Genomic DNA, 72089 nt, shown 5'->3' with positions numbered 1-72089 from the left:
TTTAACTCTCATATTGATCAAAATTGTTTTAGTAGAAAGTTCAAAAACAAAAAATGGTCAAAATGACTAGGGGCACAGTCGAGTCAGGTTTTCTGTCTTTTCCCCCTTTATCAATGCATTCACCAGAAAGGGTACCATACTTGCTAGAAAGGGCACCGTACTTGCTGGAAAGGGCACCATATTCGCCAGAAAGGGCACAGCTGAAGCTGTCAGCAAAGGGCCAAAAGCTCTCTCATTCTCCAAGTAGCGAGGTATCAAGCCAAGTGTGAAGTACGAACTAGAACTGGAACTGGATATTCGGTTCCCTCATATGGATGATCAAATCAAAAAGTTGGCATCTGACCCGGAATGGGGACGTAGAAAATGCAATGTGTGAGGCCAATCAATTGTATACCTGGCCAGTAGGTCGATCATGCTATGCTAGGGATGTTGTCAACCAATGTCAATTGCAGATCTGCTGTACATCCAGTCGCATCACAACCCCTCTGTGGAAGAACTCACTAGTTGTGAACGAAAGGAGCATCTAGTAGAATACTAGGGGCAAAAGCCCACAACTTCCTGTTTATCCATTAACCACCCAGGGGAGGGATAAAAAAACAGAGAGATTAAAAAATAGAGAGATGTGCGCTGAGAGAAAAAGTGAGAAAAGGGCTTTTTCAGAAAACAAGAGATTGAGTGCCAAAGTGATGTGAGAATCACAAATAAGAAAGAATGGGAAACAATACCCGAAGAAACAGGCTCCTCATGAACTGAGAGGTCTCCCACTGGTGGTACGAATCCGAGTGTTGTGTGTGTGTTTTTGTTTGTCTTGATTCTTATTTTGAATCGTTTCGAGTGTCAATAGATGTGTTTAGGTTGTTTTACCTTTATTTTCCGTTGTTGAGTCGTTTTGACTGTGGTCAGTCGTAGGCTCAATACCCGGTCGAAAAACTCATTTTTCAATTTCAAATCATTTTGTGCTCAGAGTGCTGTGCCATTCTCCACATGTGTGCAAAACAGGATTTGTTCTTTCATAAAACTGCATGGTTCAACCCAGGTCATGTGTGAACAGTAGAACCAGGACCTATCTGAAGCTATATAGGTTCCGGACTGTAAAGCAAAAGAAAAGAGGGAAAATTTGGAGCATCTCAACGTGTTTCAACTCCAGCAAAATCTGAGACTGCATTTTAGGTGCACCTTTTCAGGCCTCCCCTTTCTCTGCAGTATGAGTGTATCTCGACCCCAAACGTAAGCCTGCTTCAAGTCAGAATGGCAGTCCAAGCAGCACCCGTGGTTTTTACATGCAGATGTTATCTCTCGCCAATATGAACAGCGTGTACCCTTATGAGCTGAACATGTTGCAGAGTCCTCTGAGAGGTAAATCGGAGGCACCAAAGTACATATTTGATGCCTCTGTCTTGAATAGAATGTGCATTTTCATATACACTTCTGTTGCATGCATGCCGCGCATCGTTTGTGATTCTTGCATAGAATATGCTTTCAAGTTTGCATAGAATATGCATGTCTCTTGCATAGAATATGCTTTTGCCTCTTGCATAGAATATGCTCTTGTCTCATGCATAGAATATCCTTTCAAGTTTGCATAGAATATGCTCTTGTCATCTTGCATCAAACATGCTTCCAATCAACATTTCGCATCTATCGTACAATAATCTTACTCAGTGCATCTATTTCACAATTTCATATCACTCGCATTGTCTTATGCATCTTGTGGTTGTGTTTCACTCGCACTATCTTATGCATTGCATTACACTCGCGCTACTTAGCGCATCGCACTGTTTAGTGCGTGTCAAATCACTCGCGCTGTTTAGCGTATCGCACTGTTTAGTGCATTTCAAATCACTCGCGCTGTTTAGCGCATTGCATTGTTTAGTGCATTTCAAAATCACTTGCGCTGTCTTGCGCATCGCACTGTTTTGTCCAGTTTACCCTCGCACTTTCTGGCGCATCGCACTCTTTTGTGCAGTTTACACTCGCGCTTTCTCGCGCATCGCACTATCTTGTGCATTTGATTACATGCTCTCATCTTGCATAGAAAATGCTTGTATCTTTTGCATTGAACTTGCATCGCGCTGTATTGCGCACCTTACCTACACTTGTCAATGCATTGCTCGCGCTGTTTCGCGCACCTTAGCTGCACTTGTTAGTGCATTGCTCACGCTATCTTGCGCACCTTACCTGTACTTGTTAGTGCATTGCATCACACTATTTTGTGCATTTAATCCATATCGCACTGTCTTGTGCACCTGTATAGCACTATTTTGTGCATTCACTCTTGCATCGCACTGTTTTGTGCATCTTGTTAGCACTGTCTTGTGCATTTCAACCTACATCGCACTGTTTTGTGCATCTTCTTAACACTGTTTTGTGCATTCACTCGCACTGTCTTGTGTACTCTCTGGTCTGGGAGACCTTAAATCCTCTAGTCTAGGAGACCTTAAATCCTGCATCTCCACTCACACTATCTTGTGCACTCTCTGGTCTAGGAGACCTTAAATCCTCTAAAGGTGCAATTCCTTTGATGTTTGTCGTGCCCGAACGACTTCCGGTGGTCTAGTATAGCCACCTACCTGTGTTTGCGATGAGTTCCTAGGAGATCAACTAAGACGGTGGAAACTAGAGTTCAAATGGCCGATGCCTAGAATGCAAAGGTTCGGGATTTCCGAGACTAAGGTCTGGTTTAAATACCCAGGGGTGTATCCCCGGCTTGAAATCTATATAGAAGCCCCATAGGTTGAGATAGCATGTATGCACCTTAATTTTGGATACTGAACCAACCTAGTCTGCTACCCCGTTGGAGAATAGGAAAAGTTGTGAATATGGTCAGCAAGAAAAGCGGCATCCAAAGTGTTCTACGTGAAGAATCCTTGTCAGCATATCAGAACCTTTATATTGTGAGTTGAAGGAAACAGTTCGAAGAACGCAAGGTAAGAGTTTGAGGAACATAAGGGGAGATCCCCATCAGAGTAGAGCGGTTCATCGCCACTCACCCCATGAGGTGCTTTCTAAAGCGCCGCTTTGTTTGTTTATTGCATTCCCTAGACATCATGCTTTACATTGCTTGAAACATGTATCATATCATCACACATATTACATAAATGCATCTTGTACTATACTTATTCTTGTTGTCACATAGAATATACACGTTACATTGGATGTACATCATTGATCCTTTTGCATAGAGTATGTTTCTGTTTCATCTCTTGCATATTGTGCATGGAGCATGCCTTAAACATCATATTATGATCATTTGTCTCGCATGTGACATGCATTGTATTTGCATGGTACCTATCGAGTTTCTTTCTCATACATGCACGATATTGTATATACGGTTCATTTGAAGCTGGCGCAACTAGATGATATTGGATGTGCAGTTCATTCAGAGGAGTTCCATTTAAAATTAATTATGTTTTGTGTATCTATCGCACATTTTCACTTAGTGTATCTATCACACTTTGTTCATTTAATGTATCTATCACACTCTCCTCACTTGGTGTATCTATCACACTTTGTTCATTTAGTGTATCTATCACACTTTGTTCATTTTTCTATATCTATCGCACATGTTCATCCTTGTGTATCTATCACACATGTTCATTTTTGTGTATCTATCGCACATATTCATCTTTGTGTATCTATCGCACATATTCATCTTTGTGTATCTATCGCACATGCTCACTTTGTGCATCCATCGCACATCTTTACTTAGTGTATCTATCACACTTTGTTCACTTAGTGTATCTATCACACTTTGCTCATTTTGTGTATCTATCACACATGTTCACTTAGTGTATCTATCACACTTTGTTCACTTAGTGTATCTGTCACACTTCGTTCACCTTTTGTGTATATATCACACTTCGTTCACTTTTGTGTATCTATCACACATGTTCACTTAGTGTATCTAACACACTTTGTTCACTTAGTGTATCTATCACACTTCGTTCACCTTTTGTGTATCTATCACACTTCGTTCATCTTTTGTGTATCTATCACACTTTGTTCACTTTTGTGTATCTATCACACTTCGTTCACTTTTGTGTATCTATCACACTTTGTTCACTTAGTGTATCTATCACACATGCTCATTTTGTGTATCTATCACACATGCTCACTTAGTGTATCTATCACACTTTGTTCACTTAGTGTATCAATCACACTTCGTTCACTTAGTGTATCTATCACACTTCGTTCCCTTTCGTGTATCTATCACACGTTCACTTTATGTATCTATCACACATGCTCACTTTGTGCATCTCTCATATGTTCACTTTGTGTATCTATCACACGTTTGCTTTGTGTATCTATCACACTTTGCTCACTTTGTGTATCTATCTCACGTTCACTTTGTGTATCTATCACACACGTTCACTTCACGTCGGAATCTTGCTTGAGACTTCGAGTGTTCTCGGCGATTGCTTTGGGCCTTCCCCGCGAGAAGCGCAGTGAAGATTGCATAATTTTCTTACATCATTTTATGTTGGAATGTGTGAGACTGTTGTATCTTATTCGCTTGCTTAAAATGTTGCATTTACCATGCCTAGCACTTACATTCAAATGTTTCATTACAGCTTTATTTGCATGATCATAAGTTATGTTCTGCATTGTGCATGTCATTTGCATTTTGCCCCTGCCTGCGGGCGTATCTATTCTGTCATCTTGCTTGTTGGCCCAAGTTTTCGGCCTTGTCAAAAATGGGTTGTCTCTGGGCTTTGACATTTACTCACGTCACTTCATGACTTCCGAGTTCTGTCGAAGAGGGGCAACTGTAGACACCCTATTTTTTACCGCCCTTAAGACTTGGACGCTGCTGATTGCTTACTCAGTCATGCAGGCTATGCTATGCAAAGGTTCGATTTCTTTGGCAAGGAGAACTCCAAATCCAAACCTCACACCCCATTATTGGACCAAAAAGATTTTAGATCTTAAAACCCTCTCTTTCAAAATATTTTGAAAAAGGTTTCTGCAATACTCCGAGGCTCACATTTCTTTAAATGTCGCATTTTTCGATAAACTGAGCAAGGACAAAGTGGAAATGAATGAAAGAGAGATGAACTCTTTGGAAAATCTTTAAAACATCTTGTTTAGGGGTTTGGAGTTGAAGAAAAGAAGAGGAAAGGGAAGCAACCCAGTTGGGGAAAGAGTTGGGCATGAATCGTTAAGAGAGAGAGTCGGGCAGCCCTCGGTAAATCAGGCCTATCCATTTTCACACTTGGACTACAGCTATGAGGCCACCACAGTTGGAAAGAAGACTTTCGGGGCTTCATTTTACACTCAAGAATCTCCTAAAGCCGAGTCTGGATGGGGGAGATATTGTTAGTTGAAGTTAGGCATCAATCCGATTGAGCTGGAAATGAGTAGTCTTCACTAAAACAGAGATATCTCTTAGCAAAGTTAGAATTTTGATGCAAGGCTGCCACCGTTGGAAATTTTACTTCTAGGGTTTCAATTTGGACACAAGAATGACCTGAAAAGGAGTCCATATGAAGCAGATATGCCCGTTTAAAGTTGGACCTGCAGAGTAGAATGTCCTGTCGGCCACAAATGTGTACAGTCGGCCACGGAGATGGCTAGTCGGCCATCACAAGTAGCAGGTCGGCCCCACAGATGGCCGGCCGGCCAAGAGTGACCCAAACTCAGAATTTTTGAAGATATTTTGTCCTCCAGCTGTTTCCAGGTTGCGCCACCTGTCCTAGCTCAGATATTTTCGACCAAATGCTCTCTTTTTGCTATATATGAAGCTATATTTCATATATTCAAGAGGAGAACATATTGAAGAGTTAGAAAATTGGGGAGCTTCTCACTCTAGAATCCTCTCTCTCTAGAAGATTTGTGGGCAAATTCTCCCCTCTCTCTAGAATTCTCTCTTTCTCCTCCTGTTTTAGGCTTAGAAGTGATAATTTCCTACACTTTTGCAAAGAGACCCTTAACCAAAGTTGATCATATTTGCGTTGAGGCAGCTTGGGACTTTGTTTGAGCTCTAAAAGGCTGATTGCTGGTTTTGCTACTGTGCTTCAAGGTGCTTCAAGGGTAAGCACTTCTCCCTTTCAAGCTTGTTTTTGCACATTTGTTTTACCCTCCTTTTTCTATTGTTTTGGACTATTTTGAGGCTAGTTTTGAACTATAAAAAACTCTAATTTTGAGGTTCTAGAATGATGGTTTAAGCATTGTTTGGCTAGGGGGCGTTTCCTCCCTTTTGCTCATTGGCTTGTAAAGCCTTTTGAGCCATCTCTCAAAGCTTTTCAAACAACCTCGTTTTGGCCTTTTAACCACTTAAATCCAGGGGATTTTCAGTAACAAAAAAACTTGTTTTGAGGTCCCAAATAGGAGGGGATAGCCTCCCCTCCTTGTCTCTCCATGCCATGCCTTGTTAGCACTATAAAGTAGTATCTTTTTGTGGCTTATGTTAGCTCTTTTCAAGCATGTTTTTGTGAATTTTAAGACCTGATATAACTCTATTTTGGGCTGGTTTGGTCACCTCTTGCATGCTTCATGTGCTTGTAGTGCAATCTCACTCATTAGCCTAGTGTACTTGGTGTTTTGGCCTTTCATTCTAGCTTGTCTTGGCTATACTCCATGCATGTTTTTGGCATTATTTTGACATGCTTTAGGACTATTTTGAGTGTTCTTGGCTTTTGGGGCTTGCTTTGTATAGCTATAGTGTAAATGGCTTCACTAGTCTTGAGTTTTGAGACCACTAGCATGCTATATTTGTGATGTGTACATGATATGGCATCACTTGGCATGTAATTTCAGAGCATATGTCATTGCCACACTCTCACATTTTCCACTCCTTCAATGTGTTTGAGAGTTGTGTCTTCATGCCTTGTTTGCGAGCCATCAAATGTGCATATTTTCCTTATGTTATATGCCTTGATCTTAGTATATTTCAGCCACTATTTTGGTGAGGGTTTCTACTAACCAATGGCATGATGCTTCTTTTATGCTCAAGATGCTTGTGGCTTAGTTCGTCTTTCCATTTAGAGGACTTCTCACTTTTGGACTTAACCAGTTAAAGGATTAATTGGTAATCTAAAATGAGTAAACAAATTGAATTGAAGTAAAACATGCCAAGATAACATGTTTGTGTTGCATTGCATGTGTTTGGATCGGACGTTAATCCAAACACGAGAAACGAGGGACGTTTCATACTCAAAGTGATGAAACGTGCCTCATTTCTTAGTTGCCGACACCCTTGATCGTGCATGATAGGGTGGAGGCTCATCGAGTCTATTTGTGCATTCATTAACTTGTACAAACTTGGCTTCTCGGCCATCGTGCATTGTGATGCTCGGTTGGCGGCCCGAGAGTCGAGTGTCACACTCCTTTGAGCTTGAGGCATGATAAGGAGTGTGGTGGTACACACATTCCCTTGCAAATACACTGTCATGCCTCTGTTTGTGCTCTGTTGCAGCAAAATGAGGAAGTTGAGGGAAGCAGTGGCCAACCGACCACATCTCCTAGCCGACCGGCCACCAGAGAAGCCGACCGGCCATCAAAGCCTGCCGACCGGCCATCATTACTGGCCGATGGCCACCATCTCTGGCCGATCATCCCTCAGCATGTTCCTGAGATGAGTCAGAATCAACCTGGAAGTTGGCACAATTTTCAGAGGTCTAAAGGTGTGCAAAAAGAGGCATCTTAAGGTAAGGCGGGGATTTCCGAGAGGACGCAACCGAGCTTGCATGCATCCCTCGCCCTCGAGGCCTTTTAACTGCTTTGCTTAGCTAGTTAATTCATTGGTTCTGTACTTAATTAGTTAACGTGCTTAGCTAATAGATCTATGTAGTAATTTGTAATAGTTAGCTTAATTAGCGTAGCTAGTTAGCGCTTATTTATTCGGACCCTCCATCGAGAGGGCACAATGTTGTAATAAGTGTGTGTGTGTGTGTGTGTGTGTGTGTGTGTGTGTGTGAATGTCTTCCAACCCCACGTCTTTCTCCCGTTTACTTATCAACTTTTGATGGTTAGTTTAGGGCATATTTCAATTAGCATACCTTATGCTTTGCATGCATGCATCATTCATTCGTCTTGCATGCACCGGGCTCCGCATTATTCAAACTACATCGCATTTCAATACACTTACTTGAATACGTGTTTAACAGCATGTTATCAAGTGTTACATTCATATGCCATCTTAAATAACCGAGCCTATTTTAGTTGCATTTTTGCATGTGTTACATTAGGCATCTTAACATAGTTAGGATCATACATGAGTACTAACTAGCTTTTGTTTTGGCTCGGAGTACACTGTAAGTATCTACGCTTTAGCATCTTGCATAAGTGTGAATGCTGCCATATATAGCATGCTTGCCATGAGGCTATTTGCTTAAATGCTAAACTGCGTGAATGCCTGTGGATAAAGGCTTTATTACTTGAATTGGAACAATTCATCAAAATGTGCATTTTTAGCCCACTTGTTTGTGGCAAATCATGTTTTAAGCCCACTTGAGGGTGGTAAATCCTCATTTTAACCTAATTGAGGGTAGCAACTTCAAACCATTTTCGAAAAACAAACATGAGATGTTTTGTTCCAAATTGAGTGATTTAGTCTATACTTGTATGCTGTGAGCATCACATAGTAATTCTAGATTAATAACCGGAATAAGAACACATGTGTTTATAAAAACAACATATCATGTTAGTAGAGGCCGATCCTTTGATCGGGTGAGCGGGGGTGCTCATTTCAGGACCTTCCCCTCTCGTACCCAAGTTCCCGAGCCGAGGCAACTTTGTTGATGACGAACACATGGCCTCAGGCACGAGTCAGGGTTTCCTAAATTTTCCAAAACAAAATATTTAGGTGGGGACTTTGAAATCTGGCAAAGTAGTACATGTTTGGCGTTTTTTGTTTAAAATCGATTTTCCAAAACCAATTGCCGGATTTGGACTCTTTGGTGATTTATCAGTCTTACATTGCACTTTGTGAGATTAGATTCAGAACCGTGACATGAGTCCGAACTGTACTAGCTAAGAACCCAATTCGCGCCCTCGCGCGCGGAGCGAGTTCGGGCGGTCTACAGAGAGCTCACTAGTTGTCAGCGAAAGAATGGGGATCTAGTAGAATACTAGGGCAAGAGCCCATGTCTTTCTTTTTGTCCATCAACCACCCAAGGGAGGGATAAAAAATAAGAGAGATTGAAGAATAGAGAGATGTGCGTTGAGTGAAAAGTGAGGAAATGGCTTTTCGGAGAAAAAGAGATTGAGTGCCAAGTGATGTGAGGATCACAAATGAGAAAGGGTGGGAAACAATACCCCGGAGAAGCAGGTTCCTCGTGAACTGCGAGAGGTCTCTCGTCATTGGAACATATCCAAGTGTTGTGTTTTTTTTTTTTTTTTCGATTCTTGTTTTGAGTCGTTTTGAGTGTCAATAGATGTGTTTAGGTTGTTTTACCTTTGTTTTTCCTTTGTTGAGTCATGGTGTGCGGTGTTCAGTCGTAGGCTCAATACCCGGTCAGAAACTCATTCTCAATCTCAATTTCAAAAATAAATCGTTTTGTGCTCAAAGTGCTGTGTCGTTCTCCATATTTGTGTAAAACTGAATTCTTTCTTTCATAAACTGCAGGGTTCAACCCAGGTTATATAAGAACAATAGAACAAGGACCTAACTGAAGCTATATAGGTTCCAGACTGCAAAGCAAAAGAAAAGTGGGAAAATTTGGAGCATCTAAGTTTGTTTCACCTTCAGTAAGTTCCGAGATTACACTCCGGATGTACCCCCTCGGCCTTGTCAATGCTCTGAAGTATGAGTGTGCCTCTACTTCAAGCTCAAGATCAAGTCTGCTTCAAGCCAGAATGGCAATCAAAGTGCTCTCTCGAATACCATTCCCTGCCAGAGGCATCTTAGCTGTGTTTGCAATGAGTTCCTAGAGTTTGAATACCCAAGGGTGTATCATCGGCTTGAAATCTGTATGATAGCCTCATAGATTGAGATAGCATGTGTGCACCTCAATTCTGGATACTGAACCAACCTAGTCTGTCACCCCGTTGAAGAATAGGGAAAGTTGTGAATATGATAAGGAAGAAAAGCGGCATCCGTGGCTTCAACATGCAGATGTCACTCCTTGTCAGTATTTCAGGACCTTTAAACTGTGAGTTGAATGTAAGAGTTCGAAGAACACAAGGGGAGATCCCATCAGAGTAGAGCGGTTCATCGCCACTCGCCCCATGAGGTGCTTTCTAAAGTGCCGCTTTGTTTGTTTATTGCATTCCCTAAACATCATGCACTACATTGCTTCTAACATGTATCATATCATCACACGTATTGCATTTATTTGCTTCTTGTGTTATCTTGTATCATTTATCCTTTCACGTCGTGCAGCGTTTGGGATCGTTGTCCCCCGGGGCTTTCTCAAGATGCGTGGAACGTACTCCTGATTGTTTTTCTTTGGACCTCTTCTCTCGATTTTAGCGTGGTTAGAGTGTTCTGTTCCTCACACGATTTTAGCATGTTTGGAATTTATCTCAGGTTGCGTCGAGCGCACTTCTGATTGGTTGTTTTCAGACCTCTTCTCACGATTTCAGCATGGTTAGAGTGTTTTTTTCTCACACGATTTCAGCGTGTTTGGAATTTATCTCAAGATACGTGGAACGCATTCCTGATTGGTTGTTTTCAGACCTCTTCTCACGATTTCAGCATGGTTAGAGTGTTCTTTTCCTTACACGATTTCAGCATGTTTGGAATTTATCTCAGGTTGCGTCGAGCGCGCTCCGGATTGGTTCTTTTCAGACCTCTTCCAAGATTTTAGTGTGGTTAGAGTTTTCTTTTCCTCAAACGATTTCAGCGTATTTGGAATTTATCTCAGGATGCATGGAACGCATTCCTGATTGGTTGTTTTCAGACCTCTTCTCACAATTTCAGCGTGGTTAGAGTGTTCTTCTCCTCACACGATTTCAGCATGTTTGGAATTTATCTCAGGATGCGTGGAACGCATTCCTAATTGGTTGTTTTCAGACCTCTTCTCACGATTTCAGCGTGGTTAGGGTGTTCTTTTCCTCACACGATTTCAGCGTGTTTGGAATTTATCTCAGGATGCATAGAACGCATTCCTGATTGGTCGTTTTCAGACCTCTTCTTACGATTTTCACGTGGTTAGAGTGTTCTTTTCTTATCTCAGGATGCATGGAACGCATTCCTGATTGGTTGTTTTCAGACCTCTTCTCACCATTTCAACATGGTTAGAGTGTTCTTTTCCTCACACGATTTCAATGTGTTTGGAATTTATCTCAGGATTCGTGGAATGCATTCCTGATTGGTTGTTTTCAGATCTTTTCTCACGATTTCAGCATGGTTAGAGTGTTCTTTTCCTCAGACAATTTCAGCGTGTTTGGAATTTATCTCTGGATACGTGGAACGCATTCCTGATTGGTTTGTTTGTCCTCTTCTCACGATTTCAGCGTGGTTAGAGTGCTCATTTCCTCACACGATTTTAGCGTGTTTGGAATTTATCTCAGGATGCATGGAACGCATTCCTGATGGTTGTTTTCAGACCTCTTCTCAAGATTTCAGCATGGTTAGAGTGTTCTTTTCCACATACGATTTAAGCGTGTTTAGAATTTATCTCAGGATGCGTGGAACGCATTCCTAATTGGTTGTTTTCAGACCTCTTCTAACGATTTCAGCATGGTTGGAGTATTCTTTTCCTCACACGATTTCAGCGTGTTTGGAATTTATCTCAGGATGCATAGAACGCATTCCTGATGGTTGTTTTCAGACCTCTTCTCACGATTTCAACATGGTTAGAGTGTTCTTTTCCTCATACGATTTTAGCGTGTTTGGAATTTATCTCAGGATACGTGGAACGCATTCCTAATTGGTTGTTTTTAGACCTCTTCTAACGATTTCAACGTGGTTAGAGTATTCTTTTCCTCAAACGATTTCAGCGTATTTGGAATTTATCTCAGGATGCGTGGAACACATTCTTGATTGGTTTGTTTGTCCTCTTCTTACGATTTCAACGTGGTTAGAGTGCTCCTTTCCTTACACGATTTCAGTGTGTTTGGAATTTATCTCAGGATGCATGGAACGCATTCCTGATGGTTGTTTTCAGACCTCTTCTCACGATTTCAGCGTGGTTAGAGTGTTCTTTTCCTCACACGATTTTAGTGTGTTTGGAATTTATCTCAGGATGCGTGGAACGCATTAATAATTGGTTGTTTTCAGACCTCTTCTCACGATTTCAGCGTGGTTAGAGTGTTCTTTTCCTCACATGATTTCTGCGTGTTTGGAATTTATCTCAGGATGCGTGGAACGCATTCCTGATTGGTTTGTTTTTCCTCTTCTCATGATTTCAGCGTGGTTAGAGTGCTCCTTTCCTCACACGGTTTCAGCGTGTTTGGAATTTATCTCAGGATGCGTGGAACGTATTCCTGATTGGTTTGTTTGTCCTCTTCTCACGATTTCAGCGTGGTTAGAGTGCTCCTTTCCTCACACGATTTCAGCGTGTTTGAAATTTATCTCAGGAAGCGTGGAACGTACCCCCTGAGTCATTTTCTTTGGACGTCTTCTCATAATTTTAGCGTGGTTTGAGTGTCCCCTTCCTCACACGATTTCAGCGTGTTTGGGAATTGTTCTTTCTCCTCTCACAATTCCAGCGTGGTTGAAGTTTGTCACCCTTTTGCATCTACTGCACTATCTGTTACATCTATTGCATCATATCCGTTTTATTGCTTGCATCCTTTCCATGTTAAGGTTAGTCTGGCATGTGCTCATACATTTCCTTCGTTGAAGTATGGTTCTGTGATAATGTGTACGCGCCTATTCCACTAAGAGAATTGTGGTCTGGGGGTTTCGGCACCTTTTTTGTGTTAGACATGGTCTGTTTTATGTCCATACCTTTTCTAGGTAGAAATGTGGTTTGGCCGTGCGCCTTATTCACTGCATCCATTGCATTGTATGTTGTCTTGTTGCATTCGGCATTTAGGATCACGATCTTTCCTCAATAGATCATTCCTCACTTATATCATGCCACCCAATTACTTGTACTCTGTATTCTTTCTGTGAAACACATAGTTCTGCATGTGCACACGCCTATTCCACTAAGAGAATTGTGGTTTGAGGGCTCCGGCACCTTTTCTGTGTTAAACGTAGTTTGATTTTTCATCGCCAATCCTTTATGATATTTGTGTGGCTTTGCACTATTTGTGGTTTGATGATTCAAATACATTGTATATCATGTGCATTATTTCATTACATTGTTTCACTACATTGCATATCATTTTGCATCATGCCCCTGAACTACGCCTGTTTGATTCCTTGCAAAGAGATACGTAGGCAACCTTTGGGTTCAACCAATTGCGTCTGCATTTTTTTTGTTTGTCCAAGTCTTCGGCCTTGTCAAAAATGGGTCGTCTCTGGGCTTTGACATTCACTCACGTCATTTCATGACTTCCCAATTCTGTCAAATAGGGGCAATGTAGACACCGCATTGACCATCCTTAAGACTTGGGCGCCACTGATTGATCATTCGATAGTGCAGGCTATGTAGTGCAAAGGTTCGATTTCTTCGGCAAGAGGAGAGAGTCAAATCCCAATCTTACACCCCATTTTAGGACCAAAGCCTTTTGAACAAAATGATTTTTAGACCTTAAAACCCTCTCTTTCAAAATATTTTTGAAAATGATTCTACAATGCTCCGAGGCTCGCATTTCGTCAAATGTTGCGCTTTTCGGTAAACCGAGCGAGGACAAAGTGGAAATGCATGAAAGAGAGGTGAACTTTTTGAAAAATCTTCCAAAACATCTTGTTTAGATGTTTGAAGTTGAAAAAAATTGGAGGAGGATGAAAAAAAACCCAGTTGGGGAAGAAGTTGGGCATGAACCGTTAAGAGAGAGTTGAGCAGCCCTCGCTAAATCAGGCCAATCCGTTTGTACACTTGGATTTCAGCTATGGGGCCACCACCATTGGAAAGAGGACTTCTGGGGGTTCATTTTTCACTCAAGAATCTCCTTAAGCCGAGGCCAGATGAGGGAGATATGGCTGGTTGAAGTTAGGCATCAATCCAGTTGGACCGAAACTGAGCAGTCTGCACTAAAAGAGGGATTTCTCTTAGCACACTTGGAATTTTGATGTGAGGATTCCGCCATTGGAAATCTTACTTCCGAGGCTTCAATTTAGATACAAGAATGACCTGAAAAGGAGTCCAGACGAGGGAGATATGCCCATTTAAAGTCGGGCTTGGAAACAGATTTTTGGTGGCCAGCCGGCCACCTAAAGTGGCCGACGGCCATTTTTCTCCTTTTTCAGCCTTGTTGGCCCCCTTTTGGCACTTGTCGGCCACTTGTTCCCCTCACCGGCCACTTGAAGTGGACGGTCGGCTAGAGAAGGTGGTCGGCCGGCCACCTGATGTGGTCGACAGCCATTTTTCTACTTTTTCAGATATTTTCTTTGCCAGCTATGCCAGTTGTTGGTCACTGAATGCCATCTCCATACACATCTATGGAGGGATGTATGCAAGCCTTTGGCTTGTATTTCTATATAATGGGGGGTCTCTCCCCCATTTGAGGGGTTCAGAATTTTTGTGAGCAAAATTTCACTAACTCTCTCTCTCTCTAGAATCCTCTCTCTCTTCCTATATTGTGCTTAAAAGTGAGTTTTCTTTACATTTTTACATACAACCCCATAGCCAACTTAGACTACCTTGTAGCTGAGGTTCTTGGAAGTCTTATTTGAGCTTTGAAAAGCTGGTTTTGGCTCAGAAAGTGGCCATTTGTTGCTGTGCTTCAAGGGTAAGAACTTGCCCCATTTAAGCCTCGCTTTAATTCATTATTTGGCCACCTTTGTGTGCTACTTTGAAGCTGGTTTTAACCTCTAAAAACTCTATTTTTAAAGGTCTAAAATGTTGGTTTGAGCCTTGTTTGGTTAGAGGGTGGTTTCTTTCCTTTGCTCTTTGGCTTGTAAAGCCTTTTAAGCCATCTTTCAAAGCTTTTGAAATACACTTTTCTTGGCCTTTTAACCACTGAATTCCAGGGGAATATCATTGGTAAAAAGTTGGTTTTGAGGTCCAAAATAAGAGGGGGTGGCCTCCTCTCCTTGTATCTTGTTTGCATGTGTTGATGGCCTAGTACTTGAGCATGCTTTTCTACCTTTTTGCAGTCTAGTTCAAACATGTTTTTGGCCTTATTTTAACATGTTATAACTCTGTTTTTGGCTGGTTGGAGCACCTCTTGTTTGCTTCTCACACGTGTAGTGTAATTTTGCTCACTAGCCTAGCATGCCTAATGAGTTAGCCTATCATTCTAGCTTGTGTTAGCTCAACTCCAGCACATTTTTGCTACTGATTTAGCATGCTTTAGCTCTATTTTGGGTGGTCTTGGTCATATGTGCTTTGCTTTGTATAACTATAGTGTAAATGGCCTTTACTGGCTTTGAGTTTTAGGGCCTATATCATGCTTTGCTTGTGATGTTTGCATGATATAGCATCATTTTTTATGTGATTTCAGAGCATATATTACTGTCACACTCTCACATATCCCGCTCTTTCATTGCTTTTGAGAGTTGTGCTTTGTGTCTTGTTTGTAAGCCAAGCCTTTTGTGCCTAAGTTTCAGCATGTTTAGGTCACTGATTTGGCATGATTAAGCTTTGTTTTGAGCTGGTTTGATCACATGAGCTTTGCTTTATATGCTTGTAGTGCAATTGTGTTAAATTGCCTAGCATGTGTTATTGTTTTGGCCTCTTAATATAGCTATTCTTAGCTTATCTCAAGCATATTTTAGAACTCTATTTAGGGTGTTTTAGGACTTTTTTGGACTGTTGGTCCCTTTTGAGCATTGTATTGCACGCCTCTAGTGTTGTGTCCTTCACTAGTTTCAATGCTTTTGGCCTTTAACATGTTGTACATGTGTTGTTTGCATGTTGTTATATTGTTTTTCATGCCACTTTAGCACTGAAATATCTACCATCTCCCTCATTTCTTCACTTTTGATTTGTTTTGAGGATTGGTTGGCCTTATGTTTGTGTTTAAGCTTGAGATAGAGTTTATGCTCAATGGCTTTAACTCTCTTTTAAGGGTTCCTCCTAGCCAAAGGCATGAACTCTCTCATGTCTTAAACCATCTTTTGGTTGAACCCTCTCTTGTTAGAGGACTTTCACATTGGACTTAATCGGTTAAAGGATTAATCGGTAATGTAAAATGTGTAAATCAGAATTGAGCAAAGTAAAACTTGTGCAAGATGAGCATTTATGTTGCATTACATGTGTTTGGATCGGACGTTAATCCAAACACAAGAAATGTGGGACGTTTCATACTCAGAGTGATGAAACGTGTCACGTTTCTTGGTCGTCGTCGCCCCTTGATCATGCATGATAGGGTGGAGGCTCCATTTTCAGTCTATTTGTGCATTCATCGACCTTGTACAAGCTCGGTCCTTTGGCCATCATGCATTGAGATGCTTGATTGGTGGCTTGAGAACCAAGCGCCACACTCCTTTGAGCTTGAGAAATGATGAGGAGAGTGGTAGTGCATACATTTCCTGCAAAATGCCTCGCTTTGCCTCTATTGTTCTCTGTTGCAGCAAAAATAGCATTTTGGAAAAGCAAGTGGCCGACCGGCCACCAGTCCATTTTTGTGCAAAAGTATATTTGAGTTAAGGCAGAAGCAGTCTGGAATGTTGGTTCGATGTTCAGAGATTAAGGCAAATGTAAACAGAGACAACCGAGCATGTAATCGAGCATGCATGTCTCCCTCACCCGCGAGGCCGTTTTGTTGCTTTAATTAGCTTAGTGTAGCTGATTATTCAATTTTTGTTGTAATATTTTAATTAGCTTAGCATAGCTATTTGTTTTGATTTGGTTTGTAATAATTAATTAGCTATAATAGTTAATTAGTTGGTTTGTAATAATTAGCTTAGTGTAGCTTAGCTTATTTATTCGGACCCTCCTTCGAGATGGCGTATTGTTGTAATAAGCATGCGTGTGTGTGTGCATGTCTTCCAACCCCACTTATTTCTCTCTTTTATTTAACCGCTTTCGATGGTTAGTTTTAGGGCATTTTTCAATTAGCATACCTTATGCTTGCATGTTTGCATAATTCATTTGTCTTGCATGCACCGAGCTCGGCGCATCATTCAAACTACATCACAATTTCAATACAGTTATTTGAATACGTGTTTCAAAGCATGTTATCAAATCGTTGCATTCATATGCCATCTTAGATAGTCGAGCCTATTTAATTGCATTATTGCATGTGTTGCATTAGGCATCTTGTATAGTTAGGATCATGCATATTTCTAACTAGCTTTTATTTTGGCTCGGAGTACACTGTAAGTTTTACGCTTTAGCATCCTTGCATGAGTGTGAGTGATGCCATGTTTTGCATGCTTGCCATGAGGCTATTTTCTTAAATGCTAAATTGCTTGAATGCCTGTGGATGAAGGCTTTATTGCTTGAATTGGGACAATTCGATGATTGTGAGTTTTTTTAAGCCCACTTTGTGAAGTGGCAAAATCATGTTTTAAGCCCACTTAAGGTGGCAAATCCGCTCTTTAGCCCACTTGAGAGTGGCATTTTCAAACCATTTTCAAAAACAAACATGAATCGAAACGTTGCAATTCTCGCAACTTAGTCTATACTTGATTGTGTGTGCGTCAAATAGTAAAGTTAGCAAATAACTAGATAAGAACACATGAGGTTTATAAAACAACATATCATGGTAGTAGAGGCCGATCCTTTGATCGGGCGAGCGGGGGTACTCATTTCAGGACCTTCCCCTCTCGTACCCAAGTTCCCGAGCCGAGGCAACTTTGGTGATGACGGACACATGGCCTTTGGCACGAGTCAGGGTTTCCTAAATTTCCTAAAAATAAAATATTTAGGTGGCGACTCTGTAATCTGGCAAAGCAGTCCATGTTTGGCGCTTTTTATTCAAAATCGATTTTCCAAAACGATTTGTCGGATTTGGACTCTTTGGTGTTTATCAGTCTCATATTGCACTTTGTGATATTAGATTCAGAACCGTGACATGAGTTCAAACTGCAGTAGGACCAATTCGTGCCTCTCCGAAAGGGGGGCGTGCGAAGAAAGTCGAGTCTACAATATAGTACACCCCTATAGAGTAAAAATTTAGTATAACGGTGATACCGATGACATAATATCACCAACATACAAAAAAATTATAGATGTAAAGGGTCAGTTATATTTTTCAAGTACAACTGTTGTGCCACATATACATAGAAAATAAAAGATAAGAAATTATTGGATGATGATACCAATTATATGGTATCACCATTGTCTTAAATTTTTTTTGGTAAATTACAAGTACACTCCCTGATGATAGTTAATATGAAGCTTAGTGATCAATCGATCACCCTCAAATTATCAAGGAAACTCATATATAAACACCCTCCAATATATAACACTTTGTTTTTTACTTATCTCTGAGAATCTGGACAGGTCAAACCATAAAAATAGCAAACAATGCACTTGATACTAAATACATCCACGAAGACTACTCGAGTGCTCACTTTACCGCTCGATTGGAGTGACTAAAGACGATGCTCACATATAGGCCAACCGCTCGAGCGGTAAAACATGTTTCCCAAAAGTTCAAAATGCAGGCAGAGATACTAGATGAACCATTTCACCGCTCGAGCACACAAAAGACCACTCGAGCGGTTAATCAATTTTGACTTTTTTTCAACTCGATCCTCATACTTAGTCAGCAAAGTTGCAAATAAGGATTGCTCAAAACAAGATATGGAATGTTAGTACAAACTCCTTTACTCAGGTACAATTCAAGTTGGATTCGCATCTAAACTCTCATAACTCACAGATATAATATATTGAATAAAAATACAACTTGAAAAAGTCTAAAATCCCTGAGATATTGATTCATGATTATGTTTCAATTTAAAACAATAAATAACAACCCTAATGAAAAAAATTAAGACAAATTGACACAACGATTTAACGTGAAAAAAATCACAATTGGAGCACCTCTAATTATGATAAAAAAATAACGGGTCAATGCCACAAAACAATCCATTAAGAAGATAAAAAGAAGTTACACAAGTGTATCCTCAATTACGTAGCGAATCAATGCTCAAATTGAACCGACCTTGATGTGCCTCTTCCACCGTCGTCTTCATCTCGAAATTGTCTTGCCCAACGTTGAATCCACAAGTCAATATCGAATACACGATGATGAGCCACTCTGGAATCTACCAAAGCTTCAAGCCCAAGTTCCCTAAAATCCACTGAAGAACACCTCTATCTTTTGTGAACGTAATAGAAGAAACAACCCTTGATGTTTGACAATCTGCAGTTCGTTGATCAATTGATCACCTTTTAAACACCAAGGAAACTCATATAAAACAGCTTCCACTTTCTCTCTAAGACTCTAGACGGCTTAAACCCTAAAAATATCAAACTGCGCACTTTATAGTAAACTAAATCGTGAAGACTGCTCGAGCGCACACTTCACCGCTCGAGCGATGAGAGTAAAGGCAGTGAAAAACATATAGGCCATCCACTCGAGTGGTAAAACTTTATTCCCTATACATAGTCAGCGAAGTGGCAAACATAAAAGCCTCAAGATCACAAACTCCTCTTCATAGGCACAATTCGGGTTGGATTTGCATCTAAACACTCGCATTCTCACTAAAAACAAAAGAGCAAATAAAATCACAACTAAAATGAGTTTTATCAAACAGGATTGTCAATTACAAAAACCTAACAATCTCCGCCTTTGGTAATTCCGTGACAAAACACACCTAAGAAAGAAAATCCTAAACACCCTAACCCATTACAACCAACAAAAACTAACTTCTTTCTCAAAGTCATGATCTGCAAAACAACTATTAGTGCCACAAGAGTATATGAAAGCAATAGACATATGACAAAATTATCTTAAAGCATGAATAGATGGAGATTTTAAGAACATGCTACATGAATAAATGAAAATTTTAAGAACATGCAGACATACTCCAAAAAAAAAAAAAAAACTCCCCCCAAATTCTCCCCCATTTTTTGTCATAAATTGTCAAAGGAAGCTCAATCAACTAAAACAACAGCATAAACCACACGAGCAATGATAGGATGATGTAATAATCAATAGCATACAAGATATAAATAATAAATACGCAGTGCATAGCAACATACAAATCAACTAACACCAATCTCCCTTACAAAACCAATTAATGTAAGTCCATGCTAAAAAAAACTCATCTGCAAAGATTAATCAAACTCCCCCTCACTAAAAGCAACTATAAGCACCAAAAACAATGAGCAAAAAGAAAAAGACAAAAATAATATGGTAGAGCAAGTAAGAAATTTCAGATTTGTACCTTAAAACATACAAGAATATCCAAGAAATACAATTACTTGAAAACACAATATGCATAACCTTTGGAAGATTCCTCATGAAAGAATGTGATGCAACATGTGAAAAGCATAGATCCCATGATAAAAGTGTTTGTGTGGCTCTTAGAGTTCGATAAACACTAGATTTAAATTGTAGTAGTGATATGATGGCTAGACCTCCGGTAAAAGAATATGTGAGTGACTGAGAAAATTCAAACCTCTAGTGTTTAAGGGGTATTTGTTAAGTAAAGGCAAAGACTCCCCCTCAGTCAATGAGAATTTTATTATTTCTTTCTTTCTATCTTTTGCGCACTCACTGGTGGCGTTTACACTCAAGAGTATGGAAACCTAACTCCAGACGCATGGAAAAAAATAAGGATAGCTTGGTTGGTGAGTCTGAGGTAGCTTTTTCCTCATGCCTTAACTACAATGACCTGAGGGGAAAGTCGTGGAGATGTAAATAAATGATAGAGGGTTAATAAACTTAACATCACCTAAGATATGCTAGCATTGGTCAATTTCTCAAGGAAAACACATGAAACACTACTAGTAGTACATAGAGAACTTTGATTACTTATGCGGAAGAGTTCGGTATTTACTAATCCAAGAGTGTGTATAGAATGAGACATACTAATTAAAGTACACACAATCTAAAATAAGTAATGACCACAGAAAGCACACATACATTAACAAATAATGGATATTCTCATCAATTCCAATATACTCCAAGAACTTCTCAAAAATTTCAAGCTTGCAAAACCATACTAGAAAAATATTTTTGAATTTTATTTTATTTATTTATTTATTTATGGAAAGCAAGAAAGAAACGCACAAACACACACAAAAGACCCAAAAACAAACAAACAAACAAAAACTCAAAACAAAAAGAAAACAAACAAAACAAAACAAACACGAATAAACAAATTAACACAAGTCAAGCTTTCCTACGCAAACCGCTTTAGTATTAACAAAGTTGTGAGAATCGCAGTTCTTGGGTGGTGTTTTGACGTTGTAGTTCCCTTTCCCTTCAATGGAAGCCCATCTTGACTTGCTTTCCAACCTCCTATTCCTAGGCCTAGGCAAACACAACCTCTCGTTGTGTTTGGTCTCAAGCAAATCAACACAATGAGGTCTAATATGACCCTTAATCTCATTACGAACAATGAAATGTCTTCTATCCCACAAGGTATTAAAATTTCTTTCACCTCTATGAGGCACTCTCCCATATAACTCATAACAATAAGGGCAAATATAACCATACATACCACAATGATAATAAATAATAACAGGGTGTACCTTATTTTCTTTTACCTTACTAACTCTCCGTACATAGTCAGCGAAGTGGCAAATATGAAAGTCTCAAGATCACAGACTCATTTGCATAGACACAATTCGGGTTAGATTCGCATCTAAACACTCACATCCTCACTAAAACAAAAGAGCGAATAAAATTACAAGTAAAAGGAATTTTGTCAAATGAGATTACCAATTATAAAAACCTAATACAACTAAATGGAGTTTTGTCTAACGGGATTGCCAATTGTAAAAACCTAATATTTTTTTAATTAATTTTGTTAAATAAAAAATTTTAACAATGAAATATCTATAATTTTCAAAACCACACGAAACAATTTATATTTTAAGTAAATCATGTATTTGTAATTTACCCATTAATCTACTAGCATCATGTTTGATTTTGAAAGTAACCGAAGTTACCTTGTTATTATTATTATTATTAGTAGTAGTAGTAGTAGTACACTCACTTCCATTTAAGTTTAAAGAAAATACAGTTAATTCTATACTTTTGATATAATTATATTAATTTCTTTTATAATATGATTAAAATGATCAAAACTAATAATACCAATGGTGAGTAGACACTAAAATAAATAAAGATAAATATATATTTTAGGAAGAAAGTGATACTAATAACATTATTTTTTTCATTCAAATGATTAATGAATTATTGATGGAAAATGATGTAAGTGTTATATGAATTAAAACTTGATAGAAGTCAGTGTAATTATATTAAAAATATAAGACTAGTTATATTTTTTTTAAACATTAAGGAGGTGAGTTTAATTTACAGTAGTTATTATTATCATTATTATTATTGTTGGAAATGAGTCCAGCAACTCCAACGACCATACATTCTACCGAGCAAAAGTACATAAAAACTACACTTTGTATTTTACTCACTTTATACTCCAATAAAACTCTCTATTTCACTTAACCATACAAACTAAGGCCTTGTTTAGGAAGACTAAATAAGTTCATATTTTTTATCTTTTTATCTTTTTTGAATCACTTCAATCAACATTTCTTCTCTACTTTTCTACACATCTTTTTACAAAAAATCAAAAAGTACACTTATTTATAATATCCCAAACAACCCTTAAGTCAATAAATTTTCAAAACAAAAATGTTATATACATAAAATAAAAAAATACATTTTTATATCACACACTGCGTAAGCACATAATTATGACGTGGTTGCCAATATGACATTTGCACAACAATTACAAATAATCTATATATATATATATATATATATATATAAATAACTTCACACAAAACTTTGATGGATCATTGCCAAAATTTCCTATCACTAGCAATATCCATTTATAAAAGATTAGTAATGCAATAAAAATAAAATAAAATACGGATTGATGGGTTAGAACAGAGAAAAATTGAGAGTCAATATGAAAATAGGTAAAAATCCCTTATTTCATGGAGAGCCTCTTAAAAGACAGACAAACAAACAAACACACACGCGCACACAAATATTGGATTAGAAGGTGCTGTTAGGCTCATATAGGCCTACACGGGTCCTATTTTGATAATCTGAACGTCTATTGTGTAGAACTTGTCGAGTACTATATGTCGATAAAAAATCACGTTGATCGAATATCAATAGCTATCTCATCAGATCAAATTTCTGTTAAACATTTATTTTTTTACCTTCTATTTTTTTGATACAAAACTGATTTGATCACGTAACTATCGATATCCGATCAACATAATTTTTTTACAGACATAATATTTGATGAATTCAATATATTAAATAATTTAAATTATCAAAATAAGACCTATAATAAATCTCCCGGATCGAATAATACCCTCCAATCCGCGAGCCAGCCCCCTAGAAAGAATGCCTAAGTTGCCCATTTTATCTCTTATGTCAGAGTTGAGCCTCTTAATATATATATATATATATATATATATGTCTAATGTCTATATATTTTTAAAGGTTATTTGGGATGTTTTAAATAAATATATTTTTAAATTTTTTGAATTAAAAAGTTGAGGAAAAAAAAGACAATTGTTTGAAATAATTTTTTGACTTTTTATGAAAAAATATATATTAAAAAATTGTATAAAATAACAAAATTATGATTTTACTCCTATGCCCTATGCATAGTGACAGTGACTATTGAAGGAAGCAATACGAAATGTTTTGAATTGTGTGGTGGGGGCATACATGCTTCAGATTTATAATATAGGATGAGGCTTTCCTTTACTCTTTCATCGGACTAGAGGGGCTTACCACGAGTCTCATTTCAATAATCCGAACCGATCAATGTGTAGAACTCGTCAAGTGCTATATGTCTGTAAAAAATTACGATGATCGGATATCAATAACTATGTGATCAAATTAGTATTGTATAAAAAAATGGACGATTAAAAATAAATGACTGAAAAAAATCTGATTTGATCACATAACTATCGATATCCGATTAACGTGATTGTTTACAGCAATATAGTAACTAACAAGTTCTACACATTAAACGATTCCAATTATCAAAACGGGACCTGTAGTGGATCCCCATGGGCCGAACAACACCGTTTTTTGTAAATTTTTTGTGCAGTCGATCAAGTAATTTGTACCATCTGGTTCAGACTGTACCATCACGTCAATGACTTTTTAAGTTGTATTTTTTATGTGTAAATTTATTTTATATATATATATATATATTTTATAAATAATGATAATTTTTTAATTTTTTAATAACTTTTTAATTTTTAATTTTTTAATAACTTTTAATTTTTAATTTTTTCTAAGTTGTACCAAACCAGCCCTAAGGTAAAAATGCCTAAGTTGCCCATTTTATCTCTTGTCTGAGTTGCTCTAAGCCCTTGCCTGGTTTGACATTTATTTTGAGATTAAAAAATCACAAAAATACAAAATTGATTATAAAAATTAATAAGATAAAATATTATTTTTTACTCATAGTTATTATTTTTATTTTCTTACAAAAGTCAAAAGAATTTAAAAATAAAAACCAAACAAAACTAAAAAAAGTAACATAAAAAAAAGGAGTTTTCTTAAGTGTGCAAGTGCACACCATGTGCTACTTACACAAAAAGTGTAAGTGTAAGGTGTAAGTATAAGTGTAAGGTGTAAGTGTAAGGTGTAAGTGGGTTGCACATGGTGTGCAACCTCAAAAAAGGTGTAAGTGTAAGGTTTAATTTTTTACAAAAGGTGTAAGTGTAAGGTGTAAGTGTAAGGTATAAGGTGTAAGGTGTAAGTTGCACACCATAACCAAACCCTAAAAAAAATTCAAACACAAAAAAAATTGATTATACCAACAAGGACTTTTCTTAAGCGTGCCTTGCATATGGTATGCAAGACATTTACACCTTTACATTTACACATTTGTATGCCTTGCATTTATGACATTTTTTGTGCATTTACACATTGCATACGGTGTGCAACCGTAAGGGGTTGCACACTTAAACATTACCCTATCAACAAATGCCAAACCAACCTTAAGTAGCTTTACTATTTGAATGCGTGTATCTTGGTATGCGTGCATTCCAATCAAGGACGGGTCTGAAAGGATTACGAGAAGCGACCGCCCTCTTAATATTTCAAAAAATATTTTCTATATTAATTGTTAAAAAAAATAATAATTTGTTGTCCTTTCAAAGGTTGTCGTCCCTTTATATCTATGAAATAATAGAGACAAGGTATAAAACTATTAAAAAAAATATAACAAATATTTATCTTATTATAAGTTTTTAATGCTGCGAAAAAATGCGGAACACAACCTAAAATGTCTCATTTTAAAGGTTGTTTGGAATAAACTAAATAAGTAAATTTTTGACTTTTTTAAATTATGTCAAACCAATCCTTAGTATGGGAATTATTTTATAATTATTATATTTTGCAATTTAACATATAAATAAGAAAATATGCTTATTTATAAATATATTTGTACCTTCTTTTTCACTTTCTGTGTAAGACTTGACCTTTTAGTTCATAATTTTTTAATTTTTTTTATGAGTAGTATATGATCACTCCTTATATTAAAATGAGCAGTGATTGGCACCCCAGTACGGAGGCATCCCTAGCACCCCCACCTCCACGTGGGGGGCTGTGGACCAAGGGAAAGTAAAAAAAAAATAAAAAATTCAACCAATCACATGCTGCCACATCACTGGGGTCACTGGGGTCCTTCAAAAACTGGGGTTCCAAAGCATTTTTGTATTAAAATTTTGAGTCTCGGCTTATTTCAATACTTACGTAGGATTCTCCAAAAGTTTAATTTTTCATAATAACGTATTTTATTTCAATTTTACTCTTGTCGTTTAATATGAACAATAATTTTGTAAATAATTTTAATTTATTTTAAATTTTAATTTTAAAAAATAAAAATACTATATTAAATAAAATCATAAATAACAATTGGATTGACAAAATCATGGCATACAATTCATCATTTTGTTGTTTCATACTATGAAATTGTTTTGGATAAACATTTCAAAGTGATAAAAATTTTATGAAATTTCCATCAATAGTGCTATGGAAAATAATATCATAGCGAATTCACATATTCTCAATGCGTGAGATGGTTGATAAATTTTATACTTATTCTTTTATTTAGAAAATTTTAATTAATTTCAACAATTAAAATATTATTAATTATAAAAATTTAAAGAAAATTAACATTATTTGTGAAATTAATTTTCATATTAAATGAGAGGTGTGAAATCGTGATAAATTCTACCATTATGAAGATTTGAAATTTTTCAGACAATTTATAAAAAATAGGAAATTACTTACATTAAAATGTAATAAGACTTAATAATAATTTTCAAAACAAACAGAACCCCATGATAATTTTCCTTGTTTATTTCATAATCAAGTGATTTTTGTTTCCTCGTTTAGACGAGCAGTGCATATGCCATGACTTGTGCATCAAATTGAAGAAAAGTTAGGAAGGTTTTGTTTGGTTTCTATCTCTAAATATAATTTTTTAGAAAAAAATTTTAAATTTTATTTGGTTTAAATTTTTTTAAAAGAAAATTTCAAAATCATTTTTTCTTTTCGACACATTAATTAATCACTTTTTTCTCTCTCCTCTCATTCTCAATCATTTTTTATCTCACACACATATACTCAACTACAATAAAATATCAAATCATCCTATACTTCTAAACCCCAAAATTATTTTCAAAATATATAACTAAACAAATCAAAAAAAATTCTAACCTCTGCCCAAATTTTTTTTAAAAAAAAATTATTTCAATACACAAACCAAACCCAAAATATTTTAGGAGTATTATAAGATATTATTTACATAATTTCCTGTGATATTATTTGTACTCTTATTAAAATTTTATTTTGATCTTTCCATTGTCAATTGTAACAATTAAATAATCAACTCTTTATGCTATAAGTTACAAACTTACAATATTACTCTTGTAACGCCCTCAAAATAATAACATTAAACCCATCAAATAAGACATTCATTGACATATGAAATAACCATAACCTTCTATTCATCAGAGTTTCATTACAAATGAATTACATGTTAACAATAAAAACAAAATGCCCTACGGGCTTACAGCTTTCCAAGTTAACACTTGGTTACAACAAAAGAGTGCTAACTCATCTACACATTAAGCTTTCGGCTTGAATATACATGTAATACATCAAAAAGGAACTAAAACAACAACAATCTGCTCGCCTCTAGCCTCCCAAGCTATGACCTTGGAGGTGGCATGCTACCTGTACCTGAAAAATGATATTCCCATATAGGGTGAGCCACAGCCCAGTAGAAATACACTAAACCAACCATGAACAATGACTAAAAGATTAGCAATTGATAGATGGCCAACACTAATATATCCACATAAATCACATTTTATGTCATCCGACTTATAAGTCCAAGTTACTTTTCATTTTCCCTTTTTCAACAGATAAGCATATTAGTTCTACCATCATCTCAACAGATATGTATAAAAACTATATCTCACATTCACAGATAAGCATATAAGCTATATCCTCATTCTCAACAGATATGTATGACAACAATATCTCACATTCACAGACAAGCATATAAGTTGTATCCACACTTCATAAAGATAAGCATATTAGCTCTATCTTCACTTCTCTAGACAAGCATATGAGCTGTATCTACAGAGTTCATCCCCAATCTTCTCCCAACACTATCCGGTTTAGAGGTACATCCCCCATCTTCCCCTAAACCGCGGAGTACATCCCCCATCTCCTCCTCTACACATAACGTATACAAACACATTGATTCTATATATAATCACTCAATACATACAGTTAATGTATTCTATCAACCGTCAATTTCCATGACACATTCCATTGATTAGTTTCCGTTTGCCTAATCATCATGCATTGTCTACAACAATCACGACTATCCTCCACCGATAGCCCAAAGCAATTATTTCTAAACAGAAAATAAATGCACAATTGGATATTCAATCAACATTTCATTTCGGTGAGTGATAAATAATTCAACTACACCCTTTAACCCCATGCATTCCCAATCTCGACAATTCCATTTCATTTCCTCATTTCTCACAATTAATTATCCCAATTAATCAATCAATGTAATTAGGTCATTTTCCGTAATTAACATTACAACCCTTAGGTCCCATTTCCATCAATGATTCAACATTAATTCCATTTCTCTATGCCAAACATGCATCTAGGTTTATTATAAATAAAACCCAAACTTTTGTAAAATAACACAAAAGCCCCAAACTTTCACAAAAGTACCAAACCAACCCCAACATCTCCAAATACCAAAATTTAAAGACAAAATCCATAAAGAGGAGTAGGATATCCCTACCTCAAATTCGGAGCCCCAAGGGAGAAGATGACAAAACCCAACGTGCTCCAAATCCTGAAATTTTTAGATTAAAAAGTAGCCCTCGACAATCAACAACTTTTTTGTAAAGGCCAAAGATGAGCAAATCACTCCTACTAGATCAAAACCTAGAGAGAAGGTAGAGTTCTAGAGTGAGAGGCTCAACAATGGTGTTTTTGGAAAAGTATGAGAGAGAAGAGAAAGTGAAAAAGTGATTTGAAAAGTCAAAACACGGAACTTAAACTCAGTCGCCCCGCTCGAGCGTCAAACACCCCGCTCGAGCGTCACTCACAGACTCCCGCTCGAGCGTCAACAATCCCGCTCGAGCGGCGGATGCACACTCCTAGAACTTTTACAGAACCAGGTCTCCACTCGAGCTTCCAACTCCCCGCTCGAGCGGCACTCACACAACCCCGCTCGAGCGGCCAATCCCACGCTCGAGCGTCCAACACTGCACAGAAAAATACTGGATGGGTGCAATTTCCGCTCGAGCGCCAAAACCCCCGCTCGAGCGGACAGGTCAAAATCTGGGCAACTAGTTTTGGTTTCTAAACTCAACCAACCTGTAACAAACCCGCCCAACACATCCCATAACTCAACTACAAAGTAAAAAGGATGTAAACAAGATAATAATCAACTACCAACCTCCACGGACACATGTCCGGATCACTGTACAACAAGGGTAAATTCGGGATCGCTATAACCTCCCCCCTTAAAGAATTTTGTCCCCGAAATTAAGCACAAGTTTTCAAAAACAATTTTTCCTCCATTTTAAACAATGTTACACTTTAACATTCAACAATTCGACCCATTACCAGTCATCTCATCCCTTTTACAAGAGGCATTTCACAATATGTAAACAACATATGTACTTTTAACATGCATCACCATTACGCATTTCCTTTCCAATTTCAACAATACATTCAACATATGTAATGTTACATTCAACTTCCATATGAGGCAAGTTCCAAAACATACTTCCAATAAACCAAACATTTTCAATGTTTCACAACTTAAGACATATATAATAGCTCTTAAGTTCAACATTAGTTCAAAATCTAAATACAAGATTACATATCAACAAACAAGTCCAGATATTTCTCGCGGACTTCCAACTCACGTCCCCAAGTGGCTTCCTCCATTCCGTGATGTTTCCACAAGACTTTCACCAAAGGAATGGTCTTGCCACGCAGGACCTGATCCCGCCTATCCAAGACCCAAACCGGTCTCTCCTCATACGAGGCATCCTCATCTACCTCTAAATCGGTCCAATCCAATACATGTGATGGATCTGGCTCATACTTCCGAAGCATACTCACATGAAACACGTCATGAACTCCAGACAACTGCGGCAGTAAAGCTAACCGATAAGCAACCTCGCCAATCCTCTCAAGGATCTCAAAAGGACCAATAAATCGAGGGGATAACTTCCCACTCTTCCCAAACCTCATCAAGCCTTGCCTAGGTGATATCTTCAGAAAGACATGATCACCTACCTCAAACGCCAAAGGCCTCCTCCTACGGTCGGCATAACTCTTTTGGTGACTCTGGGCTGTAACAAGCCTCCTACGGATAAGCTCAACTTTCTCCGTCGTCTCCCTAACCAACTCCGGACCCAACAAAGGTGCATCACCCACCTCGGCCCAACACACTGGAGACCTACACGGTCGGCCATACAAGGCCTCAAACGGTGCCATACCGATTCTAGACTGAAAACTGTTGTTGTAGGCAAACTCTACCAAGGGTAAGTGCCCCTCCCACCTCCCACTGAAGTCCAAGACACAACCCCGAAGCATATCCTCGAGGATCTGAATAGTACGCTCGGACTGCCCGTCAGTCTGCGGATGGTAAGCCGTACTAAAAGTCAACTTAGTGCCCAAGGCACTCTGCAAACTCTGCCACAACCTGGCAGTAAAACGAGGATCTCTATCTGAGACGATCGTCACTGGGACCCCGTGCAATCTCACTATGTCCCGAATATACAAGTCGGCAAGATGATCTACCGAGTCTCTCACGCGCATAGGAATAAAGTGCGCCGACTTAGTCAACCGGTCTACAACCACCCAAATAGCATCACTACCCCGCTGAGTCCTCGGAAGACCTACAATGAAGTCCATAGTGACATGCTCCCACTTCCACTCGGCAATAGGCAAGGGTTGCAACAAACCCGCTGGCCTCTGATGCTCGGCCTTCACTTGCTGGCAAGTAAGGCACTTCGATACGAAAACAGCCACATCTCTCTTCATACCCCGCCACCAAAACTGGCGACCCAAATCCCGATACATCTTAGTACCTCCTAGATGCACCGCAAGGCGCGAATGGTGAAACTCTCGGAGTACTTCCTCTCGGCAAGACTCCGGCACAAACAAACGGTCTCGGTATCTCACACTCAGGTCGGGATACACCGTCAAACCCTTCTCAACCTTTCCACTGGAGATCTTCTCTCGGATGGATTCTACCTCAAGGTCACCTCTCTATGCCTCTAACACTCGTGTCACAAGTGTAGGCTGCGCAACAACAGAAAACAAGGCCGCAGCCTCAACGGATTCATTTAGAAGTAAATCAAACTCCCCAAGTGCACCCAACATCTCCCATTCTCGGATGGCAATACTAGCTACATCGCTAATGGATTTCCTACTAAGGGCATCGGCCACAACATTGGCCCTTCCCGGATGATAATGCAACTCAAAGTCATAATCCTCAATGAACTCCATCCATCTCCTCTGCCTCAGATTCAAGTCTCTCTGTGTAAACAGATACTTTAAACTCTTGTGGTCCGAGAACACCTCGAACTTCTCACCATAAAGGTAGTGCCTCCAGATTTTCAAGGCAAAGATCACAGCTGCTAACTCTAGGTCGTGTGTAGGGTAATTCTTCTCGTGAATTTTCAACTGACGTGAGCCATAGGCTACCACGCTCCCCTCTTGCATCAACACACAACCCAAACCCTCTCGTGAGGCATCGTAATAAACCGCATAACCCAACCCTCTCTCCGGAATAATCAGAACCGGAGCGGTGGTCAATCTAACTTTCAGCTCTTGGAACGACTTTTCACAAGTCTCACTCCACACAAACTTGACTCCCTTCCGAGTCAGTCTAGTCAACGGTGACGCTAGCCTGGAGAAATCTTTCACAAACCGGCGGTAATACCCAGCCAATCCCAGAAAACTGCGGATCTCAAACACACTCTTAGGCTGTGCCCAATCCTGCACTGCCTCTACCTTGGATGTATCAACAGACACTCCTTCCCCGGATACCACGTGGCCTAAGAATTTGACTTCCCTCAGCCAGAACTCACACTTCCCAAACTTGGCATACAGCCTATGGGCTCTAAGCAACTCAAGCACCACTCTCAAGTGTTCCTCGTGCTCCTCCTCAGAAGGCGAATAGATAAGAATGTCGTCCACGAAAACGACTACGAATCGATTTAAGAATTCCCGGAAGATTCGGTTCATCAAGTCCATAAAAGACTGCCGGTGCATTGGTAAGCCCAAATGGTATCACCAGAAACTCATAATGGCCATACCGCGTACGGAATGCCGTCTTAGGAATATCCTCCTCCCTGACCCTCAACTGGTGGTAACCCGATCTTAAGTCTATCTTAGAGAAACAACGGGAACCCTTCAACTGCTCAAACAAATCATCTATACGGGGCATAGGGTACTTATTCTTAACCGTAGCCCGATTCAACTTCTGGTAGTCAATACACAATCTCAAGGCACCATCTTTCTTCTTAGCAAAGAGGGTCGGTGCTCCCCACGGTGAAACACTAAGGCGAACAAAACCCTTATCTAGCAATTCCTGGAGCTGAACTTTCAACTCAACCAACTCTGCTAGAGCAAAACGATAAGGTGCCATAGAAATCGACGCCGTGCCGGGCACTAAATCAATAGAGAATTCGATCTCCCTATAAGGTGGCAAACTAACGAGATCCTCGGGAAAGACGTCCGAGTACTCACAAACTACCCTCGGCAATACAAGCTGGATCTCACCACTCTCACCACTCTCAAAGCTAGCAAGTAGACCACTAAGCTCACTTCGCCCTCGCGAATCATACCCCGGTGGTAAAACACAACCAACCCGATCTCCCAAGAAATGGAACCACTCCCCGCTCAAGGTACATAACGTGACCCTCTGGCGGTAGCAATCGATAACAGCCCGATATGACGATAGCCAGTCCATACCCAAAATAACATCAAAGCCCTTCATGGGCATGACAACAAACGGAAAAGGAAGCCTATGGTCGGCGACCTCTATGTCACAACCTCTAACACCTTGTTTCAAGATCAACTCACTACCCAAAGGCGATACCACACAAATAGGAGATGCTAACTGTGCTAACTCCAATTCCAAAACAGATGCAAATGCAGCAGATACAAAAGAATGAGATGCACCCGTGTCAATCAACACACTAGCAACCGAGTTGCAAAACAGAAAAGTACCTCTCACTACCGATAGAGCCGGTACTAAATCCTACGCGGTAACAGCATACACGCGCCCTGTAGGCCCCTGGTCTACCTGCTCACCCCTAGGAGCATACGACTGTTGCACTGACTGGGACGACGAAGCCCCCGGATTGGCCCTCGAGGCCTGCACAGACTGAGCTGGCTGAAATCCCTGCGTCTGTCTAGAACCAGACGCCCCCGAAGTGGCACTCAACTGCGGGCAAAACCTCTTCAGGTGCCCAGGCTGTCCACACTGATAACAAGACAAGGGTTGTCCCCTGCCCAAACTCTGACTCTGCGGTCTAGCTGAAGAAGAAGCAGCTCTCTGACCCCCACCCTTCTGCGGGCAAACTGAAATCTTGTGACCCAGCTGGCCACACTTGTAACAAGCAAACTCCCCCTGATTGTCTCTCCCCGAGCCTGCACTCGGCATTGGAAAGGTCGATCTAGAAACTGCAACCTGAGGCTGCTGAGGGTTATAACCCCTCTGCCTCCTGCCATCACCCTGACTATCTTGGCTCCTCTTGGAGCCCTTCTGCTCTTCCTCCTCTTCCTGCATCATAATCTCCATATGATCAGCAGCATCTACCAGGTGTCTATACTCTCGGATGTAAGACCCACCAACTCTCAACTTGAGGCCCGCCTCAACTTCCTCTCAAACTCATAGCAACGGCGTTCCTCAGACGCCACCAGTTCAGGTGCAAACCTGGACAGACTGGTAAAAGTAGCCTCAAACTCGGCCACTGACAAGCCCTGCTGTTTAAGCCGGCTAAACTGATCCCTCAGCTTCTCCCTAGCTGCTGCAGACAAAAACCTCTCCTGAAAAGCATTTACAAACACCTCCCATGTACCCCCAACACGAGCCTTCTCGTACTTCCACCATTGACCCGCATCTCCCTTCAGCTGGAAGGATGCCAAGGTCACTTTCAGTGCTCCGTCCTCGATGCCAAGCATCTCGAACGTCTTACTCATTTGCTCTAGCCACTCATCTGCCTTCAGTGGCTCCTTCGGATCCCCGATAAACTCATCCGGATTAGACCGGAAAAACTCCCTCTTCAAGAAAGAAGGCCCTGCCTCAGCTGCTTGATTCCCAGCCCTGAGAATACCCAAAGCTCCTGCTATCTCTCGTGCCAAGGCACTCATAGCCTGTTGACCCGCTGGCTCGGCCACATTGGCCTGGCCAACTCCCTCCTGCACTGCCGGAATATCATCCGGTAAGGGTACTTCCTGCCTTGCAGGCCTACCATGCCTAGCACCTCTTCCTCGTCCTGACATCCTAATAAAGGTAACACAGAACATTAGCACATTCACAATGTGCCAAAACTAAACACTCACGTCCTAATGCATGGACAACAGTAATTCACTCCACGTAAGAACATAAATACATAAGCACTTACGAATTTCATCTCTAGATAATGATAGTCCCGAGGCATTACTAGAGTTCCAGTTAGAAACAGCATTGATCAAGTGCTTTTCCAACAAGACTCCCAGAAATCCAAGGATCCAATCAACATCCTAGAAATCAAATCCCATACCCAAATAAACACATAAACATGTTATCGATTTAAACACATAGCATATGACACTACATCTAAGTCTCTATCAAGCGAGACAAACCCATTGTGATCCTAATCACTTCCCACGTACCCAAAGTATTCGAACCCGGTACGCTCTGATACCAAGTTGTAACGCCCTCAAAATAATAACATTAAACCCATCAAATAAGACATTCATTGACATATGAAATAACCATAACCTTCTATTCATCAGAGTTTCATTACAAATGAATTACATGTTAACAACAAAAGCAAAATGTCCTACGGGCTTACAGCTTTCCAAGTTAACACTTGGTTACAACAAAATAGTGCTAACTCATCTACAAATTAAGCTCTCGGCTTGAATATACATGTAATACATCAAAAAGGAACTAAAACAACAACAATCTGCTCGCCTCTAGCCTCCCAAGCTATGACCTTGGAGCTGGCATGCTACCTGTACTTGAAAAATAATATTCCCATATAGGGTGAGCCACAGCCCAGTAGAAATACACTAAACCAATCATGAACAATGACTAAAAGATTAGCAATTGATAGATGGCCAACACTGATACATCCACATAAATCACATTTTATGTCATCCGACTTATAAGTCCAAGTTACTTTTCATTTTCCTTTTTTCAACAGATAAGCATATTAGTTCTACCATCATCTCAACAGATATGTATAAAAACTATATCCCACATTCACAGATAAGCATATAAGCTATATCCCCATTCTCAACAGATATGTATGACAACAATATCCCACATTCACAGACAAGCATATAAGCTGTATCGACACTTCACAAAGATAAGCATATTAGCTCTATCTTCACTTCTCTAGACAAGCATATGAGCTGTATCTACAGAGTTCATCCCCTATCTTCTCCCAACACTATCTGGTTTAGAGGTACATCCCCCATCTTCTCCTAAACCGCGGAGTACATCCCCCATCTCCTCCTCTACACATAACGTATACAAACACATTGGTTCTATATACAATCACTCAATACATACAGTTAATGTATTCTATCAACCGTCAATTTCCATGACACATTCCATTGATTAGTTTCCGTTTGCCTAATCATCATGCATTGTCTACAACAATCGCGACTATCCTCCACCGATAGCCCAAAACAATTATTTTTAAACAGAAAATAAATGCACAATTGGATATTCAATCAACGTTTCATTTCGGTGAGTGATAAATAATTCAACTACACCCTTTAACCCCATGCATTCTCAATCTCGACAATTCCATTTCATTTCCTCATTTCTCACAATTAATTATCCCAATTAATCAATCAATGTAATTAGGTCATTTTCCGTAATTAACATTACAACCCTTAGGTCCCATTTCCATCAATGATTCAACATTAATTCCATTTCTCTATGCTAAACATGCATCTAGGTTTATTATAAATAAAACCCCAACTTTTGTAAAATAACACAAAAGCCCCAAACTTTCACAAAAGTACCAAACCAACCCCAACATCTCCAAATATCAAAATTTAAAAACAAAATCCATAAAGAGGAGTAGGATATCCCTACCTCAAATTCGGAGCCCCAAGGGAGAAGATGACAAAACCCAACGTGCTCCAAATCCCGAAATTTTTAGATTAAAAAGTAGCCCTCGACAATCAACAACTTTTTTGTAAAGGCCAAAGATGAGCAAATCACTCTTACTAGATCAAAACCTAGAGAGAAGGTAGAGTTCTAGAGTGAGAGGCTCAACAATGGTGTTTTTGGAAAAGTATGAGAGAGAAGAGAAAGTGAAAAAGTGATTTGAAAAGTCAAAACACGGAACTTAAACTCAGTCGCCCCGCTCGAGCGTCAAATACCCCGCTCGAGCGTCACTCACAGACTCCCGCTCGAGCGTCAACAATCCCGCTCGAGCGGCGGATGCACACTCCTAGAACTTTTACAGAACCAGGTCTCCGCTCGAGCTTCCAACTCCCCGCTCGAGCGGCACTCACACAACCCCGCTCGAGCGGCCAATCCCACGCTCGAGCGTCCAACACTGCACAGGAAAATACTGGATGGGTGCAATTCCCGCTCGAGCGCCAAAACTCTTGCTCGAGCGGACATGTCAAAATCTGGGCAACTAGTTTTGGTTTCTAAACTCAACCAACCTGTAACAAACCTGCCCAACACATCCCATAACTCAACTACAAAGTAAAAAGGATGTAAAAAAGATAATAATCAACTACCAACCTCTACGGACACATGTCCGGATCACTGTACAACAAGGGTAAATCCGAGATCGCTATAACTCTTATGTTTATCTCGTTTTAACAGTACGGACAATTATCAAGTGTGCAAGTTTATATCATGGATATTTGTGTAAATTCTTCTAAATATCTGAAAGTTATCTTACAAAATTGTATAAGTATTCACAAGTATAAGTAAGTTAGCTCATAAAAATTTAAAAAATCATAAATTATATATATTTATAAAAACTTATGTAAATACATATAGTATGCACCTTGCATACCCAAACATTTCTCAATGTTGATTGAAATTGCTTTTATGTTGTTAAAATAATAACAAAAATGTTTGGGACCCTCTTTTGGGGGATTCATGATCTCTAATTTTATCTTGGCTCTTGATGTGTGTGTAGGATCTACTCTTGTATATGTGAATCTCACATTATGAGTGATTAGAATGAGAGTGGAGATTGTGAAAATCTGTGCATCACAATTGAAATAATAATTCAACAACAATGATATTTATCTATCATTTGGGCCTACCAAGTCCATTTGTCACATGTTTATCTGGTGTCATAAATTATTGATCATGCACCAAAAAATAAATAAATAAATAAATAAAATTTGAAACAATTAAAAAAAAACCCTAAAGTTTGAGTCTTTTAGTAAAATAAATTCGAAAATTTTCATTTTATTAATTTAAATTTAAATTTTTTACTTTATTTTCAATCTAAATCATTTATTTATGTCGTTAAGTAAAACTGATAGAAAAAAATGTTTTAGTTATTAAACTCAATGTAAGAATATATAAAATGTCTGAAATACTTATTTGTTTATTTATTAAGTTTAATGATTAAAATATCACTTTTTCATTGATTTTACTTAAGGAAAATAGATAAATAGTTTAGATTGAAAACAAATTAAAAATTTAGGGTTTGAATTGACAAAATTAAAAATTCATGATCTATTTTGTTATAAGGTCAAATTTTGAGATATTTTTGTAATTTTCTCAAATTAAAAATTTTACAAACACATAATACGATTGATCAAAGGTCTATCGATATCAGATTAATTTAATTTTTTATAAATATATTCTACTTAATGTATCTTAAAAATTAACAATTCTGATTATCAAAATGAACAACAAAATAAGTAACATGAGTCGCACAATAGTGACTACGGATGGTCATTTTTACCTGCTCTGCTCCACACAGACATTCCTAGCCTTGCCCCGCATGATTTTTTTTCCTGGCCCGATTAAGAAATAGAGCAGGAACGGGTTTTTCTTCCTCTGTCCTGTTCCAACAGAACCCCACTCAATTATATTTATTAAATATTAAATATACTTATCTGTATATAATATGTAATATATTTACTTTTTAGGGCAAATTACATATACACCCCTTGAGGTTTGGCCAAATTACAGATGCCCCCTGAGGTTTGAGAAATTACGAATTCCCCCCTGAATACTATATTTGCATAAGAAATTAGGGGGTTATTTGTTATGAAATATAAACCTCAGGGGGCAAATTGTTATGAAAATACAAACCTCAGGGGGCGGGATGTAATTTCCGAAACCTCAGGGGGTATCTGTAATTTAGCCAAACCTCGAGGGGTGTATATGTAATTTGCCCTATTTTTTATTATAATAAAATTAAAATACTAAAACATTATATTTAATATTAATTTTTATTCATCTATTTTCTATCTTATATAATATAATTCTTGTTAATTATAAATTATTTGTAATATATTAAATAATTTATAATTTTTATTAATATTTTTATTTTTAAACTTATGAAATTAACGGGTCCTCCACGTGCCCCACTTTCGTCATTTTCCAACTTATCTTACCCCGATATGGCCCGTTTGATAGAGCCGTAAGAAAGTGATTATAACTTATAACCTAACAGCTTATAACTTATAGCTGTGAACATAAACTAATTTTTGACTTATAAATTAAGTTTTTCCTCTCCCACTAAAAGAATAAGTTGATTTTTAACTTACAAAAAGATATAAGCTGTATTATTAAGCTAAACCAAATATATTAAAATAACTTAAATTAACTTAAAAATTAAAATAAGATGAAAATAAGTCCCGCCAAACAAGACCATGATATAAAATAAGACAAATTTCTATAAATGTGTTCTAAACCTAACTCGTGGCTATCCTATTAATGACTGTTATCTATCCGCACAACAACCACATAAATTCCTGTTTCCAAAGCAATCCCATTAATGGGTTTGACAATACAACTTATCTTTTTGGGCAAATTACATATATCTCTTTTGAATTTTAGTTAAATTATATATATATATATATATATATATATATATATATATATATATATATTTGAAATTTTGAAAATTATAAATATTTCTTAAAATTTATATTTTCATAACAAATTATTCTTTAAAATTTATATTTTCATAACAATTTATCTCTTAATTTGTTATGCAAATATAACATTTAGGAGATATCTATAATTTCTCAAACTTTAAAAAAAATATCTATAATTTTGTTAAATCTCGAAGGGATATAGGTAATTTATCCTATCTTTTTTGTTTTCCACCATTTTTTGCATCTAATCAAAATAAAAGCAGCTTCCTCCTCTTTTCTTTCAATTGGTACACAACGGAACACTCTGAATTGACTAGAAATTAGGCAAAACATTGCTAATATATACAGAATAGCACGGCACAAGCTGGTAAATTAGTAATTGGGATGGAACCAAGGGCGGGTTTGGTATGGCTTTGAAAAAATAAAAATTTAAAAAAGTTAATAAATTGTTATTATTCACAAAAAAAAAAAAAATATATATATATATAAATAAATTTACACAAAAAAAATAAAACCCAAAAAGTCATTGACGTCATGGTACAGTCTGAACCAGATAATACAAATTATCTAATCGGCTGCACAAAAAATTTATAAAATCGGTATTGTTCAGCCTGTGGGGGCCTACCATAGGTTCCGTTTTGATAATTGAAACCGTCAATGTGTAGAACTCGTTGATTACTACTATATGATTGTAAAAAATCACGTTAATCAGATATCGATATATATGTGATCAAATCATATTTTTTTAGCCATTTATTTTTAATCGTCTATTTTTTATTATACAAAATTGATTTGATCATATAGCTATCAATATCCGATCAACGTAATTTTTTACAGGTATATAGTACTTGACGAGTTCTACATATTAAACGATTCAAATTATTAAAATGAGACCCGTGATAAGCCCCTTCAGTCCAATAAAGGACTAAAGGAAAGTCTCATTCTATCTATATAAATGTGAAGCATGTTTTCCCCCCGCCTCCCCAACACACACACAATTCAAAGCATTCCATATTGCTTCCTTCAATAGTCACTGTCACTACGCATAGAGCATAGGGGTAAAATGATAATTTTGTTATTTTATATAATATTTTAATATATATATTTTCATAAAACGTCAAAAAGTTATCCTAAACAACCATATTTTTTCTCTCAATTTTTTAATCTAAAAAATTAAAAAATATACTTATTGAGGACATCCCAAACAACTGCTAATATCTCGTTTTAGGAATATATTATTTTAATAATTTTTTAATTAAAATATGAAATAAAAAAATAGTATATTGAAAATTACTTTTTAATTTTTTTAAAAAAATTACATAAAAAATAAAAAAAAAAATTCTTTAACATTTTAATATAGATTATATATTTTAAAATTTTTTTAATAATTTTTTTAACTTTTAAATTAAAATTATAACAAGCTAAACGAAGTCTAAGAGCAGCTTGCACCAGTTGCTGCCTAAAATGTAATGTACCGGCTGGTACAATCCGATACCAGACAAGATTAACAACGCTAAATTTTAATATTGAATTAAGTTATCAAATAATATCTTACAATATTACTCTTATGTCTATCTCGTATTAAAAATAGTGATTGAAAAGTATTGATTGAAATTGCTTTTATAATTTGCTGGTCTGGATTGACTTTCTTTTATTTTGGTTATAGATAGCCACAAAACAATACTCTACAACCATCATATTTATGTCATTTGGGCCTACCAAGCCCACTTGTTCAAATAATTCGGCCTACTATGCCCACTTGACACGTGTTTATCTGTTGTTCTATTCTTTCCTTTTTAATAATTTGCAAAAATTTTTATCATGCACTAAAAAAAAAAAACTATAAATATATAAATTGATTATAAAATGAGACACAGAAATATATATATATATATATATATATATATAAAATTTTAAAAATGAATCTCATAATAAATCTTAAAAAATCTTGTCTATTTATATGTATAATGTGATTAGTTTCTGTAATCAAAAATTTTTTTGGGTACTAAAGCAATATAAGAATGCCTCATCTGCATTCTATTATATTCTATACTCTTCCGGATTTTATTTTGTGAGCCCCACTTTAGGTCCATAATGATGATACGAATCGCTCAATTGATAAAATTCGTAGTGAACATCGTCAATCAATTTCATCGAATATCAACAAATAGATGAACAAATTACATTTAATTTTATATAATGGTCTGCTTAAGTTTAAGCTCATAGCTTCCGTTTATTTAAAAAAATTAATAAATAAAATAAAACTTGTTCATGTATCTAGTCATATCCGATAAAATTAATTTTTTGCACAATTCATCTTTACTGTTGACCTAGAAGATGATCTGTTTAAATCATCATAGTAGGCCCGACGCAAGGCTCACCAAATAGAATATGGAGAGGTATAAAAGATAGTGGTATTGAAATGAATCATTGCCTCTTTAGGGATGTTTAATTTTAATGTGAAAGGTTTATATTAACCCATACTAACGGGCGACACATGCGATACGTGTGTAATGCAGTTTACTAACAATGAAAATAAATAATAAAGAATTTAATATCATAATATGTATGTCGTTTAAGTATTAAGTATGTTTTTAATAAAACTTAAAATATTGAGTTTAAAACTTACTTACGCTGTGTATAATATTTTGTTTTATTTTAACATATATAAAGTTGTCACGTGACACGAAAATAAGAAAGTTTTACTAAACCAATCTAAGCTTTCATTTAATATTAGTATAGATATATTATTTTGTAAGAATACTCTATATAAATTTTTTTATTTGTACGCCATTCCGCAAAAAAATGTCATCCATCGATGATTAGTTCTATTTAAAGCGTTAGACTTCACAAGAAAGTCACAAGCAGGAACAACCAAAACTCACTCCTCTCTTTCTTCTCTCCAACAATGGTGACCTTAAAGGCCTCTTACATGGTGAAACCAGATAAGGAAACACCAACTGGGCTCATATATTTGTCAGAATTTGATCAGTTTAATACCATAACTCATGCACCTACTGTTTACTTCTATCAACCGTCTGGTGAGTTGACGCTGAATGCGATAATACATACTCTAAAAGACTCTTTAGGCAAAGCACTAATCATATTCTACCCTTTCGCTGGACGCCTCCAATGGATTGCTAGGGGTCGCCTTCAAGTAAACAGCTTTTCTAAATTTTTTTTATTAATATTTTATTTTTTTGTTTTTGGTTAATTGTTATAGGATTATTTACATTTTAAGTCCTCAAAGTATGAATATTGTGTTCACCAAAATAAATAAATAAAAAAGAAGAAGAAAATGTATGAGTAATAATGTGTTATTTTAGTCACTAATGTTTAAAGGGGTTTCAATTTAAGCTTCAACAAATAAAAGGTGTTTTAAGTTGGTCTCTCAAACTAACTTAATAGATGTATTGAGAAATCAAATTGAAACACTTTTTAATGTTATAGATTTGGAAACCCTCAGTCAAAGAAGTATTTTATACACATCAGACAAGGAATTGCAGTCAATAAAATACCGTTTTTATTCTTTGACACAACTTAATGAATTTAGTAGATCTTTTTAGGAGGCCCCTTATTTGTAAGCTTAGATCAAACTTATCCAATTTTTACAACGTGATCCGTTCATGGACTAGTTGTACTTCCTTTTTTTGGGGCGGGGGCAGCGGGGTTGGACTAGTTGTACTTCCTTTTTGGGGGAGGGGGGGGGCTGCGGGGTTCAATATCAACATGCAATTCATCAAATGATATAGCAAATTTGAATTATAGAGTTACAACACAATCAAACCCAAACAAAATGTTGAATTGAATCATACTAGTCTCTACTGGGGTTCTTAGCCTATATATCACGAGCATGAACAAACTATTTTCTTCAAATTTCTTTTATTTATTTTAATCAAGAGAAAGAAAGAAAATAATTTACGTGGGGACCATATTGAAATATTTTTAAAAATTATTTCCATTTAGTCCCCCTATATGTCTATTAACAGAGTTAGATTAGTGGACTAAATTGAGACACTTTCTATATAGGGTTAAATTTGGTTTGTACCTAGAGCTATTCATTCTTTTATAGTTCAAAAATATTCCGAAAGTCCTCATATAGTTTTGGATTAATTAAAGTGTCGTCGTTAGTTTTTATATCCAATTTAATGAAAGGTATATCACACACCATTTTTTAGAGTAGATTTTGTTTTTTGAAAAAATTAAGTAAAATAATATAATAAAAAGACAATTTTACCCTAATTTTGTCCAAACCTAAAATTAAATTAATATGTTAATCAAAATAAAATAAATCCAAATATAATTAAAGATTAATCTAAAATATAATTAAAGATTGATTTAAAATATAATTAAATAAAAATAAATAATATTTAAGGATTGATCTAAAATATAATTAAATTAAAATTAAATTAACACGTTAGGAATTATAATAATTAATTAAGAATTTAAGATTAATTGTGATCTAAAATATAATTAAATTAAAATTAGATTTAAAAGTTAGGAATTACAGTAAATAATTAAATATTTAGGATTAATTGTGATCTAAAATATAATTAAATTAAAATTAGAATAAAAATTTAAGAATTACAATAAATAATTAAGAATTTATAAACAATTATGATTTAATTGAATTAATGTCAGACATTACAAATTATGTGTATGAAAGGGGACAAAAAGAAAATAACAAAAAAAGTATAGAATTTAACAGTATTATAGTAATTTCACATCTATAGTTAATAGTGTTAGCGGTTGCATTTTGATTCAAAATCACATGGGGGCTTTCTGGCTATATTTGAACCATATAGGGATAAAGTGCTCTGGTCTCAAATCACAAGAGGTAAAATAAATTTTATCCTTTCATATATTATGGACCAGATTGACACAATTTAAACATCGAGGACCAAATTGAAATACTTTTATATATTGAGGAGCAAAATTGACACAATTTAAATGTTATGAAACCAAAATGACAAAAGACTCATACTTTGGGGAACCAAAAATATAGTTAACCCATTGTTATAATTGTTATAAGGGTAAATTATACTAATAATCCCTATATTTTGCCATTTATGTCGTTTTGACCCTTATACTCTCAATTGGCTCAATTTTGATATTTAATTTTGGATTTTGTGTTAATTTAGTCCAATAGATAAAACCGTTACTTTTTTTTTTTTTGCAGAAAATTATCACTGACTTGAGTTGGTCAAGGTTAAGTCACTGAATTGATCAAGTTTATAATTTTGTGCATGGATCATGCTGCTTATGTACGCATTTGTCATAAAATAAATGCTAACAATTGAAATCAATTAGATCAACTTGAAACAAAATCAAAAATTTCAAAATTAAAATTAAGGCAATTGAAATTATAAGAACTAAAGTGACATAGGACTCAAAATATAAGGAATAATAATTGAATTTTCCCTTGTTATAATATTTATTCTAATGGAACTTCCTGTAATATTTTCAACAAGATCAACTGCAACTCCATGGGTGCCCAGTTCCTCGAAGCTGAATCCGAAGCCAAAATAGATGACTTTGGGGACTTCTGTCCGAGTTCAAAGACTAGAGCACTCATACCATCAGTGGACTATGACAGACCAATTCATGAGCTACCATTGCTTTTGGTTCAAGTCACCAAGTTTAGTTGTGGTGGATTTAGTCTTGGCTTGGGTATATCGCATGCCCTTGCTGATGGTGAATGTGCAGCTCACTTCATCTCCGAGTGGGCTCGAATTGCGCGTTGTGAAAAACCAGAGAACCTCCCATTTCTTGATCGAACAATCTTACAACTTGAGGATCCTTTGCCAAAAACAAGCTTTGATCACTCAGATTTCAAGCCACCACCGCTCTTAATAGGCCACTCGAACAACACAGATGAGCGAAACAAGAAGACTGACGTGGCTATGCTAAAGCTTAGCAAAGAACAAATCAACCAGTTGAAGAACAAGGCTAATGAGTATCGAAATAGTGACACCAGTACTAACCACGCCTTTACAAGGTATGAAAGTGTTACTGCTCATATGTGGAGGTGTGCATGCAAGGCACGTCAGCATGAAAGTGAGCAACTAACTAACGTTCGTATCGCTGTGGATTTTCGTACCCGTTTGCAACCACCATTGCCTAAGTGGTATTTTGGTTGCACTGTCTTGCCAGTAGTAGCAACCCTTACCTCGGGGGACATTGTGTCGAAACCATTAGGTTATACAGCGGAAAAGTTAAGAGAAGTTATAGAGAAAGTGACTGATGAATACATAAGGTCATGTTTAGTTTTTCTGAAAAATGAACCAGATTTATCTAAGTTTCGATACAATCATACTGTTGGAAGTAGTCAAGGAGCTTTCTATGGGAATCCAAATATGTCCATTACTAATTGGACTAGGCTACCCTTATATGGTATGGATTTTGGGTGGGGAAAGGAAATTTGCATGATACCCGGAGCAATCGGATATGATGGGAAGGCATTCATCCTCCCCGGTCATAATGAAGATGGCTCTTTTCTTATCCCATTGCGTTTGCAGGTAACACATATGGATGACTTCAAGAAGTTCTTTTACGAAGATATCTAATGTCATGTGTGTGCATCTGTTTCATTCATTCCTAATGAAAAGAGCGGAATGGAACGACAACAAGGTGGGTGGAATCCAGTATTTCGTCGACGACAAGGTAGAAATGGGGCGGCAGCACAACTGCACACGATCTTTGTTGATGAGATCCCACATTTGATGAATCCTAAAGGTTTGTACACCATATTTTCCAACTTTGGAGTGGTCAAGGATGTCTACATCCCCGACAAACGAAGAAAAGCAACGAAAACCAGATTTGGATTCGTACGATACGACTGTCCTGTTGCAGCGGAGATTGCAATTCAGAAAGCCAATGGAGTATGGTGCGGCGATAAAGCTTTGAAGGTGAAAAAAGCAGATTTCGGAAAAGAAAAGAATCTGATTAATCCGAAACCAAGAGCATACAAACCAGATGGAGTCTCAACAGTGTCTGGCGCTGGGATTGGAGGGAGACACTCTTATGCGGATGTTTTAAAAGGAGGGAGGTCGGGTAGTGATAATCACATCAGAATTCAAGCGGAGGAATATGCCATTGGTTGGCTACTATTGAGTGCAGTAATCAAGCTTAAACCTCATTGCAAATTTGATGGTTTCAAGATCGAATGTCATAACAGAGGATTGAAGGACATACAACTTAGAGAAGGAGGAGGCCGAAATGCGTTTATCACTTTTAACTCTAAAGAAGAAATGAAGCAATTACTGAACAGTTATGGAGGTTGGTTATCGGGGTGGTGTGAGTCAATCCTTGAGTGGAACAAAGGTGTGAAGGTAGACAATGAAAGACTGGTTTGGCTAAGCTGCTTTGGAATGCCTCCCAATCTATGGAATGTCAATAACTTCAGGAAAATTGGTGAAGCGTGTGGTGTAGTTGTGGAGTTTGATGATAATGTATCCAGTATGAAGTCTCTGAAGTGTGGGAAAATCAGAATATGTACATCTCATCTGGAACATATTGACAAATTGGTTATTCTAGAAAAAGATGGTAGATCCTACCCTGTTCGAGTAGTTGAAGATAGGGATTTGTTAACAACATCCCTGGAGAGGGGTGACCATTGCTCTGCAACTCACTATGCAAGCAGGAGTGAAGGTGACGACGCAGGAAACATTGGGGCTGACGTGGAGAGAAGCCTCTACATGGCACATAGTGAGAAGTCTAAGGAGGCGGTGGTGGGAGCAGGACACAAGCACACGTGCCCTTCAGACTCTGTTTCGGTGGTTAACGAGACAGGCGTGGAGATAGGAATTCGCAACCATGATGCTGTCCACCCAGCACTCAATGTCAGTCTGCAGGCACCATTAGAAAGGGAGGTTGACAGGGGTGAAAGACGAGGAGGGGGGATACTAGAGACACCTAATGGGCCTCATGGGCTTATAAGAAGTTTAAGTTCAGAAGATGTCAATAGGCCTGCTATAGCTCTGGAAGTAGTATTGAGTAAAGCCCAATTTGATGGGAATTGTCTGGGACCTAATAAGGCAAAGATCAGTTCTGTTAAGGAGGCTAACCCAATAGAAGAAGGTGAGGCTTCTGATAACATCGAAGATGAATCCAGCCCAAGTGATGAAGAAGAAGAAATACATCAACCTGGTGCTTCTGGTTGGGATAGGAAAGCAGAGGCCCAGCTTAATGAAAGCAGGGGGTATGGAAAATTCTGGAGAAAACAGGGGCAGAAAGGAATACCATTTAGGAATGGGTTTCAACGAGGAGCCCTTGTTCGAGCAGCTACAATGGCATCTTCATCATCCTTATCCATCACGAATGCCTTACGAAAGCAAAACAGAATCAGAAAGGAAGCAGAAGCTACGGTACAGTTGGGAAAGACTTTGGGTCTGGAAATGAATGGGCAAGAAGCAGAAATTGTGGACCGAGTAATACAGATGGAAATTGAAGATACGGAGAGAAGGAAAGCAAAAGGGGTGGCGCCAGATGCTTAATAAGCACTTGGTAGGAGGCTTTAGTGTGTATTTATTTTTCTATGAAGATTCTATCCTGGAACGTTAGAGGTTTGGGAAGGGATGATAGAAGGCGAAGAGTAAAGGAATTTCTGAGGCAGAAAAATGTGGATATGGTTCTACTGCAAGAAACAAAAAAATCAAACATTGATGATAATGTGATAAGATCTCTGTGGCCTAGTGACTCGGTGGAGTACATGGAAGTGGATGCGGAAGGAAGTGCAGGAGGAATTCTGTGCATCTGGAATCCCATGACTTTCTCACTACAGAAGTGTTGCTGCTCTAGAAATTTCATCCTTTTGGCAGGTATCATGCATTCTTCTATTAACTGTGTAATTGGTAATATATACGCTCCTAATGAAGATATGAATAGGAGGAGGTTATGGGGCATCCTATCCAATTTGAAAACTGTCTTCTCTGATCCTTGGTGTTTAGGGGGAGATTTCAATCAAGTTAAAAATATTTGTGAAAGAAAAGGGTGTATTAGGAGGGATAGAGGCATGGAGGAATTTGGTACTTTCATTAGCAATCTCGAACTGGTGGATATTCCAATGTTAGGCAGGCAATATACTTGGGGTAATTCTCAAAGTTGGAGCAGAATTGACAGATTCTTAGTTAACCCTGAGTGGCTAGAATGGTACAGATATAAGGTATGGGGGTTACCAAGGCTCTTTTCTGATCATAGCCCCATTTTGCTGATGGAAGATGATAGGAACTGGGGCCCAAAGCCTTTCAAGTTTATCAATGCTTGGATTTTACACCCTAAGTTCCTTCTTGAAGCAAATAAAGTATGGGAATCAACTTATGCACAAGGTTGGGCTAGCTTTATAATTATGGAGAAGCTGAGGGCTTTAAAAGTAGCTTTGAAAAAGTGGAATGCGGAAGTGTTTGGTGATGTAGAGGCAAAGTTGAAAGAAGCTGAAAATGAGTTACATTCTATGGATTTACAATCTGAATTGAGGGTGCTGACTGAGGTAGAAGAGGGTCAAAGAAAGGAGATAAGGGGTTTGATTTGGAAACTTAGCAAGAGAAAGGAATGGATGTGGGTGCAAAAATCGAGGATGGACTGGGCGTTGAAAGGAGATAGAAATACTCGATTCTTTCATATTATGGCCACTAAGAAACACAACAGAAACCTGATTGCCTCTGTGGTGGTCAATGGGGTTGAAGTGGATGAACCTTCAGAGGTCAAACAAGCAGCTTGCTCTCACTTCCAAAATCTGTTTTCTGAACATTGGAGGAGTAGGCCAAGTATTGGAGGTGTTTTTAAGAAGATTGATGCCAACCAAATAGGCCATATTCTGGAGAAAGAATTTACAGAGGAAGAAGTATGGTCTGCAATAAAAGAGTGTGACGGAAACAAAGCCCCAGGCCCAGATGGGTTTAATATGTTATTTTTTCAGAAAGGGTGGAAATTCTTGAAAGGTGTCATTTTGAAGTTTATGGAGGAGTTTTTCAGTAATTGTAAATTAGGGTATGGGGTAAACTGTTCTTTTGTTGCTCTTATCCCTAAAAAGGAGAATCCAACCTCTTTTCTCGATTATAGACCCATCAGTCTAATAAATTCCCCATATAAAGTGTTGTCCAAAGTCTTGGCTAATCGAATGAAACAAGTCCTGCCCGCTGTGATTGATAAGGCTCAATTTGCTTTTGTAGGGGGAAGAAATATTGTAGATGGGGTGCTTATAGCCAATGAGGTGGTGGATTGGTGGAAAACATCAAAGAAGAAGGGTATTATTCTCAAACTGGACTTTCAAAAAGCATATGACACTGTTAGCTGGCAATGTTTGCTACAGATGTTAGATAAATTTGGTTTTGGTTCACGTTGGATTCGATGGATAAAGGAATGTGTAGAATCTGCTAGAATTTCCATCTTAGTAAATGGCTCTCCTACAACTGAATTTCGTCCGCAAAAAGGGTTAAGACAGGGAGATCCCCTTTCCCCTTTCTTGTTCAATGTTGTTGCTGAAGGGCTGAATCTCTTGTTGAAAAGAGCTAAGGAATTGAGAATTATAAAAGGGGTGGAAGTGGGTTCTAGTGAGGTTAATGTGTCTCATCTTCAGTTCGCGGATGACACTATCATATTTTGCGAGGCTGAGTGGGCTGAAATTGTGGCTATCAAACGAATTTTAAGATGCTTTGAAATGGTCTCAGGTTTGAAGATAAATTTTCATAAAAGTATGATCTGTGGGGTGGGAGTTGATCATGGGCTAGTTGAGGAGTTTGCAGAATTACTCAATTGCCAGAGTCATAAATTACCTTTTAAGTATCTTGGGTTGCCTCTCGGAGCCAACCCATGTCGTAAGCAAACTTGGCAGCCAGTAGTGGATAGGTATAAAAAGAAATTATCAGGGTGGAAGCGAAGGATGCTATCCTATGCTGGAAGGGTCACCCTCATCAAATCTGTTCTATCTTCCCTACCTGTTTATTATATGTCTCTGTTCAAGATACCTGTGTGTGTGGCTAAGGACCTAGATAGGATTCAAGCAAGGTTTTTATGGGGAGGGGACGAGCTTAAAAGGAAAATTCATTTGGTAAAATGGAAAGAGGTGCAGTTGTATAAGAAGCAAGGAGGCCTGGGTATCAGAGACATCAGATTAACAAATGATTGTTTGCTTCTTAAGTGGTGGTGGCGATATGCCTTGGAAGATGACGCTTTGTGGAAGTCTGTAATTGCTGCCAAGTATGGTGTATCGGGGGGCCAATGGTTTCCTCCAGTGCATGCCTCGGCTTCTGTTTCGTCTACATGGAGACAGGTCCTTGATGTGTCTTTTTTAAATCCTCGGCTGCATAATTTTTTTCTGGATAATGTGGAGCTTCGGTTAGGTGATGGGAATAGGATCAAATTCTGGCAGGACAATTGGCTGGGAACATCAAGCCTTAAACTACAGTTTCCAAGATTGTACCAGTTGAGTCTAAACAAGGAGATAACATTGAAGATGCAAAGTGATTGCAGAGACAGTAGCAACAATTGGTATCTCAATTTTAGAAGGCCTCTATTTGGATGGGAGGAGGAAGAGGTGATCAGGCTGCAATCTCTGCTGGGAGGAGGTCCATGCTTCATGGCTAGTCAAAGGGATTCAATTAGGTGGAAGGCTGAACAGTCAGGTACATTCACAGTTGGGTCCGCGTATAGCTGGTGTAAACATAGTGTTCAACCTACCCTAAGTTACCCAGATTTGGTATGGAACAACTTAGCACCTCCTAAGGCGAAATTCATTACTTGGCTCGCTTGGAAAGGTAGGTTGAAAACATCAGCATTTCTCAGCAGAATTGGAGTATTGAGAGGTAATAGGCATTCATCTTGTGTGCTGTGTAAATCTGAGGAGGAAACCTCTAATCACATTTTCCTATTCTGCTCATTTGTATGGCATGTCTGGTCAAGTATCATGGCCTGGTGGGGAATTCAATGGGTGTTACCAGGGTCTTTTGAAGGCTTAATGCAATGGTGGTTGGGAGGGAAGCTCAGGAAAAAGGAAAAGAAAGTGTGGAGGGCTGTTTTTATTTCTACTATTTGGTCCCTATGGACGTATAGAAATGACTGTTTATTCAATAACACGCAGCCTGATGCAGATGTGTTGTGTGAGCTTATTAAAATTCGAGTGGCCATGTGGCTGAAATCTGTTAATGTGGGGTGTTGCCTCTCCATTCATGAGATTGTGTCAAACATAAAAGAAGTGAGGCACTTTATTTGAGGTATGGTAGTTGCTGGGACCACCCTTGGGTTATCAGGAGGTCTGAGGGGACGGAGATATGGCTGGCTCATCACAGTAGGTTGCAGGTTGGAAGTTCTTCAATTTGGGCTCTGTATCTTTGTGGCCTGCTCTGGGGGTCAGTGTGATGCTAGTTCAGGGTTGGGTTTAGATTTATCAGCTGTGGTAGTGTGGAATTTAGATTTATCAGCAGTGGGTCATTGTTGCTGTCAAGTTGCTGTCCAGATTTCCTCCTCAGGTTTCCTCCTTAGATTCAATCTGAGTGCTGCTTTTTGCTCTGAATCTGTGTGGGGATTGGTATAGATCTCAGCAGTGGTAGTGTGGAATGGAACTTCAAGCCCAGATGATCTTAAAAGTGTGGGAGCTTCCAAGTTGATCTGTTGGTGCTGGGGGAGTTCTGATCTGCCTGATGCTGTATCTGTTTTAGTGGGCTGCAGAGGGTTATGGGGATCTGATATGCTGTTTGGGGAAGGCTGTAGTTGTCATGCTTATGTTTCTGCAGAGGAAATGCTGGGCTGATATCAGCTGGGTGGAGTTTATAGTTGTTAGGGTATGCAAACAACTTTGGATGGTTAAAATATGATCAGCTTTGGATGGTTAAACACCAAACTGATTCCTCCTCAATGCTTTGTTTGGTTGTGAGGGTCATATCTCCACAGAAGCTGCATGAGCTGATGAAAGTTTGATGTGATGATAGTTTTTGGTGTTGCTATTGGGTGTGCATTTCAGTTGACTAATGGGATCTGTCAATAAGTGTAAATTTGGTCATTTGGGCTGGAATCTGATAAAGTACACAGGGCAGCAGGAGGCTGATGTTGCAATTCTTGTTTGCTGGTGTATTGCATATAAGCTGCTGGTGGTGTTTGGCTATGCCATGCTTGAATGGCTATGCTTAGGTGCTAGATGATTGATCTATTCTGCTCTGTCTGGGTTGGGATGGGTGGCTGAATGGCTAATAAAGGCTGCTTGAAGGTCTGGGTTGGGATGGGTGGCTGAATGGCTAATAAAGGCTAATGGGTGCTTGAAACTTTGGTCTCCAACCTCCTATTTTTATGTTCGTTTTCTATTGGCTTCTCGCCAATCTTGGGTTAAGTGCTTGCATATGATTGTGCTTCTTTTATGGTGCCAACCTAGTTGGGATTGTGAAGGTTAGCTATGATGCTTGTGCACTTCCCTGATCTATTGATGTATCTTTGCTTGTAATTTGCTTCTTTCATCAATAAATCTTTTCTTTTGCTGATCAAAAAAAAAGATATCTAATGTCATGTTAATGATTATAGAAAGTCAACACATATGGATGACTTCAAGAAGTTCTTTTACGAAGATATCTAATGTCATGTTAATGATTATAGAAAGTCTATGACTTACAATTACGTAACTCTCCATAGTATTTGATAGAAAGGTTGTTACAAGCTTAGATAAGTATTATTTTAAGTTGTTTGAACTTGAAAATTTTATTTTCTTTGATTGAAATTTGTAGATGGGTTTGATTATGTGTTGATTGATAGGGGCATGAACTCTATTTTATTTTTTTTGATTGGTGATAGTTATTGGTTAGTTGTTAGATTAACACATTGGGAGAGTTGAAACTCAAACCCATACAACTTGAAAGAAAATCTTGTCTTCCCATTCCACTCCTAAAAGTGAAACTCAAGAAGTCCATTCACTACAAAAAATTACACTTTTGTCAACCACTTTTTCCAACTAAATAATTTTTAGTTGCGGAAAAATCACATTTGTTGACTAAAAAACAATTTGGTAGCCAATTTTTTTTTCCACGACTAACATGATTTAGTCACAAAAATCATGTTTTTGGCAACTAATTTGATTTATTGTTCACGAAAAATTGAAGCGGGAGAGTAAAAGACAAGCTCTTGGAATTATAAATATACTTATTATTCTAAGCGCAATCTAGTTTGTATTTCTTTTAGACCTTTCGATCGGTTACGTTTATTTGGTTAAGCCTACCTGTCATTTACTCATCATTTAAGTCGGTAACCATTTTGCACCACCATAAATAGATTGATAGGAGTGGGCAAGCCAATGACCATCCCCATCAATGGAGAAATATAAATGTCAAATTTTGCTTAAAATGCTTCTCCAATGAAAAGCAAAGGTGGTCATATGAGAACTTATCTGGCTTTTCTTCCAGCTCCTCCAAAGCCCATAAGATTATAAGAACCTGTAAATTTAATCAAGGTAAATTCATCTATATCTGTTTGTTCTAAAGGGGAAAGAGAAGAAGGAAGCAACAGTGAATCAATGCTAAAGACAAACCGAAACCGAGCAAAACAATGCAAATCAATTGATGAATTAGGTGATTTACCAATACAGCAAAAAAAAAAAAAAAAAGGTTTTAAATTTCCATGTTTTTTCTTAAATGTTTTATTTTATATGCTGATCATCATCATTATCAGAATAATTATGGTTCACATTATGTTTATCACTCCATTTTAGCTACATTTTTTCTTAACTTGTAATTCTTTTGTTTTTGAATCTACCAAACATCTACGTGTCAGGCAAATTTAGTCCAAATTGATTAACGAAATAACATTCGGATTTATTATTATTAGTTTTTTAAATTTGACATTCTCTTTATACTGTTTACATAGGATATAGGGCCAGTATTGTGACAGTACCGTGCTGTCAAAGCAAGAGGGCAACGCCCAGTTTCCTTCAAAAAAAATAAGCCTTCTTAACTTGTAATTCTTTTGTTTTTAAATCTACCAACATTTACATGTGAGACAATTTTAGTGCACAATAGATTAAGAAAAGAAGATTTTGATTTTTTATTTAAAATTTATTTTTTAAATCTTCCATTCTCTTTATATTGTTTGCATAGGATACAGGGCCACTGTCGTGACAGCACGGTGTTGTCACAACAAGATGGCAACGTTTAGTTTGTTTTAAAAAAAAAAGGCCTTTTAACTTGTAATTCCTTTCTTCTTACATATACCAACATCTATAGGTGATTACCAGTAAAAGGAAAAGGAAACAAATTTGATTTCTGTTACTTCACCTGCTGAAGTGGTTGCTCTTATTATTATGATGCTTGCTAATGGTAAATGGAATGATGATGGCATAGGAAAAGAAGGAAAAGGAAAACAGAAGATAGAAGAAAACATAACAACCAGTAAGAATAAAGGTAAAGAAAAGAAAAATGACAGCAATGATGCTGATGAATGCACCACCACTGATGATAACAAAATGTACTCCAGCATGATTCAAATTCAAAGTCAGCCTTAGACCTAACAAATGTTGAAGCACAAGAATTGTAATGCCAAGCCAAAATGATAGGATACAATTCACGACCACAATAGCAAAATGCCAAACAGAGGGCATCTCTCCCATTGAACTGACATTCAACACTTTGCAATATCCCAATGTACATATCCCAAAAAAACTTAGTTCAAGAAGCAAGATGGCATTACATCAAAATGGGCCTCAAGGGCATACAAGAAATAACAGAAAATAGTAATATGAGGTCTTAGTACAAAACATGGAGTCTTAAGAACAAAACATCTATAAGTCTTAATCCCAGAGGTCGACAAGTTCTACTCCAAGCTTTACTGTGGTGGTATTTCATTATTTCCTGAAAAATAACATAGGGTTGAGTGATATGCCCAGTAGGACAGATTTAACCAAGTATTTAATTACTTGAACAAGATTATGGTATCCTTGCAACAAAACATTACAAAGGGAATTTGTTTTAAAAACTGCCCCTGCATTTGCCGACTATGATACGGCAATGAGTGGGCACCCAAAGAAAACCATTCATTTTTTCACTTTTGTCGACTATAATACGGAAGGACTTTGTGGACACCCCAAAATATTTTTCCCACATTTGTCCAATGATAAGCCTCGACAGGGCATTTTGGCACCTTTAACCTTCCTCGCGCGGGTACTAACACAGCACCCTATATTCAAAACCGACTCTTACCCGGACTCACGCACAATTACAATTCTATCATTTTTCCATTTCATCAACAAGCATCCCACAACACAAGAGATGAAACACCACATAACATTCAAAGAGAATTTACATCCAATCCATAATTCTTTTACTATATCAACATTCACGTTTTTCTTCTTTCTACTATTCGTAACGTTCCATAAATTAAAGAAATTTCCATTCAATTTAGTGTTTCCAACCCAAATTAAAAAAATAAAAAATAAAAAATTAGGGTTTCACCAAATTTGGGGATTTTTCTCATTTATCATAGATATGGGTTTAAATAGCATATATATACATATTTTGTAAAAAGATTTAAGAAAATTCAAGCAATATCAAATAAAATGGTTCGTGCATGTGAATATGGGTTTAATCCAACAAGATCTTCAAACTAACTCATAAGTCATAACAATGCCATGAAATCTCTTCAAAATAAAGAAATACTAGGGTAAAAGTATCCCTACCTCAACAATCAAGCAAAGATAGCAAAGCTTCTACGATGATCTTTCACTAATTCACACTCCAATCTGTAGACAATGATACTCTTCAAGTGTTCTTCACTCTTAGCAAGAGATTTTTAGTTGAATCTTAAGTGAGTGTGAGGTATTCTAAAGTAGAAATTTAGGGTTTCTTAGAGATAGGAAGAGGGGAAGGAAAATAGAAAGGAAAAAGTGAGAGATTGATCTAGAATCATCTTTTTTAAGTTGTTGATGTCGTGCAGTCCACTCGAGCGCCACTTCTCACGCTCAAGTGTAAGACACAAACTTGGAGGCCCGCTCGAGTGACGAATCCCTCGCTCGAGCATAAAATGACAAGTCTCATAAGTTTTTCAGAGCTACAGTGAAACAACTGGGAACCAACATTCACCGCTCAAGTGCAACTTCCTGCGCTCGAGTGTCCTACCTGCAAACTCACAAGATACTGAGAGTTAAAATTTTCCACTCAAGCGTAACATTCTTTGCTCGAGCGGACTTAGAAACAAAAGTGTTGCAAGAACTCCACAGGTGTGATAAATCACTACAAGAAATTACACTTTTGTAGACCACTTTTGCCAATTAAATAATTTTTAGTTGTGAAAATATCACATTTGCCGACTAAAAAACAATTTGGTAGCCAAAATTTTTTATTTTTCACGACTAACATGATTTAGTTGCAAAAATCATGTTTTTGGTGACTAGTTTGAATTATGGTCTCGAAAAATCCAATCGGGAGTATAAAAGACAAGCACTTGGAATTATAGATGTACTTATTATTCTAAGCACAATCTAGTTCGTATTGTTTCAGACTATCGATCGATTATGTTTATTTGGTCAAGCCTACTTGTCATTTGCTCATCATTTAAGTCGCTAACCATTTTGCAACACTATAATCAGACCGATAGGAGTGGACAAGCCGTCAACCATCCTTGTCAATGGAGAAATATACATGTCTAATTTGCTCAAAATGCTTCTCTAATGGAAAAACTGTAGCACTGTAGAATTTTTTTCTCATCACGCAAGCGATGGAATGATCGCTCGAGCGGTCTTGCGAAGCTCCCAGTACTTTTGCAGGTTTGAGTGAGATTCTGAGAGTTGTTGATGTTTGCTTAAGTGCAGGAGTGTTCACTCGAGCGGTCTGCCTTATCTGGTTTGAACTTCTAGGAGCTTGTCTTGTTCACTCGAGCGAAGGATTGGTCACTCGAGCAAAATGTCCGAATTCAGCACATGTAAAAGTCACTTTTGGTCATTCTTTATTCTCTCTTGTTCCTTCTCTCTCTTGTTTCTCTTTTCCACCATTGTTGTGGGTTTCAAGCTTTTAAGCTTAGGTTTCATCTCTTTTTTTCTTCTCTTTTTTTTTTTTATTTTTTACCCCATGTTCCTCATATAAAAACGAAGAGCACGCCGAGGGCTTTCTATCCATCTAAGCGGATCGTATTTTCGTTGAAGTTGAAATTTTGGGTTCTTTCTCTTCTCTCTTGAGGTAGGGATTTTCTTTGCTTCTCTTCAATATTTTCTTATATAGATGGATGGGTGGTAGATTTCTATTGCATAAAAACCTCATCTTGGTGAGATTTTCACAAAGCATGTAAAGAAAGCTAGGGTTTCCAAAATAGAGAAATTAAATGACAAATTGAGGCGGATTAAGGAAGTTTTAAGTGGTTAGAACAATATTTTATGCTTTTAAGTAAAAGGCCTTAATTTATGCCTAACCTAGTTGTGGAATGTATTTTGGAAATAAAGAATGTTCCAATTGACATTAGGTAATTGTTTGGGATGTGTTATATAAATGCACTTTTTAACTTTTTAGTTAAAAAAGTAGAGAAAAAAAAATATATATATTTGTGATAACTTTTTGAATTTTTACGAAAAGGTGTGTAATAAAATATTATAATAAAATCAAAATGACAATTTTACGCTTTTGGCTTTTTGACTTTTTGGGTAGTTGAATTCAAAGGGCAAAATAATAATTGTGCCCTAGTGGCTTCCCTCACAAGCTACCCTTGAATAGTATAGACTTTTTAGTTTTTTTAGTAAGTTTTTAACTTTTGACTTTTTTAGTTTATCCCAAACCAGGCATAAAATTAAGTTCATGTTTGGTTAAGATAAGTATAAATAATGACGATAATTAGTGGTTGTGAAAATTGATTATTATATACAAGGGTTACGTTAAAGAAATTAATGTTGGTGATTAAATCACTAAATCTTGGATAAAATATAATAATTATTGTGTTTCAAAAATTGCATATCAAGATTTGTTCATAAAGTGGAGTAGTAAAGAGAGAAATGGCACACAAGAATTGCGATTGTTTCTAAAGACAACCGTTATGCTTATGGTGGATGTGTTGTTAGATTAATGTGTGATGGAATTGATAACTGATGTTGTTGACTTTGTCTGAATTGTAATAATGGATAACATGATGGAACAATGGATGGTGATATTGGAATAAGGGTCCGTTTCCTTCCCACTCGTGACCAGTAAAGCGTAGCACTTAATAAAGGTTCCGCCTTTCTTCCGGAGTAGCACCAGGTAAAGCGTGTAGTCTATTGTGATATGTTAAGGTTTCGCTTTCCTTCCGGCTTATGACCGGTAAAGCGTGAGGTTCTGCATTTCTTCTGGCTCGTGACCAGTAAAGCGTAGCGCTTAACAGAGGTTCCACATTCCTTCCAGAGCAGCACCTAGAAAAGCGTGTGGTGTGACGATGTGGCTTGGTAATGGAGCTGGTTTCTATTGGATTTCGTGAAATGATTATAATGAGACCTATACTCTCATTATGATTATGGGAAATGAATAATTTAATTATGTAAAGTTGAATAGATAGAATTGAGTTGATTCTTTTTATGTGGGTTATAGTGGGGTAATGGCTTGGTGTGAATTATGGTAGAATTGAATGGTTTCTATATTCTTGGCCTCTATGTAATATTGACAGGGGATTTTTGAAAAGAACTTTCAAAAACTCTACTAGAAGGATACGAAAACAAAAGGAAGAGTTTTCATTGAAAAGTTTTCTTGGATTTCTTATGAGAATGGTAGTACCTATATGTATTGTATTTTGTGTACGAAAAGAGCACATTATTTATGTATGTATCATTCTTTAGTATTCATGATCGCATGTATCTAGATATTTTATTATTGAGAATCATTGAAGATTCCTAATGGACTTCGTGTTCATCCCATCTATTTTAACCATTTTCAGGAACGAAGTTAGGAACACCGGATTGAAGATTAGAAAAGTTTCTTTTCTTGTATGTGACAAGTGTAAATGAGAGATGTTTATTGTGATGTGGGGTTTATGAGTATGTCAATGTAAATAGTGGCATGTATTATTGTTGTATTTATTCGAGAGAGAACTATATATTTCTAGTATTTAAGTGTAATGGTTATTTGTATTTATAAATGTATTTGATAAATGGACATAAATTAAAGGTTTTGGTAATGTTTTCGAGAAATAAAAATTAAGGCGTGACAAAAACCATAAGTGGTCATATGACAACTCATCTGGCTTTTCTTCTAGTTCCCCCAAAGCCCATAGGACTACCAGAACCTATAGACTTAATCAAGGTAATATCATCTTTATTTGTATGTTATAAAGGAGAAGGGAAGAAAGAAGCAACAGTGAATCAATCCAGAAGATAAACAAAAAGTGTGCAAAATGATGCAAATCAATTGATGAATTAGGTGATTTACCAGTAAAGCAAAAGAAACAAGTGTGATTTCTATTCCTTCACCTATTGATGAACAGGTTGCTCGTATTATTATGATGCTTTCTAAGGGTAAATGGAAGGATGATGGCAAGGGAAAAGAAGAAAAAAGAAAATGGAAATAAAAAATAAACGTTATGTTAAAAGTTTAAATCTCAACATTGTGACGAAAAAGTGGTCTTATGTTTAGAGGTTTGCACAATCTAGTGTTCATTTGGATATTAAATAATGTTATAGATTTCCATGTTTTTTCTTAAATGTTTTATTTTGTATGTTGGTTATCATCATTATCAGAATAATTATGGTTGGTATTATGTTTACCATTCCATTTTAACTATATTTACATTTTAACTTATATTCATTTGTTTTTAAATCTAACAACATCTGCATATCAGGAAACTTTAGGGCATAATTGATTAAGGAAACAAGATTTTGATTTTTATATATATATATATATATATATTTAAATCTTGCATTCTTTTTAGATTGTTTACATAGGACAAAGGGCCAGTACGATGATAGCATCGTACTGTCAAAACAAGAGGGCAACGTTTAGTTTTATTTTTTATTTTTTTAAAATTTTAAATAAGCCTTCTTAATTTGTAATCCTTTTGTTTTAAATCTACCAACATTTATATGTGAGGAAATTTTAGTGCTCAATTGATTAAGAAAATAAGATTTTGATTTTAATTTTAATTTTTTTTTAAATCTTCATTTTCTTTATATTGTTTACATAGGATATAGGGCAATGTCGTGACAACACAATGATGTCACTGTAAAAGGGTAACGTTTAGTTTGTTTTAAAAAAAGAAGGCTTCTTAACTTGTAATTTCTTTGTTTTTAAATCTACCAACATCTATAGGTGATTTACCAGTAAAGCAAAAGGAAACAAATTTAATTTTTGGTACTTCACCTATTGAAGAGGTTGCTTTTATTATTATGATGCTTGCTAATGGTAATAGAAGGATGATGGTAAGTGAAAAGAAGAAAAAAGGAAAATAGAAGATGGAAGAATACATAACAATATATTAGAATGAAGGTGAAGGAAGGAAAAAACAACAACAATGACGATGATGACTGCGTCAGGGGAAAAGGAGAAAAATGAAAATGGAAGATGAAGAAAAATGAAACAACATGTGAGAATGAAGGTGAATAAAGAAAAAATGACAACAATGATGCGGATGATCACACCATCGCCGACGATAACAAAATGTACTCCACTAGGATTCAAACTCGAAGTCAGACTCAAACCTAAACAAGGGTTGAAGCACAAGAAGTCCATAGATGCGATAAACCACTACAATAAATTACACTTTTGTTGGCTAAATAATTTTTAGTTGCGAAAAAAATCACATTTGCCGACTAAAACAAAATTTGGTAGACAAATTTTTTTATTTTCCACGACTAACATGATTTAGCTGCAAAAATAGTGGGCTTGTTTGGTTTGTTTTTCATAAAAAGTTTTGGAAAAAATTCTCTACAAACAAATTTTCAGGAGCAATCAAACGAAACAAATTTTTCCAAAAAAAATCTCAATTTTTTTTTTTGGTTACCTACTTTCCAAAATCACACTCTCTCTCATACACATCAAATCAATCACTTTTTTCAAAACTCCTTCTCCAAAACAATTTTCCAAAACCATTTTTGATAAAAGGCAAACCAAACAAATTTTCATACTTTTTATCTCAAAAACTACTCTACAAACACAAACCAAACACACCCAATGTTTTTGGTGGCTAATTTGAATTGTTGGTCTCGAAAAATCGAAGCGGGAGGGTAAAAGACAAGCACTTGGAATTATAGATGTACTTATTATTCTAAGCACAATCTAATTTGTATTTGTTTCAGACTTTCGATCAGTTACATTTATTTGGTCAAGCCAACTTGTCATTTACTCACCATTTAAGTCACTAACTATTTTGTAGCACTATAAATAGATTGATAGGAGTGGACAAGCTGTTGACCATCTCCATCAACGGAGAAATATACATGTCTAATATGCTCAAAATGCTTCTTAATGGAAAAGCCATTGGTGGTCATATGACAACTCATCTAGCTTTTCTTCCAGTTCCTCCAAAACCCATAGGACTACAAGAACATGTAGACTTAATCAAGGTAATATCATCTGTATCTGTTTGTTATAAATGAGAAAGAGAAGAAAGAAGCAATGGTGAATCAATCCAAAAAATAAACTAAAAGCGTGCAAAATGACACAAATCAATTGGTGCATTAGATTATTTACCAGTAAAGCAAAATAAACAAGTTCGATTTATGTTCCTTCACCTGTTGATGAAGAGGCTGCTCTTATTATTATGACGCTTTCTGTCACAACCCAAACTCGCCCCTAAAAGTTTGGATCATAACCGGCCAGTAATCCCTTGATTACCTATGCCCTCAAACAGAGTACATAGAGTTTACAATAATGGGGCCTAAGTGGAAACAAATACTATAGCATAATGTCCATTGAGCAGTGCTTGCATGTCCAAGTTAATATAATCGCACACTAGTATACATATCAGGGTATCCCAACAAAACTTATACACAAGGAGTTATCATCTTAAATTTACATCTTCATAGCAAGCATCATAGAAAAATTAACAAAAGGTGTAACATTTACATGAGAATTCTCAAAAGGTAAAAGCTCCATTTTTTAGGCTTGACAGTGCAGATCAACAAAAGCGACTCCTAAGGCTGACCCAAGGTTGGTCTCCAGATTGATTACCTACATACATATATAAAATATGGAGTGAGCAAAGCTCAATGAATAATAGTAAAGTAAAGAGATCTAATGAATGGGCATGTGCCTTAAAATAACATTTAAATGTATCTCCCATAACAATGTTCAAAATCACATTACGGAACAACCTTGGGCCCAGCATAACTCGGAACAGTCTTGGGCCCAACATAACACAGAATGGCCTTAGGTCCAACATGTTAACAGAACGACCTCATTCTGAATCATATGAACAGAATGGCCTTGGGCCCAACATAGTCACAGCTGTTCAGAACGACCTCAGGTCCAAGCAAATCATATCAAAATAGAACGGCCTCGAGCCAACATTTCATGAAACTCATTAATTTAAAAAAATAAAAATTGCAGAAAGCATATCCTTTAAGAAGGAAAATAAATACTTAAATATATATATCTAACATACTGTTACTCACAATGATATTGGCCGTGCGGTGGTCCTTCTGGCAAGTGACCTACACAACATAACACATATACGAATTCGATAAACAATTCATTCATTTTTTAGCCTTTTCATTTATTTAATCATTTTACGATTCATTCATTTTCTATAGCGACCCCGGTCTTTTCCCATTTGATTATTATATTCGGACTTAGGCTCTGTAGATTCTGTCATTATATAATTGTTGTTGTTGTCCTTTATTTTCTCATTTGAAGTTATAGGATGTGTTGGGCAGGTTTGTTTCAGGTTGGTTGGGTTTAGAAACCAAGTGTTGCTGTCCAGAATTTTGGATCTTCGCTCGAGCGAGGAGTTAGTCGCTCGAGCGAGCTGTTGTTTTTGGTTCTTCGCTCGAGCCAGGGTTTTATCGCTCGAGCGAGAGTTTGCGTCTGGTATGGACCTGTAGCTTTGCATTCTTGGCTCGAGCGAGCTTTTCTTCGCTCGAGCGAGTTAGTTCGTTCTTCGCTCGAGCGATAGTTCCTTCGCTCGAGCGTGTGTCTGGTTACAGACATGAGGGTTTGAGTTCTTCGCTCGATCAAGTTTTCTTTCGCTCGAGCGAGCTTTTGGGTTGTTGGCTCGAGCAAGGCTTCCTTGGCTCGAGCGTATCTTCTCTGTGTCTGGTCGCTCGAGCGACCAAGTCTTCGCTCGAGCGAGCCTGTCCAGTTTATATACCCAACAGCGGGTTTTGATCAGTCTTTTTCATCTTCTTTTGATTCCAAACCCTAGGTCCGACTTCTCTCTCTCCCTACTCACCTTCTTTCTTAGATTTGATCTATTTAGAGGGTGTTTCTACCCTAGTTGCTTTATTAAAAATATAGAGGGAGTCGAGGGCTTTCATTTAATCTGAACATTTGGCGATTTGGAGCACATTGGTATTTGGGCACTCATCTCTGTCTTCATCATTTGGGTTGTTTTCTTCGAGGTAGGGATTTCCTACTCCATTTTATAGGTTTTGTTCTAAGCTTTGGTATTTTGATATGTTGGGGATACTTTGGTAAATTTTGGGAAAAACCCTAGTTGTATTATTAAATTAATTTGTATAATTAATTCATGGAATTGGGAAAAGATGGTTAAATTTATGGAATTGGGGAATTCATTGATTAAACGGCGTAATTGGATAATTTGAATCATTTGTCTATTGAATTGTTGACATAGTTATTTTCAGTTTAGAAATAACTGTTTTGGGCTATCGGTGGAGGATAGTCGCGAATGTTGTAGACATTGCATGTGGATTAGGAATAACTGAAACTAATCACATTGGTTAAGTCATTAATCTTGACTATTGCATTGATACAGAAAATACGTGTATTGATTGAGCATTGCATTGGCATACATTGTTTTGTGTGGGAGGAGATAGGGGATGTACTCCACGGTTTAGGGGAAGATAGGGGATGGACCTTTAAACCGGATTTTGTTTGGGAGGAGATAGGGGATGGACTCCATTAGCATCACTTTTATGTGTGCTTATTTATATAGAAGTGTTTTATTGATACAGCACTAAAATGTGTATCAATCTGGAAGTATGAAGTGTTTTGATTTGAGCTTGAGTCTCATTTGTTTGTTGATATTGGAAGGATGTGAATATGATAAATGTAATTCACTGTTGTAAGTTTGGCCAGGTTCTGAGCCATGTTGATAAAATTGGAAAGTAAAACGTGTCTTAGACAATAGTGTCATGAGACTGTAAAATGAAGTAATTAATTATCTTGGTTAACCATCTGTAGAATGCTATTGCTTTATTCATTGCTTATATGTGGTTTAGTATATTTCTACTGGGCTGTGGCTCACCCTTTATGGGAACATCATTTTCAGGTTCAGGTGATAAGCTACCTCCAAGGACTTAGCTTGGAAGGACTTGGATTCTGAAGACTATTTTCAGTTATTTGCTTTTATTTGTTAGTACATGTAAACACTCAAGCCTAGGGCTTTATTTGTATTTGAGTTAGAACTCATACTTTTGTGTCCAAGTGTTGGCTTGGAAAGATGTAAGCCTGTAGGGCATTTAATTTGATGTTACATGTAATGCTTTTGTTTAGTATGACTCTGAAGATTATTATAATGAATTATTAAAGTGTTTTCTTTAAATAATGCATGTCAATGTTATATATAATGGGTTAATTTTTAGGGCGTTACAACTTGGTATCAGAGCGTACCGGGTTTGAATACTTTGGGTACGTGGGAAGTGATTAGTATCACAATGGGTTCGTCTCGTTTGATAGAGACTTAGTGTAACGTTATATGCTTATGTGATAACATGTTTATGTGATTATGTGGGTATGAAATGTAGTTTCTGGGATGATGATTGGACCCTTGAGTTTCTAGTAGTCTTGTTGGAAAGGCACTTGATCACTGCTGCTTCCAACCGGAACTATAGTAACGCATTGGGACTATCATTATCCGGGAATGAAATTCGTAGGTGCTTATGTGATTATGTGCTTACGTGGAATGAATTATTGTTGTCCAATGCATTAGGACATGAGTGTTTAGCTTTAGCACATTTATTAATGTGCTAATGTCTTTGTTTCCTTTATTAGGATGTCAGGACGAGGACGAGGACGCGGTAGGCGTGGTAGGCCGGGTAGGCAGGAGGTGCCTGTGCCAGAGGAGATTCCGACAGTTCAGGAGGGAATTGGCCAGGCCAATGTGGCCGAGCCAGTAGGCCAGCAGGCTATGGGAGCTCTAGCCCGAGAGATAGCAGGGGCATTCAGGGAGTCTAAACATTATAATGAATTATTAAAGTGTTTTCTTTAAATAATGCATGTCAATGTTATATATAATGGGTTAATTTTTAGGGTGTTACATTTTCTGTTTATCTTTAGACATTCCAGAGGGTCTAAACATGCTCATAAACAGGTTTAGAAGGTCAAAGAGATTAACGGAAATAGACAGATTCTCTCCCTGTTTTCCGTACGTGCAGAGGCCCTTCGCCGCACATGGGAAAGGTGCTGCACATGCGGCCCACACGTGCAATTAAAGCAGTTGCGAAGCTTTGATTTGTTCTATTCTCTGCACATGTGGCTGTGAGCTTCGCACATGCGGTTCTGGGCAGTCCAAAAATTAATCCAACCTTAAGCTTCCAAACTCATTTTCAAGCCTCAATTCATGTAAATCCACTCAAAAACATGACATATATACAAAAATAAAATGTATTCAAACTTAATTGGATCAAAACTTGCTTACGTTCCAAAATCATGTCCCTAGCTTCCATGAATTCATGAATTGCTTCATGTTCATCCAAGTTCACTTAAAGCTTCACTTTGTAAGTAACTCTTTGAGTTCAAATCTTACAAAAGCTAAAGATTAGGGCTCAAGTTCTCATAAGTAACCTCAAGACAAACAAATATGAAGATTTTCATTCTTAATTCAAACAAATCCAAGGGATCGAAGTTCAATTCCATGAATATAGTTCAATTAAGCTCTTAATGCAAAACCCTAACTCTTTTGGGTGTGAAATCTCCATTTCAAGTCTTAATTTTAAACAAGTGATGAGGTATAATAAGAGTTTGATTTGATTTATACATATCTTGAGCTAATTCCTTGAATTTCCCCTTCAAATTCCCAAGCTTTCAAGCCTCTAGTTGATCTTCTCCCTTTCTCCTCTTGTTCTCTCTCTCTCTCTGTAGAACCTCCCAACAAGATATTTTTTAGTCTAAGTCTAAGTTCTCTAAGGTCCTTAGATATATCTATCTTAATTTAAGTTAAAAGTGTAGGTTAATTAGTTCTAACTTAACTTACTAGCTTAATTAAATGCAATTAATTCATTCCGAATCAAATTTTTCAAAACTTCATGTTAGGCTCTCAAAATCATGCTGATTATAGATATTCAATCAATTTTGGTTTCTGTTGTCTCTAAGACCTTCAATTTTCAGCTCAAAGTTCTAATTTCAACAGATTTTCCTACACTTAACAGGTAGAAATTCAAAATCATATCATTCACACAATTAAACATGCAATTTCGCACCAAACATATAATCATGTAGATAATTTAAGAATGAAAGCATAATATGGAGTTGAGTTATCACAGTCTTCCCCCTTTTAGGAAGTTTGGTCCCTCAAACTTATGTTACCTTAAGTTGAAAATAACTTAGGATATCGTTGTCTCATTTCTTCTTCTCGTTCCCATGTGGCTTCCTTCTCGTAGTGTTCTTTTCATTCAACTTTCACCATTGGGACTGTCTTGTTCCACAACTGTTTCACTTATCGATCCATAATCTGAATGGGTTTTTCTTCGTAGACCATATCCTCATCTAAAGCAATCTGACAGTAGGCTATAACATGAGAAGGATCTTGGACGTAACCTCGTAACATTGATACATATTTGTTCCATACCCAGTGGTGAGGCAACACGATAAGCAACTGGACCCAATCTTTCCAAAATTTGAAACAGACCTATGTATCGAGGCGCCAATTTCCCTTTATTTCCAAATCTTATTCTCCTTTTCATCGGAGTGACCTTGATAAAAGCATAATCATTAACCTTAAATTCGAAATCCCTTCTTCTTTGATCCACGTAACTCTTTTGCCGGCTTTGGGCGGTTTTCAATCTTTATTGAATGGTCTTGATTTTCTTGGTAGTTATTTGTACAATTTTAGGCCCAAACAATGCTCTGTCACCAACTTCGGTCCAACAAATTAGGGATCGACATTTTCTCCCATATAAAACTTCATATGGTGCCATCCCTATACTCGAATGGAAATTGTTGTTGTATGTAAATTCGGCCAACAATAGGTAAGTTTCCTAACTTCCTTGAAAGTCCAAAACACACATCTAACACATGTCTTCCAACGTTTGTATTGTTCTTTTTGACTGACCATTTGTTTGGCAGTGAAATGCCATATTGAACCTCAACTCTGTCCCCAATGCATCCTGTAAACTTTGCCAAAATTTTGATACAAATTTAGGATCTCTATCGGATACAATTGAAACTGGAACACATATACACAGTAGCAAGTTTATCCGCATTGTAAAGAGTTTTCATGGGCCAAAAGTGAGCAAATTTAGTCAGTCTATCTACAATAACCCATATAGAATTCATAGCTCGGGGTGTTCGGGGTAAGCCAACCACAAAATCCATGGTTATGTGCTCCCACTTCCATTCCAGAATTGGGAGAGGCTGAAGTAAACCCGCCAGTTTTTGGTGCTTCGCTTTTACTATTGTAAACATTTCAAAACAAATTCTGCAATTTCCTTTTTCATGTTAGGCCACTAGAAGGTTTGCTTGACATCTTGGTACATTTTTGTATTACCGGGATGCATTACAAATTTAGAATTATGCACTTCCTCCATAATTCTTCTTTTAATGTCTGGGACATTTGGAACACATAATCTTTCTTTAAACTTTAGCACTAACTTTTCAAAAATGAACCCTGGTTTTGGCTTTGTTTCTATCTCATCACAAATTTTCTTAAGAAACTCATCTTCCACTTGTCTTTGCTTAATCTCTTCAATAATAATCGGTTGTGTTGATATGGCAGCTAACACTCCGCCCTATTCACGTAGCACAATCTCCAGTTCTATTCTTTCCAACTCGAGTAGCAACTCTTTCCACCCTATAAGCAAACATGCTAGGTTCCCCATATACTTTATGTTAAGCGCATCTGCTACCGTATTAGCTTTACCATGATGGTAATGAAGTTGCAAGTCATAATCTTTAATAAGTTCCAACCATCGTCTTTGTCACATATTTATCTCTTTTTGGTTCAAGAAATACTTCAGGCATTTATAGTCAGTGTAGACCTCACATGTTACACCATATAGATAATGTCGCCATGTCTTTAATGCAAAAACCACTGCAGCTAGTTCCAAGCCATGTATGGGATAATTCTTTTCATGAGGCTTAAGTTGACGAGAAGCAAATGTAATCACCCTTTTATTCTGCATAAGTACACATCCCAATCCTTTATAAGAAACGTCACTATAAATAACAAACCCTTATATACTAGCCAGTAGGCAAGAATTGGTGCTGTGGTTAACTTTGTTTTCAACTCGTGGAAAGCAGATTCCTTTTGTTCTGTCCACTCCAAAGGAATACCCTTCTGTGTCAATTGAGTAACTAGCACTGCAATCTTGGAAAAATCTTTAACAAATCTTCTGTAGTATCCTACTAAACCCAAGAAACTATGCACTGTTGTTACATTAGTTGGGGTGGGCTAGTTCACAATAGCTTCTATCGTTTGTGGGTCAACAAAAACACCCTCTTTATTAATCATATGCCCCAAGAACACTACTTCATGCAACCAAAACTCACATTTCTTTAATTTAGCATATAATATCTTGTCTCTAAGTGTTTGAAGAATTATTCTCAAATGAGTATATCATCAATGAACACAACTACAAATTCATCCAAGTATGGTTTTAAAATGCGGTTCATTAGGTCCATGAAGGTCACCGGTGCATTTGTAATTCCGAATGGCAGAACTAAAAATTCGTAATGTCGTACCTGGTTCGAAAAGCAGTCTTCTCAATATCCTTGGCTCTTACTTTCAATTGATGATACCTGGATCTCAAATCTATTTTGGAAAATACTTGTGCTCCTTGCAACTGATCAAATAAATCGTCAATCCTAGGCAAAGGGTACTCATTCTTTATAGTCACTTTATTAAGCTCCCGATAGTCAATACACAACCGGAGTGTCCCATCTTTCTTCCTTACAAAAAGAACTAGTGCACCCCAAAGCGAGGTGCTCGGTCAGATCAACCCTTTATCAAGAAATTCTTGCAACTGTTCTTTCAATTTATTCATTTATGCCATTGACATTCTGTAAGGAGCTTTTGAAATTGGCTGAGTTCTCGACACAACATCAATTACAAACTTAATTTCACGATCTACCAAATTCCCTAGCAAGTCGTCTGGGAAAACATCCGGAAACTCACGGATGATAAGAATATTATCAACACACACATTTGCTGGTTGTACATGCAGAATACTACACAAATAGCCCTGACAACCCTTTTGCAATAATTTACATGCTTTCATGGCTGATATCAAATAAGGTGGAGGAATTACTCCATGCCCCGCAAAAGTAAATTCATGTTGTCCCAGAGGTCGGAAGGCAACTTGCTTAGACATACAATCAATGGTCGCATGATATTTACTTAACCAGTCCATTCCCAAAATTATATCAAAATGATCCATATCAATAGAAATCAAATTAGCATATAAGTGAACATCCCCAATTAAAATTTCACATGTAGGATAAATAGAAGCACATATCATAGAGCCCCCAGATGGTGAAGACACACATAATACACAATTCAATGGTTCCATAGGTCTATTCAAATTAGGAGCAAATGTTTTCAAAACAAAGGAATGAGTGGAACCTGAATCACGTAACACATGAGCAAGTTAGCCATTGATAAAGAGTGTACCTGAGACCACAGCCTTTGTATTCTGAACATCACTAGGAATAAGGGTAAAGACTCTCCCCTGTCTGACTTTGTCTCTTATACTGTTAGGCTTCATTGTAGTCTTTGTTGTTGGAGCTGGAGTTGAACTGGTTGAACTTGCAGTTGCTCTATTAATATTTTGTTGCTCTTTTTTGGGACAATCCCTCACTAAGTGGCCCGTCTTTCCACACTTAAAGCAAGCCCCAATTGTTTGTTAACAAACTCTGTAGTGTTTCTTTCCACACTCTGGGCAAGTTGGTGCTAAGTCACGAGTAGAATTGGAAGTGTTGGAGGAGGTTCCCAAATTCAGTTTCTTATTTTGTGAAAATGCTGATCCTTTCTGCACATTAATACCTTGTCTTTTCCCTTTCCACTCTGAGATTCGGTTTTGAGCAGCTATATTAGCTTCAGACATTAATACCCTATCCAACACATCAATGTATTTTGGCAACTTTAAAAGATTGATCCACTCTAAAATGGCATTCCGGAGTCCTCCCTCGATTTTCCTTTCTTTCTTGTCGTCCGTATCCACCATGTGCAGTGAAAAACAAGCTAGTTCTATAAATTGTGCTTCATACTCTGCTACAATTTTGTTTTCCTGCTTCAAATTCTCAAACTTGGTGACCTTCCTGTCTTAGATGCACTGTGGAAAATATTTGTCATAAAAGACTTCTAAAAATTGAGTCCAGTTTAAACCTCGATGTTCATCTCGTATAAGCATCCACCATCTTCGTGCTTCGCCTTCCAATGTAAAGGCGGCAGGTAGCATTTTTTGTGCCTTAGTTCAAGGGAAAACCTCGAACAATTTCTCAATTCCTAACATACAAGCTTCGGGCTTAAGTGGGGTCCACACCTCCATGAAATAAAGGTGGTTTCATCTTTTTAAACTCTTTCATAAGTGCGATGGTTTGATCTTCTGCTTGGTTTTCTTGTGCCACAAGTGGATCTGGCATAGGTGGCGGTGGTGGCAGTCGTTGTTGTTGTTGTTGTTGTTGTTGTTGTTGTCGTCTCATAGCCTCTGCCATTTCCATTATCATTATTTCTAGTCAATCAAGCCGTATGGAGGTAGCCTCCTCCAATTCATCCGCCCTCGTTCTCACCATAATCTATAGAACAATAGATTATAACACACACAGAACATACGCACAAGTACATAGTGATAAAATTTATCTTTGTTTCATACTTCATATCATCTTTCATATCATGTTTCATGCCATATTCATATCATATACAGGCAGCATTAATGCAACCGAAGTCTTTTCTAGACTCCTTATAGCTCGAATGGACCTGTGTGTGAGGTATTAACTCGTGCTCTGATACTAAACTATCACGACCCAAACTCACCTCTAAAAGTTTGGACCATAACCGGTCAGTAATCCCTTGATTACCTACGACCTCAAATAGGGTACATAGAGTTTACAATAATGGGGCCTAAACAGAAGAAAATACTATAGCATAATGTCCATTGAGCAATGCTTACATACCCAAGTTAATATAATCACACACAAGTATACAACAAAACTTATACACGAGGAGTTATTATCATAAAGTTACATCTTCATAGCAAGCATCGTAGCAAAGTCAACAAAAGGTGTAACGTTCACACTGGAATTCTCAAAAGGTAAAAGCTTTATTTTTGAGGCTTGACAGTGTAGATCCACAAAAGCAACTCCTAAGGTTGACCTAAGGTTGGTCTCCAGATTGATCACCTACATACATATATAAAATACGGAGTGAGCAAAGCTTAATGAATAATAGTAAAGTAAAGAGGTTTAATGAATGAGCATGTGCTTTAAAACAACATTCGAATGTATCTTCCATAACAATGTTCATAATCACAATACAGAATGACCTTGGGCCCAGTATAACTCGGAACGGCCTTGGGCCCAACATAACACGGAACAGCCTTAGGACCAACATATTAACAGAACAGCCTTAGGCCCATTATATGAATAGAACGGCCTTGAGCCCAACATAGTCAAACTTGTTTAGAACGACCTCAAGTCCAAGCAAATCATATAAAAAAGAACAGCCTTGGGCCCGCATTTCATATGTCATTTAGATTTCATGAAACTCATTCATTTCAAAAAAATACAAATTACAGAAAGCATATCGTTTAAGAAAGAAAATAAATACTTTAAAAACATATCTTTACCATACTATTACTCACAGTGATATTGGCCATGCGGTGGTCTTTCTGGTAG

General features: G+C 37.2%; 2 protein-coding genes across 3 annotated transcripts; one reads left to right on the top strand and one right to left on the bottom strand.

The window, feature by feature from the left end:
* The first annotated feature begins 41804 nt into the window (after nt 1–41804).
* Nucleotides 41805–52703, top strand: LOC114285113 (spermidine hydroxycinnamoyl transferase-like). Of its 2 annotated transcripts, XM_082924707.1 has the most exons (3): nt 41805–42112; nt 44427–45473; nt 52466–52703. In XM_082924707.1, exons 1-3 carry the CDS (start codon nt 41864–41866, stop codon nt 52511–52513), a joined length of 1344 nt encoding a protein of 447 aa, XP_082780833.1. In that variant the 5' UTR covers nt 41805–41863; the 3' UTR covers nt 52514–52703. The 2 variants fall into 2 exon arrangements, with proteins under 2 accessions (XP_082780833.1, XP_082780832.1); XM_082924706.1 differs by lacking the exon at nt 52466–52703 and having other exon boundaries at nt 44427–45522.
* A 16538-nt stretch (nt 52704–69241) lies between these two features.
* Nucleotides 69242–69961, bottom strand: LOC145823718 (uncharacterized). Its single transcript, XM_082923237.1, has 2 exons — nt 69868–69961; nt 69242–69819 (listed from the first exon to the last, which is right to left on the bottom strand). The coding sequence occupies exons 1-2, from the start codon at nt 69959–69961 to the stop codon at nt 69242–69244; spliced, it is 672 nt and encodes a 223-aa protein (XP_082779363.1).
* Between the last annotated feature and the right edge of the window lie 2128 nt (nt 69962–72089).

Source organism: Camellia sinensis, chromosome 4 (assembly GCF_055761805.1).
Source record: "Camellia sinensis isolate YWXY chromosome 4, ASM5576180v1, whole genome shotgun sequence".
NCBI classification, from domain to species: Eukaryota; Viridiplantae; Streptophyta; class Magnoliopsida; order Ericales; family Theaceae; genus Camellia; species Camellia sinensis.
Note: the sequence above shows the minus strand (reverse complement) of the source record. Positions and strands in the feature narration are given on the sequence as shown.

Excerpts from the sequence above, each read along its gene's own strand:
- LOC145823718 (XM_082923237.1), bottom strand. The coding sequence starts at position 69,961 with ATGAAGCCTAACAGTATAAGAGACAAAGTCAGACAGGGGAGAGTCTTT. Across the intron at positions 69,820-69,867 it reads TACAAAGGCTGTGGTCTCAG|GTTCCACTCATTCCTTTGTT; the intron begins GTACACTCTTTA and ends TACGTGATTCAG.
- LOC114285113 (XM_082924707.1), top strand. The coding sequence starts at position 41,864 with ATGGTGACCTTAAAGGCCTCTTACATGGTGAAACCAGATAAGGAAACA. Across the intron at positions 42,113-44,426 it reads TTGCTAGGGGTCGCCTTCAA|ATCAACTGCAACTCCATGGG; the intron begins GTAAACAGCTTT and ends ATTTTCAACAAG. Across the intron at positions 45,474-52,465 it reads TTATCCCATTGCGTTTGCAG|TCAACACATATGGATGACTT; the intron begins GTAACACATATG and ends GATTATAGAAAG.